The sequence below is a fragment of the Leiobunum rupestre genome, chromosome 7, assembly GCF_980474605.1.
Source record: "Leiobunum rupestre chromosome 7, qqLeiRupe1.1.hap1, whole genome shotgun sequence".
Lineage (NCBI taxonomy): Eukaryota > Metazoa > Arthropoda > Arachnida > Opiliones > Sclerosomatidae > Leiobunum > Leiobunum rupestre.
Genome location: NC_143390.1, coordinates 55,799,292 through 55,871,380, shown reverse-complemented (window position 1 = coordinate 55,871,380; position 72,089 = coordinate 55,799,292). Strand labels below are relative to the sequence as shown.

Here is a 72,089-nt window from a genome sequence, read left to right as displayed (position 1 = left end):
TTTGCATGACGGCGTCCGTCGGGGGTCCGTTGATACATGGTTTTAGGAAAAAGTATTATATATGGACGTTTTCCCTCGCGTTTTCCTCGCGTTATTTTTTTTTCCTAAAACCATGTAACTATGTATCGACGGACCACCGACAGACGCAGTCAAGCAAACTAACCCTGGGATTTTTTAGCGACCAACTATACTAAAGCGGAATTAAAGAAATTAACAAACGTATTATTTAGTAAAAACGTTTTATTTTTTTATTTTTTCAAAATGAACATAACTATAAATTAAATTAATATATTTTTTTAGCAGTACTATATGCGTTGGTAAATTGTAGGTATAAAGAAAACTTTTATTAAGGCTAATTGCAAATTTAACGAAAAAAAACCAAAGTACCTTTTGTTAAAAATAGCCTAATATTTCATGTTAATGACAAAATATTTAGAAACAAAAGAGAATCACATGCCTGCATTCGTTGCATTTGTACAAATCTTTTTTGTCGATGACCTCAGTAAAATATTTTTTCCATTGACCAGGTTTTTTTTCTGATGTATTTTGATCTTCAAAGTTTTCGTTTTCATTGTCTTCTTCAGTCATATCAAATACAGCAGCCATTCTGCCGACTGAGTCGAGAAATTGTAAAAACCGAAACCGAAAACTAAAGCTAAATAAACAAACATTTCTAAATCTGAATACAGTGGGACTCAATAGTCAATTCGAGAAAAATAAATTAAAAGACGAAACTAACTTAAGTAATTTATTAGGCTATACGAACTTTTTTCTACGAAGAATAACATAAACGTTAAAAATCGCCGTCTGTTGTATTACATTAACTAAATTTAAGAAAAACCACGGTTTTAAATTATTGCTATGAATTTAGATTTATTTTAAATCAAAGTTTTACCAAGTGCTTTACTGTCTTCTCAATCTATATCGACCGAGATATTGAAGCAGAATATCAGATGGGTGTTGAGGAAAAACCAGAGTTTAGATAGTAGTTTTGAATTTGGACGTTTACCGGAAATTAGTAAAATTACCAACTAGTAAACGAAGTTCGAGTAAAGTTACGGCAGTCTGCTGATATTTTATCACATTTAAAGGAAAACGAGTAAAATTATACGTTTCTAGAGTTAGGGTATATTGTAATATTTAAATAAAGTAGGTCGGAACCATCTCCGTTTAACGTGGAATCGGAACTGGAACCGAACCAAAAAGAGGGGATCTGGAGCCACGGTTCCAGATCCGGAACTGAATATTTTGGATCTGGAGCCAGAGCCGACCGCCTCTGGAGCCGTAGGGGTCGGAGCCGGAGTCGGATCTGGAACCATGCGGAGCACTATAATGCAAAAGTGATTCTAGGTATGCTGACCGCCCTTATATGGTAGGTGTAAAACTATTACCTTTTCCTAAATCCTTCTCAAAACTTGAAATTTGTAGACAATGGGTAAAATGGTTGAAAGAGCTGAAAACAGATTCTAGTTTGAGTAGTGTAAATAGAAACACATATTTTGTACACTAAACATTTTGCTGGAGGAAATGGACCGACTGACCAATTCCCTAACCCTACCCATGGAAAGGTAAATAAAATATGCTATAAATTTACCAACCGGCTACAATTCTCAACTTTTCAGGAGAAACTTGTTACTATGGATGTGGAAAACTCGCTGAATCAGAGGTCACTATCAGAGTTCAAACCTAGTATTTTTAAACCAGGAATGAGCATTTTGAAATCTCACGATAACGATTTCAATAATGTAAGACAATTTTTAGGTACAGTTAAGTGAAAATATTTGTTTTTAAATAATTTTATCATCCATTGATATAGACATTGCATTAATTTTCTAAAGAGGACTCTTCAGAAGTAAACTTTGGTTTTGAACATCATCATGGTTTTACTCTGTTCCTAGGCTCTGGGAACGAAATTAGAAAAGTCAGTGTTGAAGACATTAATACATTGGGAAGTGACAGTAATGAAAGCACCATTGATCAGTCTATTAGCATTAATGACGAATTGGGGCTAGAAATGGCACCAGATTTTTTTAACATCCTAAATTCTACTACGATCTCCCATGAAATAACTTATATAGAGAATGATTTGAAACAGCCACAAGTAAAAAATTCAGCTGGATCGCTATTTTGCGATTCCGAATTAGCGAGTTGTTTATTTTGCGATCCTCGCAATCGCGGTGCAGAGACGTTTTAGGCTTTTAGCGATTCCTGTTAATCGGCGACGCTGTTATTTTTTCGAATTTTTATACCCAAGTTACGGACCAAAGGGATAGCTCGATTTTGAGCGCGGATATCGTAGAACCGTGGACATTGCATTAAAATGTGCGCTATTGTTTCTTCTGGATCTTTGCAAGACGGGCAGAAGGATCCTCTCCAAACGCCTCTGAATTTCTTTTCGCCGTTTGTAGTGAGCCATTTTGATAGATGCGTTCGAAGAAGGGACGATCTTTGGAGCCGTAAAGCTCCAAACTAGGATGTTTAGCTACTTCATTTTCCCATTTCTTTCATGCAACCTCCAAAATACCCTTCTCAACGATGACTTTGCAGACGATCTGTGAGTGCCCACTGCATACTGGCCATCGAGAAAGGAGATATTTTTATACCACGAAAAATTAAATCTTGTCAGGCGGACATAATTAAATACTCACTTGGCAATTCGGTCGGGATCCATGTACATTAACTTTCCTTGGTAGTTCAGTTTCCTTTTGGCTTCCCGCTCTTTGAAGGAAGTTCAAGCGAGTTCTACCTTAATGGCCGCCTTCGACTTTAATAAATTCCCTCCAACAGCCGCCTTTCCAACTACATTCTGCGTTTGTTCCCATTTCTGTATTGTGGTTTCCCTATGTCAGTCCCGGTACGGCGATCCCTTTCCAGAGTGGTCGAGTGGTGGAGGCTACGTTATACGAATGGAAGCCTTTGTGTCGTACACGACCCGACAGTCGTCCCGCTTTCGCCAACAGCGACTGTTCGTGAGATGCTAAGTAATCGTGAGAGGCGCCAATCGTAACGCCCAGGTAAACCGCTTCGTCTTTGTACGGGGTGATTGAGCGTTGGATGTAAAGGTCATGGTATGAATATGGCATGTGAGTATTTGTAGCCAAACTTCCGGTGGCTAAATTCAAGGCCGTACTCTGTGGCCTAGTCACCGCACGTAGTCAAGAGATTTTCCGCGGAGTCTGCAATTGCGGCGATATCATCGGCGAAAAAAAGCGCTTTATGATAATCCGAAATGTAGAGTATGATGGGTGAGTTAGCGCGTACCCTTCTCGAGGTCGCAAAGACGTCGCTCCAGAGGAACGAGGTAGAGCGCGAACAGAAGTGGCGACATCGGGCAACCTTGTTTTAGACCGATCTTGCTTTCCACGAAGTTAGTCCTCGCGTCTTCTAAGTTGTATCGATACGACGTTTTCCTATAGAAGGCCTGAAGGTGACGAACGAACGGAATGGGTATCCCGAGTTCCACGAGAGTTTAGAAAAGCTTCGGTCTACTAACGGTGTCATACGCTTTCCGGAGATCCAAAAAGGAAATGAGGAGTTGACTATTCTCGTTACGAGCTATTTCTTTTAATTCTGCTTCCCACGTCTACGACGCGTTTCAGCGACGGCTCTGTTTATTACTTTATTCATGTCTATTTTCGCACTTTTTTGATGATCATTTTTTCATTCAGATCCTTTAAGGGAATAGAACCTCCAACGCGTTCTATATGGAAGACCCCATCAATTTCCTTGATTCCCATCACAATCAACGATTATCAGCGGCCGAAACTGTGAAAAGCCATGGGAGGCTGCGGACAATATTGGAACCCTCGGAGGGCAACAGAAATACCAGATATAATATTCAGAAGAGGGAAAGTAAGTTCGACACGCCACTCCCGGGATCAGGATCGTCGGGATCATCGGGATCCGGGATTTAAGGGGTGAAATGGGGGAGTGGCGTGTCGACCTTACTTTCCCTTTAAGTCGGGCGACCATGTCCATTTTTGGCTTTGAAATTTCATTCTGGGTGGTGTTTTAGTTCTCAGTCATGGCGACAAATTTGTCATCCCATTTTGCCATATTTTTAACCATTTCTTTGGCCACAATTTTTCGACACTTTGCTCTATCTCCAATTTGAACATTTCAAATTTGGTACCCAAGGTGCGCTTCATCGCTGTTATGATTCTTTTCCATATCAGTGACGGGTGCTTCTCCGCCCGATAATGCCGTAGATTCCTCCAATATATTTTGTTCTTTTCCCATCGCTTCTTTAAAACTAAACAAAAGAGGTTACAAATAAAAGATACGACTGTAAACGGGTTATTCCCTTAATGACAGTCTAATAACGCGACCGAAATTAGTCGGGTTTAATTGTATAATTTTTAAAAAAAAAATTTTGCGTACTTTTAATCTTCGTTGTCTTTTACTCTTAATTAGTAAATAATAATTAATTTAGAAATAATTCTTTATTTCAATTATTATTTTTATTTTCAAATAGATGAAAAGAGTAAGTCACCTTTTTTAAATTCTGCACGCCTCGCTTCACGCCAAACGTTACAAGGGGTTTTCGTACGCGGGGAACATAGAACTGTAATATAATTTGGCATATTCAGCGTAACAAAATTGAAAAACAAATGTATATGATAAACAAATTGTAGAGAAAGAATAAAGCACGTGTAAACGGAGCGGGTTGCGAGCGCGAGGGGAGTTTTGAAAACGGAGGCGCGTGAAGAAGTCAGTTGAAGATTGAATTTAAAAGAGTGTAGATGTGTAAAAAGATTTGGAAGAATATATTAACAAAGAGTTACGTTTAAAGCCTAGAGTCGTTTAATTTTACCACACTTATTCTACATTGGTGGCAGAAGTGGGATATTCACCATTTACCGTCGAAAATGCCACGAAATCGGCAAGAAATTCCACCCGTTATTTTCCGTTCGAACCTAGACGCTACACCGGATAAGTACGACGGAGAAGGTGACTTTGGACTATGGATGAGATATTTCGAGGTTTGCGCAATTGCGAATGAATGGGACGACGAGAAGAAGCGCAGACTTCTTCCTACGTTTCTAGTCGGCCGAGCTTTCAATACTTACGATAATTTACCACAGCAACAAAAAGACAGGTATGATAACCTGGTACAATCATTAACTGACGCTTTTATTCAACCCGAACGTCAAAGAATCCACGTATTGGGGTTTCGCACAAGACTCCAGCAACCAAATGAACATTTGGATGATTTCTGCCAAGACCTTCGGAGACTTGTCGAACGAGCAATGCCAGGATTAGATGTCGATGCGTACGAAATTCTGGTATTCGAGCAGTTTCTATACGGATTACACGCCAGCCTTCAAGACGGGGTACATCAAGCTAACCCTAATAGCCTCTCTGAAGCCTTGTCAGTGGCGAAACGTTTACAGGCTCTTCAAGAAATGAGACGAAACGATCCTCGTTACTGTCGACCAGAAACCCTTCAAGGTGTAGCTAAAACTCCGCTACCTACGCACTCAACAAACTTGACAGACAAAGAAGAATTAAATTCTTTGAGAACCACCGTGTCTCGACTAGCCACGGAGGTAGCCGCTTTACGTCTTCAAAGACACCAAACAGATACGACCACGATTCAAGATACGTACCATTCGTCGGAATCGCCTCAGCGCCAATCGGCAAGTTACTACGCTAATCCATACTACCCTTCGCCTCAAAACAACCCACTTCGTTTCGCGGCTCCTGGTTATTATTATTCGCGGTATGGCTCGCCACGTAACAGGAGTTCCCGGTCATATCGACAACGTTACGCCGCCCCAGATTATGGTTGGGCTCAACCGGAGTATTTTGATTCCAGGCCAACGTGTTTCTTTTGTCAAGAAAAGGGTCATTTTCAGAGGGATTGCCATCATCGTTTCAAAATGGAAGAAAATTTAAGGGAAAACCGTCATGGAAATACGCATGCCACGCGTAAATATCGCCAAGAAGCTTCAGGGTTTTCCACTCCAAGAGACGACAACTCCGCACCAAACCGCCCGAACCACGCGATGCAAGTAAAGGGTCACTCTGGAGTTACCTACTATTCACCGGTTGAAATCAATAATTGGCAAGTTTCTAGCCTCATAGACAGTGGATCTTCGATTAGCATTCTTCGAGCGTCATTGGCTCGGGATTTCGGATTAACGTTTGAGCCCTACAACGAGGAAAGTCAAACTAAATTATTCTCAATAACTGGAGAAGCTATTAAAGTTTTAGGAACCACGGAAATCGAATACGGTTTTGGATCAATTAAACAAAAATGGGTCGTTTACATTGCCGAGGGTCTGGTGAACAATTGCGTAATTGGTTGCGATCTCCTGGATTTTATGGAAGTACAACTTGACTTTGGGAAGAAAGTATTGCGTATAAAAGACATAACGCTTCCGTTGCTCAAGTCCCTTCACTCTTCCGATTCAGTGTTGTGTAGAATAGCCCTAGCCGAAGAAGTTGAAATTCCGGCTAATCACGAAATGATTGTAAAAGGGGCAATAACTCAAGACTCTCGCCATTTTGAATTAAACCGTCTCAAAAATTGGTACGGTTTGATTGAACCAGTCGAAAGTTTCCGTCAATCGAGTACTCTGGATCTGGGTAGGAGTCTAGTAAATTTGACAAGTGACTCGTTATTTATTAGACTGATTAATACTGGCCCTACTCCAAGCGTAATCTATAAAGACTCTATAATTGGTACGTTGCACGAGGTCAATGAAGTTGAAGATGTCTCGAAGAAACACACCGCAAAAAATGGAACCAACCACAGACTCGCTAGTGGGTTTGACCTTGAATGCACTTCGATAGAGCCCCAGGAGAAGACCAAACTGGCAGAGTTACTCCAGCGCTACGACCACATATTTTCGAAGAATGAATATGATTTGGGACTTGTAAAGAACGTTCGACATACGATCAATACGGGCGAAGCCCAGCCAATCAGGAAAAGACCATATCGTGTGCCTTATTCGCAGAAAGATATTATTGACACTCAAATAGACTCTATGTTGAAACACAACATAATAGCTCCCAGCCTTAGTCCCTGGGCAGCGCCCATACTACTTGTGAAAAAAAAAGATAACTCCTGGCGTTTTTGCGTTGACTACAGATCTCTAAATGACGTTACCAAAAAAGATGCCTATCCTTTACCGCTAATTAGTGAAACGCTTGACTCTCTATCGGGAGCGACGCTCTTTACCACGTTAGATCTGGCTTCTGGGTATTGGCAAATAGACATGGATGATCGCGATAAAGAAAAAACAGCTTTCATTACCAATAAAGGATTATTTGAATTCAATAAAATGCCATTTGGGCTCTCAAACAGCCCTAGCACCTTTCATAGGCTGATGGAATGTGTTCTGCGCGGACTTCAATGGGAAATTTGCTTAATATATTTGGACGATGTTATAGTGTTTTCATCTACATTTGCCGAACATTTGAACCGACTGGAAAAGGTCTTCGTCCGATTCGAGGTCAGCGGTATTAAACTGAAGCCGAGCAAATGTTTTTTCTGCAGGGACGAAGTAGAATACTTGGGACATTTGGTGTCTGGCGCGGGCATTCAGACTAACCCGAAGAATACGTCGAAAGTGGTGAATTGGCCAACACCCACTTCTGCTAAGGACGTGCAGTCATTTCTCGGACTCGCATCGTACTATCGTAAATTTGTCAGGGGATTTGCTCGTATCGCAGCGCCACTCCACGCTCTTCTCAAACCAAAAACTGTCTTCAGTTGGACGACGACATGCCAGGAGGCTTTTGAAACACTAAAGCGTCGATTAACCAATCCACCGATCTTGGCATACCCTAACTTCAAAGAAGAATTTCGCGTTGAAACCGATGCGTCGGGCCATGGCATCAGTGGAATACTATCGCAAATTCAGCAGGACAAAGAAAGGGTTATAGCGTTTGAAAGTCGCTCTCTCAACAAGAGTGAGAAGAATTATTCAACCGTTGAAAGAGAAATGCTGGCTGTTATTTACGCCATTGAAAAATTTCGCCCCTATCTTTTCGGACGCCATTTCATCATAATCAGCGACCATAACCCATTGGTTTGGCTTCGGAATATGAAAGAACCGCGCGGGAAATTCGCAAGATGGATATTGAAATTGGAGGAATACGACTACGAAATACGATACCGGAGTGGGAAAAAACACGCTAACGTGGATGCCTCGTCGCGAATGCCTGACGGTACGAGTAACGTCACGGGGGACGACTTGCATCAAACGGTTAACGCCACGTTTTACTGCGAATCAAAAATAACCAAAGAACAACTCGAAAAACTACAATCGGAAGATCGCAATATTAATAAAATGACTCTAATATTGCAAACCGGCGAGAAGCCAAATGCGGAAGATTTGAAAGGGGACGACAATCGTCGTTTCCTATATCTTTGGAGAAACTCTAATGATTTGTACTTAGAAAAAAGGTTGCTCTGGAGGAAGAAACGAAAAAGCACTTATCCTCAAATCGTCGTACCAGAGAGTTTAATTCCAGAACTTATTCACGAGTTTCACGACGCTCCGTATTCTGGACATCGCGGGAGGGAAAAAACTTTAACAGCAATTCAACGTCGCTATTGGTGGCCCTTGATGGCTGACGATGTTAGCGCGTGGTGTAACGAATGTATCCCGTGCGCTCAAACAAAACCTCCGCATCATTATCAAGTAGCGCCGATGATTAATATCGAAGTAGGACGCGCCTTTGATAAAGTTGGAGTTGACATCGTTGGACCGCTTCGCGAAACCAAGAGAGGCAATATGTACGTTCTCACTGTCACCGATTATTTTACGAAATGGCCCGAGGCCTACGCGTTACCAGATCAAAAAACAGAAACCATAATAGTGGCTCTTCTACAATACGTTGCTTCTTGGGGTTTACCATTGGTAATTATCACCGATCAGGGCCGAAACTTTGATTCTGGAACCTTTCAGGACTTTTGTAAAAAACTTAGGATCAAACGAAATCGTACATCACCGTATCATCCTCAGTCGGATGGGCTCTCTGAGAGACAAAACCGAACCTTGGAAGAGAAATTAACAATGTACATTGCTAAAGAACAAGACGATTGGGATGACTGGCTACCCTACATGCTTATGTCAATGAGAGGGAGCATCCATAGCTCGACAGGAGTCACTCCGTACAAATTAGCTACTGGGAGAGAAGCGAGGTTGCCTTCAGATACGTTCTTAGAAATGGATAACGCGCCTCTCCAAACCGTAGAAACGTACTTACGCGCTACAGAGAATGAAATGGCTAACGTCAACCGCGCCGCCCTCAACCAAATCCGCAAAAAACAAATATACCAAAAGAAACAGTATGACAACCGCGTTAAATACACTCCCTTCCAAGTCAACGAAAGAGTTTGGCTTCACAATCCGTATTGTCCGCCAGGGCAAAGTGAAAAATTTCTCAGGCCGTGGACCGGACCGTTTACTATAAAGGAAAACGTCGGACCCGTGAACTACAAAATCAGGCGAGATAGTGATGGAAAAGATTTCATCGTCCACCACAACAGACTAAAGAGATGCTATTCTAGCGCGACAACATCAAGAAACGTCTCCATTGTCGATCCGGAACCCTCGAAAAACAAAAACGGTAACACTCCTCAACCTAAATTACGTCATCACATTGAAGCGACTACAGATGAAAACGAAGACGGCGTTGCAACGGCCTTTTAAGTTTCGGACTGTTTGTAAACACGAGGACGTGTTTTTTGTAGGGGGGGGGGAGGTGTGTAATATAATTTGGCATATTCAGCGTAACAAAATTGTAAAACAAATGTATATGATAAACAAATTGTAGAGAAAGAATAAAGCACGTGTAAACGGAGCGGGTTGCGAGCGCGAGGGGAGTTTTGAAAACGGAGGCGCGTGAAGAAGTCAGTTGAAGATTGAATTTAAAAGAGTGTAGATGTGTAAAAAGATTTGGAAGAATATATTAACAAAGAGTTACGTTTAAAGCCTAGAGTCGTTTAATTTTACCACACTTATTCTACAGAACTAACTAACGCTAGCGTCAGTTAGTTCCATGCGGGGAATCTTGTTTCTTCTCTCTCTGGAATTTGTGACGCCCAAAGCTCGAGGCACGTCTATTTCTTCCCGCCCCAAAGGTTTTCCCCCAAAAACCGGTGCCCGACGCGTCCGCGTGAGCCAACCTTATATTGCGGCGTGCATTTTAACAAACCTTGGCTTCAGCCAGCTTGGATTTCAAGGTGCTAAAAAGTGGAGGGAGCCCGGTCTGCATCTTGTTGGTGGGGTGCGTATTTCCGTCATTGTTTTGATTTCCGCTGGCGGGCGTCGTAACCCCTTTACCGAGCGACTAGGATATAATTTAAATAATTAAATAACTTCATTTTAATAAAGAATATTTTCATATTCTATTATGTGGGAGTTCTATTGAGATGCAAGCCTAATATTTTGATGTCTTTAAGTTGCTTAGGTATATTTTAGACCTCTAAGTCTACGTATCTACAGGATGTTAACTCAAAACAATACAAGAACAATACTAAGAACGTGTTTAAGGCAGATTTGGAAATTTTCAGGTTACATAGTGTGTGCAGGGGAACAAATTTCAATGAAATTTCAATGACCTCGAACCCGGTCTTCAAGGTCATTCAAAATTTTTCTCGAGAAAAATTAGGATTAGAAGAATGGATCCAATTACAAATGTGTTCCACGTCTTATTTTAAGTCTAAACAGTCTTTACACGATCTGATTTGGCCAATAAGAAGCCGAGAATTGTTAGACCGAAAACCATAAGGTCGTGTGTGGAATTCTAATCAAGATGCGACATTTAACGAATTATAAATTGAAAACAACCAGACTTAAGGGATCAAAATGGTCGTGACATACTTAACCGAGTGGGGAGTTCGAAATGTGCAAATTAGGATGACCTTAAAACATTAGTTCAAGGTCATTAAATATTTATCTCGAGAATATTTGGGAACTAAACTCTCCGTTTTGAAAGAGTTCACCGTGTTTCTTATTGCAAAATTATGTAAAGCTAAAATTAAATTCATTTTTTCACTTGTCCCCCAGTTTAACCAACATTTAGATATCCAATATCCCCAATTCCAATAATCCCTTATTTTAAATATTAAAGTCGTTTGACTCAATGAATGACACTCTGCGATTAGAGCTCTCCCCAAATTCATCAACCACTAACATCGGATGTTCTTTTAAATGATTCGATAAATCTCGATTAATGGATTGAGTGGCCAGGTTGGAAAGTCTATCCTCTCGCATTGTGGTCCGTAGACGCGTTTCAATTCTATTCAAGGAACTGAAACTCCTTTCAGAAATAGTATTGGCCACGGGAATACACAGAACAACTTTATAGTACTTAACTTAGTCGGGAAAGCCACCTTCCATCGTCATTAGATAGTAATAACAGTCTGTTACACTTTTCAAATTTTTCGATTTTATTAAATTTCTGGCTATTTTAATTTGACCCTTCAATGAATCTAGGTCGAAATTAAAGCGATTGTATATTTGGCAGTGGGCTAGGACGACATTTTCTACGAGAAAGTTTTCTAAGTCGGGGTCAGACGCAGTTATTCCTTTAATTAGGCTATTATTTTCTAAAAATCGGTTTTTCAATTCTAATATAAATTTATCGATTATTTTGTAGTAAGTTGATCTCAAATGTTCATTTAAGGTCTTTGTTTCAGTGTCTCGGTTTCCTTTTGTACACGTTACCACACTATGCTTTAGTCAGCTAAAGGTGCAATGTTGGGATCGGGAACCGTGATAAAAACGGATTCTGCTAACTTATAAGCTTCGTCCCAAATTAAGTCGAATTTTTCGGGGTTGCTTACTTCCTCTAAGGTAGTTATGTTAGCTTTGCAAATAGCGATAGCTTCAGTTAGAACGACTCTCGAACTTTGTAAATATTCAGACAAGGAGTTGGTTATACCTAATATTTCATCTAAAGCCGTAATCAAAATCAAGTTAGTTAAGTTTTGTAATTGCAATATGTACCCTTGACACTCGGCATCTTCTTCGGGTTTACCATTTTCTAAGTTCTCCAATGTTAATAGCACAGAATCAAATTCACTTCTGAAGTAATGAAGACCTTTTTTTTTGCTCCACCACCTAGTGTCGCAGCTTTGCGGCATTTTAATAACTATTTCGTAGCACAGCTCTTTTTAAGAATTATCAAAACATTCACTCCTAATAACTGAATTGCTTTGGAAATTATAGATCGCTTGAACTAGTCCGAGTAATTCCCTAACCGCGACTATATTGGAGCAGCATTCAATGGACGTACGGACAATTTCCACCTACTGCCTTCTCTATGGGAACCCTCACCCCTTTTACGTGCCCGCTCATTACACTGGCCCCATCAAAAGTCTGAGCAACGCAATTTTAAATTTTCAGTCCATTCTCCGCCAAAATGGTAATTATAGCCAAGCTGATGCTTTCAGAGTCGATCTTATGCAAATCTGTGTATGCTAAAAATCACTCTACTACGCCAATTTCGTTTCTAGTATACCTAATGCAAACACTCAGCTGTTCTACTCCCGCATTATCTCTAGTGTCTTCGGCAATTACGGAAAAGAAACCACCTGATTCATTAACCTCCTTTACCATCATTCACCTAACAAAATTTCACTAAGGTTAATCACTCAGTTAGAAAAAAGGGTTTCCATGGGTTTTATTAGGGTTTGCTTTGGGTTTAAAAAAGGTTTAGGAAAACATTTTAAACCCTTAAGGTTTGTTTTGGCAACTTGCATGGTTTGAAAAGGGTTTAAATGTTTAAAGGAAACCCCTATAGGTCAATGGAAAACCCTTCGGATTCCAATTTAAGAACCTATAGAAAAAATAATAATTTATCACTTTCTAAAACCCTTTTCAAACCTTGCACGTTTTAAACTATCTCACGCCATCTACACCAAAATTTTATATCAAGCCGTATAATAATTTCATAAAACGTAAAGGAAGACGGACTTTCCCCAAAATGGTTTCTTTAAACATCGTTGCAGTCATACATCTTTAGGTGGATCTGTGGTAAAACGCCCGCCTGTCGTGGTAGAGGGCTTGGGTTCGAAACCCCGCCGATGCAATCGCCAAAATTTGTTATAAAGTCGTAAAATAATTTAATTGATTTTAATGTAATCTATAAATACAGAAGTCGTACTGAATAAGTTGACTCTCAATATCTTATTCACGTAAATGTATTATAAAAAAAATGACGATAGTAAGTTCATAAAAAACCTATCGGAAGACGGACTTTGCCCAAAATGGTTTCTCTTAATATCGTTGCATTATAACAGCTGGCGGTGGTTCTGTGGTAAAACGCCCGCCTGTCGTGCTAGAGGGCTTGGGTTCGAAACCCGGCCAATATAATGGGAATTTGATGATTAATCCGAGAACATTTGGTGGGCTCCTGTCATCTGCGGGTTATATGACATATAAGAAGATATCCTATGAATATCTAATGTCTATGGGAGAGGAAAATATTCACTACCACTCGGTCCCTTAGGCTTGGCTTTATTTAGGGCCCCGCGACCTTGGGAAACTTTAAAGGGCCCTTCTAGATGAATTGATCCGGGCCTACTCAGTCTATTGGATAATCCTCCACTGGACCTTGACAAAAAGGGTCTAGCGACGACACTTGTTTTTTGTCCCAGGATATGGATAATGGGGTTAAGGGGACATGCATCAGATTTATAGCCCGGTGTACCGGTAAGATTGAAACCACACCACCGGAGGTCCATCATCAAATGCCCTACGCCAGCGTCCACACGCCCGGACAGGTGACAAAACCCGCATGGGTAGTAGAACCCTACTACTGATGGTCGCACCTTCGACGCAAGCCGCTCAACCCAGCAGAAGGTGCAGCAATGGGCCGACCAACGCGCCATTTCGCACACAGCAGTGGGAATAAGAGCGTATGCTCTGGCAACGCCAGCCGACACCCTACCTAGAAAGGTAGAGAGCCAAGCCCTTTGGAAAGAGCGCCTAAAGGGGAACGGCGGGCACACGACAGACCGCATAACCCGGCACAGCTGGCACCAGAAATCGTAGTGGAACCCCAAAAGGCCGGAAGATGGGCGCCGTGCCCTCATACGGAGGCCCGCAGCCCCACAGCAGGCAACCCAAACCGCCGAGACGGCCAGTTTGCCCGGCCCCTCTCCGTTAGCCTGGGCTGAAGCCCAGTTACGAGCCCACACCGGGGGGGGGTTAAGGGGAGTAAACTCAACATGGGCGAGCCCAAAAAATTCCCCAGAAAAGAGTGTATTGCGGACGCTAGATCATAGGCGCGTAGCTAGGCTCGGCCACGCCACCTAGATTCGTTTTGTTTGCGAAGTCGAAGAAAAATTTTGAATAGTTTTATACGTTGTATAGGAAGAATACTTTTACTTTTCCCTGTTTAATAAAATCACATCCATCTGTAGTCTGCTAAATTGTTAATTTTATTTTCACATTTGGTTACTCGGAATTCGGATGTCTAGGAGCATCTGCGTTAATGAATTTCCAATTTAATTGAAACTTTTTGGGCAGTTTTCCATGTTTTAATAGTAAAAAAACGCAATTCCTTTTAATTTAAAGCTACTGTAATTTACCGCGTAATTTATTGATTTCCTAAATTCGGGTAATTTAAGAATTAGCCCAGACAGACGGACACACATACAGACAGACAAGGTGATTGTCAAACCTCTCCAAGGGAATAAAGTTCCCTCGAAGAAGAAAAAAAACAAGTAGAGGCTGTATCACCCTATATTCCTTAAACTTCAACATTATAAGTGGAAAAAAATATTACTTTTTATTTACAGTAAAATATTTAAATTTCTTACACTACATCTCCAAAAAAATTACACTTAACTACCACGTAATGCTTTTGATCTATAACATAGTCGTCGTACAACTCATAGTATTCTTCTGCGCCCGCTTTCAGTAAAACCCAATTTACTTGCTCTTCAGGTTTTAATTCGTAAGTGGGCATCCTTTTGTTAAAGGACAACACATTTCTTACCGAACTCCCCAAAAATACGTCCCCATTCGAAGGAATAATATACCGAATTTTAACAAATTGCGTTACACCGCTATTATCGTAGTCAGAAACGAAGTAGCATCCATACTTGTACGTCATATTCTCAAAAACCACGCGGTTAACAAGGCATATTCTATAAGGAAAACCGTTTAATAGCGTTTGGAAGCTTAGTGACGGGTCTATCTTTTCAATTAGTCGATTGGAAGATGTATCCCGTATTCCTTGAAAATTTTCTTCAATTGTATTATAGCATTGATAGAATTGATGACGTTCGCTTAGAGTTTTTGTAATATTAATAAAATTACGTGACGCGAGAGATATTGTTTCAAAATAATTACGCTTACTTTCATATCTCATACACGAGACATGACTCAGAGGACCGTACAAAAATACACTTCTCGCGTAGTGAACTAAATAATGAAATTTCGGCGTTAACTTTTTAGCCCCAAATGCATTTCTACAATTAATCAAAAATGCTTCAATTTTAGAAACAAGTTGGGGAAAAACTGTTTTCGGAAGAGTGGGAGCGTATATATAATCACATTTTTCTCGCAACTGTAGGTAAATGTTCCACGTTTCGTTGTCGTTGTGGGAGACGCAATCGTAAAACATTAAGTGTAGAAGTCTAAAAAGACAATATATTTCACTGGCCGATCCTTTAAAGTTACTATCTCCTATAGCGACTTGTCGGGTCTGCGTTTGCGGCTTGTTTATCTCAGTTTTTCCAAAATTAAAGTTTTGTATATTTTCATTGAAAATTTCAAGTGTAATTTTCTTCGAAGAAACTTAGTTTTTTACAACTTCTTTAATTACTGAAGGAATTACCCCTTCTTTTAAATAGTGCAAAGGGTCTGGAGGTAAATCTTTGGTTAAATCGAAACCATGAATTTTCATTAACAGGCTTTCATTTCTAACTCCGTAAGCTGAGCAATCTTTTTCATCTAAATCTATGTTTTTCAAGTGATATTTATGTCTCTGCAAAGTACGTAGAACAACGTCTTTTTCATTAGTTTTGACTGGGATTTCTGAGTAGTTGATCATTCAAAATCGGCATACGCGACCTCTGCTGAAGCTCGCGTTAAAGCCAGCTAGTTTATGTAAACCGAGATTATCCCACTAGAAAATAGAAGCGATAACTTTTACTTTCATATTTAGGCAATCTAAAAATACTCCGTCATTTTGCATTAAATTTAAATCGAAAATTAAAGGTTCCAAGACTTCCTGTAATCCGTATTTATCAATGTCTACAGATTTTGCTAAAAACACAAGATGGATATCACTGTATTTTGATTTTTGTTTCGCTTTTCTGTTTAGAATTGAGAAATAACAGCCCAAAATTTTATTCTGTCCCCTTTTTGATCCCAACGGATTACAAAGTTCGAACTCGTCCAAGTAAATCTGAAATTGTAACGTCCACGGAGAAAATCCTTCTTGACTATTTAGAATCATCTTAGATGTTTCGGAATCTAAAAAATGAGATACGATGTTGGAATTTGAATTGAAAGCTTCATGTTTCAGGTGCTCATCTGGCCTTTAACGGCTCCACGCTAAGGGGCGATTTTCTTACCGTGATGACATCACTATGTGAATAACTCTCAGTAAAATATTTCTAAAAAGAGACATACTTATGTAAAGTATTATAAACTTATGGTTGCAGACGTTCGCGTAAACCCCTAGAAAAGGGTTTACTGAAACTGTAAATTTTTCGCTCTTGTCATGTCTAATTACAATTTGCAATCGCGGATCGTATAATTCTGGTACCAAAATAATGTAATATTTCTACCAGTTTGAAATCCCCTCAAAAGCCTTAAGAAAAAGTATGACCTGATAAAAAATGTACTGCTAGCAAAGAGTATAAAAACTACTTAACCTAGAGATATAATGATGGCCGAAAGTTAACCGGGGGGAAGGCACTCTGTGAATTTTCCTTTAAATTTCGGTACCGCAGCGCCACTACGGCAGTTTCAAAACGTCTTTATCCTGTACTATTATTAATCATATTAAAAACTGCCGTAGTGGCGCTGCGGTACCGAAATTTCAAGAACAAAATTCACTGAGTGCTTTCTCCCGATTGCTGCCATTTCATTTACCGCTTTCGGCCGTCATTATATCTCTAGGTTACGTAGTTTTTATACTCTTTGCTGCGACGGGGCTACCGACGCGAGCAGTATGCGCCGTAAAAACTTAATTAGGCTAGCTTTACGAAAAGTGAATATCACATATTCTCTTTTCGTAAAGCTAATTAAGCTTCAGCGGAATCTCGATCGAGAAACGGTTTGAAATAATTTTTAGATTGCCTCAAGAAATCGTCTGCTGCTGACGCCACTCAGTTGAGATCCCATTGATTTCAAATGGATGTGATCTCAGTGACGTCATGATTTTCGTTAGCCACAAAATAGCCAAACACCACACCCTTAGCAACCACCACGTTTTGAGGCAACCTTTTATAGCCTAACATTTATTAACCTTGGTCAAACTTTACAAGGTCATACTTTTTTTAAGGTTTTTTGGGGAATTGTAAATCGTAGATATATTACATTATTTGTTTTTACTAGAATTATAGCGGCCGCGATATAGAAATTTTATTTTGTAATTAGACATGATAAGAGCGAAAAACAAATAACGCTCTATACGAAAAATTACTATGATAACGAACGTCACGCGTGAAAACTTTTCGCAAGTTCGCGAAATTTTCGGACCTATCTGCAGAGTTTTGAGAGTATGTAGTGTTTCGCCTATTAACATTTCCCTTCCCTCTCTCCTTCTTTCAAGGTATCGAGGAACTCGCGATGGACCGAACCTAGGTTTTGGTATGTTAAGAGTGGAAAGCCCCAAAGAAGAATATTTGCTTCAAACTAGAGAAAGGGGTCTAGCTTGCCCTACGGGAAAAACTTAGTAGCGCGGAGCCGGAGATTGAAATTCTCAAAACAGTTATAGAACGGTACAGATGTATTTCGAGTGACGAGGAAGGATATTTATATATGATCTACAAACTTAATTATATTCATTTATTTCGCAAGGTACATTGGAACGTGTTTGTAATTTTTGGAGTAGCTCACGAACAAAATGAATTCAAATTCGGTGAAGTCGGTTACGTGTTTACTATGTTTTGGAGAAAGGAAAAGAAAGATTGTTTTAACGGAACCAACGCTTGATGGATTCAACACTCAATTAGAAAAGGACGAGTCTTTACATGGATTTAAAGGACCGGACTTAATATACTTGGAAAATAACCAATTTGTAATAGTTCCATTATTGTTATTATAATTCGTACGTTATTTAATGTTAACACCCCCATAATGTTTTTCAGGTACCAGATGAAATGTTTAATACTGATGTAGAGGTAGACGAGTCTACAGTGATTGAAGATAAAACGATTATAACAGTCAAATTTGCGGTAAGAATATTTAATTCACAGCGCAACTTAATAATAATTAAACACGGCCCAGATAAATTATATTTTCCGTATTTACGTGGCCTTGGTAAATATTGATTGTGGGAGGGGAGGGGGTACAAATGGATAGTTTTTTAACGTTTAACTCCATGGTTTTAAGCTCTCGCGAGGTGTGGGGTTGTATATGAAAAAAAAAAACCTAAATTTGTGAACAGCTTAGTAACTCCAAAATGGCCTTCATTTTCAAGGCGTTTCAAATTTAAGTATATCGCTATAGATTATTTAATGCGGTTATTTCAAAGGAGCCGCCATCAGTAGCGGATCAAGAAAAAAACTCAAGGGGGAGGGGGTGGCGCTATTATTTTATGGGTGCAATAGCAAATCATCAAGTCACATACAAAGCTTAAGAAAACCCCGCGTCAAGGGGAGCGTCCCCCTCTAAATCCGCCACTGCGGCGTTTGTACCATTTGCCAGTTACACGGCAGCATTCTAGTTACCCATGAGATTTATATGGAAGCATACCCTATATTATCAAGGCTGCCATGCAATATTGAATGAAATATGTATTGCAAATTGGAAACCCCTTTTCTCCGCTACTATCAGAGAGTGTAAAGTTGTGGAGCGACTTAACAATCTCTGCTACTATCTAACACGATTGCCATACACTTTTTAATTAAAAAATAACTTGGACCGAAAAATGGTAAACTTGTTAAGATAGCGTGTTCTTGATCACTTTCCCTTCGTGTTATTCAAAATTTTCCTACTTGGTGTCGATAGGTATATGATTTATTCATTTTATATTTCATGTATTCACAAATTAATTAATATTTAATGTATTTACAAGTTTATTATTGTTTAATATATGTAATTTGTGTAAATCAGGAATTACCAGTTAAAAAGCTGAGGAAGGATAGTAACTCTGAAGTAGAAAGAGCTGTAATCAAATCAAATTCTTTAGAAAATAATTCCTGCATTACTGATCAAAATCAAACATGTCAAGAAGGAACTATAGTTATTTCTGATAAAAATACAGAATCTGGCTCTTTGTAAGTTGTAATGAACACATATTCATTATTTATCTAGTTAATAGAGTAATGACACTTAAAAATGAACTCAGGTTTTCTGCTTTAAATATCAATTTAAAAAGAAAATAGACTTATCAAAATCTACAGATGGCCAATACTCTATTCGTATATGTTTAGAAAAATTATTCAACTAATTCCAATTTTTTTGAGCAGGATTATTGACAATCAAAAAAGTAGAATCCCAGTAACATGTAAAACTACTTTCTGCTTTGAATATACGCTTCCAAGCCTCCCAGAGACTGAAACCAATTCTGATAAATATAAAGCTTTATCTGAAGAGAAAAGAGAGTTTACAGATAAAGAAATCCTCACTATTTTGTCAAATGATTTGATACACGAATACTCCTTGTAAGTAAATATTTGAAATTTAGGTGATATGGGCTCACTGACAAGGGCTTTTTAAAGGCTTTTAAAACATCTTAATTTAATTAATAACATCTTGTTAAAAGCATTATGATAAAATATATGTTCTTGTAAATACAATTGACACTATCCGCACTTGTGTGTTAAGCCTGGAGAAGGATATGTATGTTTTATTTCATCAATAATCATTTGTATATTCGCACTAAAAAGAATAATTTGAAATTTTGAACACTCCATTTATAGGAAACATGGAGAAATAGGTTAAGGGGGCATTTCAAAAACTTCAGTTACAAAATTAAAACTGATCCAACTGTGATAGGAAAAAAGCATAAATTTGGAAAAGCTTCGAGGAAAACTTCAACCACATCTGAGAATGAAACACTATCTACTGTGATGCGCTTCGAAATTCCCGTAGGTTGCATAACTGAGATATAAAATTTAAAAAAAATGTATTAACAATAATTTTAAGGAAAGGTTTTTAGACTTGTATTACTTAATCTTTTTGCAATATCTTGAGTACCAAGGCTTTTTCTTGGTACCTATCGGCCAATTTCTCTTATAGATGGTAGTGTGAGTAGTACCATGAATAGCATAATACCTCTGAAGTATGACACTCGACCATGAAGGCTAATTCGTCTGTGGTAGGGCTATTGCGTTATTGGAAATTACGGAACCGGAAGTTTAAAAATTCGTTGTCAGAACTATTTTTCCATGTTTTATCTTTCTACAAATTATCTTTGAAACTACCAAGAAACGGAAAAGTTGATAAACAAAATATTTGCTTTTATTTATATATTATTTTATTAGGAAAGCGAAGACTTTGAGGATGAAATCTCAATAGAGCATCACAAGGCACAAATGAAAGAAGAGCTGAAAAAAATGACCCAGACTGGCGGATCATTAGATCAAAAATGGAAAGAACGTTTCTGGACCGGTCAAAAATAGTTAGAGAACAAAACATCACATCAGTTTTGGAGGAATATCCAGCCTTACACGATCCGCAAGACCGCAACAGGTACGTTATTTACTGACATGATTTCATTGTGGTGCATGATGGCTGTGGGCTAGAGTTTTGGCACAAGTAAGCATTCTCAGGCCCCAGCAGAAAATATGTTACTCCAAAGTTGTGTTCTTTGTTAAATAGTCAGACAATATCAAATAACGTCTTTTTTGTTATGAAAATTTAGTTAGGGGAACGAGCCTGGGGAGCTTTTGCCTAGAATATACCTCCTTCACGCCCACCTAAGCTGTGGGGAGTTGGTTTTAGCCATCCACTCTATATTAAATGAATTGTACGTACAGGGTCCTTTTTTTGCTCGGAAAACTTTTTTTTCCCAAAAGTATTTATACTATTGATTTCAAATTTGGAAGGTCAATTTACTGTACCGTGGGACATTAGTGTGAGATATTTCAGCGTATTTGGTAAGGTTTTTCACCATTTTTGAAAAATTGTTTCACCACTAGGTGCGAGACCAAAAATTTAATTTTTCAACCTCTGTCTTTTTTCGCTAAGTCATAATTTTTAAGAGTTTTCGATGGCGAACTACAAATTTACAACAGACATTTTTAGTCTCGCACCTAGTGGTGAATTTTTTTTTAAATTGGTTAAAAACATTACCAGATTCGCTGAAATTTCTCACACTTATGTTCCCCGGTTAAGTAAATTGACCTTCCAAATTAGAAATCAGTAGTATAGTTTTTGAAAAACAAATCACTTTTCCCAGCAAAAAAGACACTGTATATGAATATAGCATTAATTAAAAGTTTTAATCTTTGTAGATTCTCATGGAGTTTAAATCCATTACTAAAGTGGATTTAAATGAAAAATTTAATGGAATGTTAGCATCAAAGGCTGATGCTGTATGGAAAATGGTATCGGCGAAAAAACCTCCATCATTAAGAAGTGAAATTCTGCAGAAAATGAGAACACAGAATGTACAAGAAGTAAATAGTAAGCTCTAAGGCAGTTTATACCTAGCTATTATAATAAAAATTAATTAAAAAAACTTAGAGCTACGCCTATTTGGAAGCATCTTATTGATTCCAACACTTTTTAATGAAACAACAGGAAAATATATTTACCGAAAAAATGGACAAATTCCCAAAGAGGTGAACCCACAATATTATACAACAAGAATACCATCTTTGAAAGCGATGAATTTGAACTATACTTGGACCAAACTTTTGTATGTACTATGGAAAATCCCATAACTACGGGGTTTTGTTGTAAACCCTAGGAAGTGTTTAAAGGGTTTGAAAAGGGTTTAAATATAAACCCTATTGTGGCAATTTTCTGTGTCTACGGGGTTTTGTTGTAAACCCTAGGAAGTGTTTTAGGGTTTGAAAATGGTTTAAATATAAACCCTTTTGTTGCAATTTTCAGTATCTACAGGGTTTTGTAGCAAACCCTGTTGTGTCAATTTTCTGTATTTACGGGGCTTTGTTGCAAACCCAAGGAAGTCTTTAAAAAGTGTGAAAAAGGTTTAAAAATAAACCCAGTTGTGTCGATTTTCTGAATGTACGGGGCTTTGTTGCAAACCCTAGGAAGTTTTTAAGGGGTTTAAATATAAACCCTATAGTGGAAATTTCTAGTATCTACAGGGCTTTGTTGCAAACCCTAGGAAGTGTTTAAAGGGTTTGAAAAGAGTTAAAATATAAACCGTCTTGTGTCGATTTTCTGTATTTACGGGGCTTTGTTGCAAACCCTATGAAGTTTTTAAAGGGTTTCTAATGGTTCAATTTATAATCATGAATCAAAAATAGGCACCTTTAAGTAGGCCCTAAAATGTTCTACGTTTGCACGTGCCTACTTGTGCCTACCGCTGGCGGCGCTACTGCCCCCACCCACCCTCCCTCCCTATCTGTGTCACTTAAAACTGCGGGAATTGATTCAGAAAAACCATGCGAACGGAGAAACTAAAAATATTGTGTACAAAAACGCTTGATCATAATTGCATCTTAAACTAATTAAAAGAAAAAATATATATCTTTATATTACAAGATATGATATTTTGCTTTATTAAACGTTTGTAATTTAAAAAATGCCTATTTACTGTTCAAAAATAATTTTATTTGCATATTTAAAGTATAGTGCATGTTATTTCCGTTTTCTAAACCCCAACTTACTCAACTTGCTGAAAGCCTGGCCGATGGCCAGTGGCGTAGCTAGCATGGGTGACACCCGGGGTGGATATCATGGTGTGCTACTTACTAGTCTCTAGTTTGTGCAAGTTTTTATTTTTTTCCCGGTTGTGTGTTACCCAAATGGGTGGAACCCGGGGTGGACCGCCCCCCCCCCCCGTAGCTATGCCACTGGGTGGCCTGGTTTCTCAGCTTATCTATATTATAAAAAACACTTGGTTGGTTGGTCGTTCGAGCTTTTGGTTAGTCAGTAAGGAAGGCGAAGGCGAGCCGGCGAAGAGAAAGCGACCCGCGGAACAGAGGGAAACCAAGACAGCCTTTTGCTTCGGTACGGAGGTGGATCGACTAAAGACAGAGCGGCCCGACAGTTGAAATACACGTATTGTTGCTCTATACTTATGCTTTCGAATCTTAGGTTTCGATTAGCTAAACATGTACAAGCTTAATCTCAAAATGCATAATAACAAATGCATTTTGAAAATTTAAAATGTAAAATGGTTTTCCCAGCTCAAAATAAAATGACTTTTGAAAATGCAATGTTTTAACAAAAGTATTGTTTACTTTCACCACTAACAGTAATTTATTAGTTACGACAATAACTTATTAATAATCATTAATTACTAATAACTAAATAGTTGTTGATTACTACTAATCAATTGTTATTATTATTATTAATAAATTAGTATGAATTATTATTTATTACTAAATAGTAATTAATTATTACTAATTAAAATTAATGATTAATCACGTAGAGATTTCAAACCCTCCTCGCAGCTAGCGTGGGAAATGAAGTGGTGGCACTGTAGGAATGTTCGTTTGCTTCTGCGTAACTGAGTATCGCCATCTATGATTACTTCGGAGTAAATAGCAGACGAACTTTCTCTTCAGAGATTGAGGTAGATAAAATTTCTTTGGTAAAACGCTTGCTCGTCGTTTGCCTGTACGATTATGGCAGCGCGGCGCCAGGTATACGTTTTGGAAATTAGTGTATATGAAAACACTCGTAAGGTGAAATTTTTCGAATTGTGGGTAGTGGTAAAATACAATGGTGCTATAAACACTTTGAAATATATTACCTTTCATAAATAAGCCTTTATTTTAACGAAGACGTAGAAAACCAGTACTTTCGATTAATTTCGAAAAGATAAAAGTTATGTTCTTTTGAAAAGGTCAGGTGTATTTAAAAAACAACGATGCAATGAATTAGAAGAATGAAATATGTTCAGGCATTAACTATTGAAGCAAATTGTCGGCTTTATTTTGTTTTATTTATCTAAAGTCTTATTTTCCGTTCTTGGTTTATTAGAAATCTGCCTTTTAATATTTATAAATACGATGTTCTAATGGATTTAGAAAGCTGAACATAATTTCGTAATTAATTATGAATTTTTCTGAGGGGCTTTGACAATATCACACGCGGGCGAAATATTTAACTACACCACTTCAATTTCGAATTCGAATAGATTTAAGCGTACCTTATTCTAAGACTGAAGCCCATTCTATCAAATCTGAGCTAAAATGGCGAAAGGCCTTAAAGCTATAGCTGTAGGACTGGCATGTTCAGCTGTTTTTTTCTTATATATTAAAATCTGTATAGTCCGCTCAGTTAAGGAAGACTGAAAAAGTCTTGTTAGGAGACATCCCGAGTTGTAAACCAACGATTCTGTTCAAACTCGGGGGATTGGTAAGCCCTCGTGTAACTTATATTTCAATAAAAGGGACTTTATTCAATGGGCAACCGTTTTGCCATGGCAACGAAAAATGTTTTTATCCACAAAAACTGTAAATTTGCTCAGAGAAAATAACATGGGCTTCTGACCGATAGAAGAAATAGATAAAATTTACGAAAAAAATCCAAATTGGTCAACTTTGATATGTAGATAAATTGGTGTATTTGAAAGGAATATTTTGGTGAATTTGGTCAACAATGATCAAATTTGTTTAATTTTAAAAAATATAAAAAATTACTAAATTTTACGAAAAATCTTAAAATAGTTTGAAATGAAATATTTTCAAAATTGATAAAATTTAAGGAATATGTACCAATTTGATCAAAAGCAGTTTCGGTAAAAATGGAACGGAATAAATTAAAATTTTTTAGTTGTGTAAAATTGTATTAATATATAGATTAAAAATGATTGATTAGCCTAGTAAAAGTGTTTGAAGGGGAGATATTTGGTTTAATAAGTTTGTTACAATGTTAAAGATTTTTTTATTCAGCTTATTTTTGACTCTTTTTTAGGCCTATTAAGAGTATTATATTATTGTAGCTTGTTTATTATTTTTAACGGTATTAATAGTACCCGTTTATCCTATAGGGGAGTGGGATTCTTTTAGAGAATTCTTTGGATTAGATAGTTTAGGTTGTGTCCTTTTGTTTTTAACGATTATAATTACGGTATTGAGTCTATTAAACTCTTACTCTTTATTTAAAATGGGCGGGGGAAAGATGTTTCTTTCTTTGGGTATTGTTCTTATAAACGTTTTATTTTTGATATTTAGCGTGAATGATTTTATGTTATTCTATATATTTTTTGAAGTATCTTTGGTCCTTCTTTTAGTAATTGTTGTGGGGTATGGTTCACAACCTGAGAGGGTTGGTGCTGGTCTTTATATACTATTTTATACTATCTTTGGTTCTTTACCACTATTAGCTGGCATTTTATTAATTAGATTTAATGTGGATAGATTAGGTTAGAGTTATTTGTATTATATTAATTGTGATTGTGATTTGATTTTATTTACTTCCCTTTAACTTTTTTGGCTTTTTTAGTTAAATTGCCTGCATATATGGTTCATTTGTGGCTACCTAGGGCACACGTGGAAGCTTCCGTTTCTGGCTCTATAGTGTTGGCCGGTGTTATACCCTCCTACGCATTGTAACCCGGCCACCTGAATTAAGGGCTTCAAAAGTCGCATGATGACTTAGGCCTAAGGTGGTGCCTTGAGTATTAGCCTAGCTGATTATTATTATACTGAAATTGGGGGGTTATGATCTTATTCGATTTTTACCTTTTTTTGTAAGGGCTCTTAAAGCTTGATTAGACTTAGTAGTAAGTTTTTCTATTTTAGGTGGTGTTTTGGCGAGAGTTATTTGTTTATCACAGGGAGATTTAAAAACTTTTGTATGTAGTTCCTTTGGGGCTAAAATTTTTTTTAGGCGCAGTTTATTCTTTATATTTTTTTTCTTTGGTTCATCATGGTCCTTTTTTGTGTAGTTATAGTTTTTTTGGCTGTCTTGACTTACGGGAGAGATTTGTTGTCTTAGTACATATTATATTTGTATTTTTTGTTTGCATTAATAAATCAAAAAAACTAATAATAATAATAATACATATTATGCCTCTTTTATACTTAATTTTGATGTTTTTAGCCTTAAATAGTTTAAGAAAAATTTTCAAATTGTGGTGTTGAAGATAATATGAAGTTTTTAGGTAGTGAATATTTTTAAAATTAGGTTTACGTTACTGATAGTGTGTTATTTGGGTGTCTTGTTTTTGGGTTAAATTTGTTAATAAGTGGTAAAAGATTTGTTTTAGAGTATTCTTTATACGAGGGTAGTGTGGGGTTAAGTTTTACGTTTTTATTTGATTGTCTAGGTTGATTTTTTTTCTGTTGCGTTGGCTATTAGAAGATTTTTTCTTTTTTATACAAAAAGATACATACGGGCTGATTCAAATTTTAGGCGGTGTTTTTTACACTATAAAAATAGAGACTATGTTATTAATTAACATTTTTAAAGTTAGCGGCTTTATCTATTTATTCTCTTTAATAGGAGTATTTTCAATTTTCTTATTAACAATAAGATACCTCTATTTGGTTTCTATTAAATTAATAAGGTTTGTCCTTTTTTCAGGCCGAAACTGAATGCAAGTTTATACTACTATTAATGATTGTAAGGCTAGGCAGACTTTTTAATGGCAAATTAAATTTTATTTTTTTATATACTAACCTTAAGTTCAATTAAGTGCCCGTTGGTTCCACTCATGTAGTAACCCTAATATTAAGATGGTTATAAAAATAATAACAGATATTACTATTGTTATTGATAAAAAGTCTCTAATAGGGATGGGGATTTTATTGACGATCTCGATATCAAATACGATAAGAATTAATGCAATTAAAAGAAATTGTAAAGAGAATGGGATTCGGTTTTTATAGAGGGGGTTAAATCCACATTCAAAGGGGGAAACGTTTTCTAGCGCAATGTGAGGGGTAAAGGCTAAATTAGAGGTAAGAAATATAAATAAGATTCTAATTATTAGAGCGATTGAAATTAGTAAAACAATGATTATCTAATTTATTTAAACCTTTTAGTTGGAAACTAATTGTACTTTGATTATACTAATTAGAAACTGCCTCATCAGTAGATTATTGAGTATAGTAACAGTCAAACTACATCTACAAAATGCCAGTATCAAGCTGAAGCTTCAAACCCAAAGCGATGAAGACTTAAGAAATGGAGGTTGTTATGCCGTAGCAAAGAGATTAGTAGGAGGGTTGACCCTACTAGTACATGTAATCCATTACCCATGAAAACCTGTCGAGACGAAAAATGTGGTGCCATAAATTGAATCTGCGATGCTAAAAGGGGCCTCAATATACTCCCAGGCTTGTAGTATTGTGAAGTCTAATCCTAGCGCGAGGGTGATTCTAAGGGCTGATTTAGCTTGTGAAAAATTATTATGTAGTAGTCTGTGATGTGCTCATGTAATTGAGATGCCTAAAGACAGGAGGATTGTTGAATTAAGTAATGGGATTTGAAGGGGGTTAAAAGGTTGGATTGTTTGTGGTGGCCAGATTATTCCTACTTCGATTTTGGGGGATAATCTTCTATGTAAAAAAGCTCAGAAGAAAGAGATAAAGAAAAATACCTCTGAGATAATAAATAGGATTATACCACATTGGAGCCCTATTGTAACTTTGTTGGAGTGTATCCCTTGGAAAGTAGCTTCTCGAGTGATATCCCGTCATCATTGGTAAGCTGATAAAGATAGTATTATTAATCTAATTAACAGTAAGAAGTTAACTTTAAGGTATATCCATCTAATAATACCTGAGGTTATAAATAGGATGCTAAATGATGTTATAAAGGGTCATAGTGAATTTCTGTTGAGTATTAAGAGATTAAAACAATGAAAACGTAAGCTTGGATTATGGCAACTGCTCATTCTAGCGTTAAGAGTAAGAATTGTGTTGAAATAATTGCCACTCTTTTGGTTAGATAATTAATTGTTCCCTGGTTACCTAGGAGTGTCAGAAGAAGATGCCCTGCAATTATATTAGCTGATAGCCGAATAGCGAGTGTAATAGGTCGAATTGCGTTACTAATTGTTTCAATTATGAAGATTATTAAAGCAACCGGGGTGTTGTTCGGGAGTAAATGTGCAAATATCTTATTTGTATTATTTAGTCATCCGAATAGCATAAATGTGATTCAGATTGGAAATGCTAATCTTAGTGTGATTACTATGTGACTTGTGGCGGTGAATATAAATGAGAATAATCCTATTAATTTATTGATTAGGATTATTCATATCGGGGCAATAATAATTAGAGGTATTCCTCGCGTTGAAGTTCTACCAAATAGAGCTGTAAGTTCTTTAGTTAGGGAAGTTACTAAGTTACTTATTAAAGTATTGCTTCGAGTTGGGGAGAGCCAAAATTAAAATGGTATAATGAGGATAGTGCTAAAAGCTCTTAGTCAGTTAATTGAGAAATTCTGGGAAGTAGAAGGGTGGAAACTGGTGAACAAATTAGTTATTATTGTCAACTTAAGTTTTTGTTTTGCTTTTTTGGTAATCTAATTGCGTGAGCACCATTAAATTTTTTGTAAAAATTAAGGGCAATTAAAGTTAACCCTTTTAGAATTATAGGATAAAGGAAAAGGCTCGTTCATATTATAGGGGCTATTTGTGGCAATAAAAGGAGTGATTGCGATTGTATTTTGACAAAATACCGTTATTTGTTAACTATCCTTTTCATTATTTATTAAGCTTATAATTTCAGCCACTTAATGGGGTTATTTATATACCTTCTCAACCTTCCATTTTAATCCAATTGATATAATTTTGTGTGGGAACACTTTCTAGCACGATGGGTATAAAACTGTGTTCAGCCCCACAAATTTCTGAGCATTGGCCGTCGAAATACCATTTCGTACAGATAGTAGAGGGAGTTGGTTTATTCGCCCGGGGATAGTATCTGCTTTAATACCTATTGATGGCATAGCTTAGGAATGGATTACATCGGTGGCTAAGATTAAAAGCCGAACATTAATGTTAGTTGGGATTACTACTTCGAGTAGTCGGAAATTATCCCTCTAGAGATATCATTTGTTTGAATTATGTACGAGTCAAAAATAATGTCCTTGAAGTCTGTATATACATATGATTGGTGCCCCTTGTTTTTAATGGTTATGTTGGGGTGGTTTGTTTCATCCATTATATATAGTAATTGTAGTGATGGGAAGGCGATAAAAATAAGCATGAAAGCGGGGATGATTGGTCAGAAAGTTTCGATTTCCTGCCCTTCTAATAGAAGTCGATTTGAATAGGTATTGATTAACGAGTTAATTATCATATAGGAGACTAGGATAGTGATTAAGATTAAAATGATTAGGGTGTGATCATGGAAGGAGATTATTTGTTCTATAATAGGTGAAGCTCCGTCTGGAAAGAAAATTTTATTTCAAGCTGCCATTAATTGAATATTAAATTTAATTTGGTGTTAGTATGACTTATTGGTGGATGTTGATGTGTCCATTCTACAGAAGTCGGTATATGTGATGAGAATACTATAACTCGTTGGGCTACTATGCTTTCTCAGTCGATGAAAATTAAATAAATTATTGCAGTCACGGATAGAGTGGAACCAAGTGAGGATATGACATTTCATAAGGTGTAGGCATCTGGATAATCTGAGAAGCGTCGATGTATTCCTCCCCAACCTAGAAAGTGTTGGGGGAAAAGGTTAAATTAACCCCTAAAAATATAAGGATAAAATGTGTTTTTAATCATTTAGGGTTCATGATTAGTACTGTAAATAGATTTATTCAGTGGACAATTCCTCCTATGATGGCGAAGACTGCCCCATTGATAGAACATGATGAAAATGTGCAACCACATAGTAGGTGTCGTGGAGGATGATATCTAGGCACGAATTTGCTAAGATTACTCCTGTAAGTCCCCCTATGGTGAAAAAAAAGACAAAACCCAGACTCCAATAAAGAGAGTGGTCTAAATGTAATTTTGATCCATGTATGGTTGCTAATCAGCTAAAAATTTAAATTCCTGTTGGGACGGCAATAATTATTGTGGCGGCGGTAAAATAAGCTCGGGTATCTACATCTATTCCTAAAGTAAATATGTGATGGGCCCAAACTACAAAGCCTAAAATACCAATAGCTAACATCGCGTATATTATTCCCAGTGTCAATAATTGTTCTTTTTTTCCTGTTTGGTGTCTAATGATGTGGGAGACTATCCCGAATCCTGGGAGGATTAAAATATATGTGCTGGTATAAAATTGGGTCCCCACCCCCTACCTGCGGGCTCAAAAAAAGAAGTGTTAAAATCACGGTCTGTTAGAAGTATTGTAATAGCCCTTGCGAGGACTGGTAAGGATAGAAGAAGGAGAATTGCTGTAATTTTAATTGACCGGACGAATAAAGGCACTCGTTCAAAACTTATCCCTGGGGTTCGTATATTAATTACAGTTGTGATGAAATTTACAGCCCCAAGAATTGAGGAAATACCTGCTAAATGTAAAGACAAAATAGTTAGATCAACAGAGGGCCCTCTATGGTTCAAATTTCTTGATATAGGGGTATACCGTCCACCCAGTACCTGCGCCTCTTTCCACTAAAGTTAATCTCAAAAGCAGTAGGAAGAAGGGGGGTAGTAGCCAAAATCTTATTTTGTTTAAACGGGCGAAAGCTATGTTTGGGACCCCTAACATTAAAGGAACTAATCAGTTCCCAAAACTACCTATTATAATAGGTATCGCTATAAAGAAATTATGACAAAAGCGTGGGATGTAACAATTACGTTATAAATTTTTCATTTTCTATTATTGAGCCCGGTTGCCCTAATTCAATTCGAATAAGGATGCTTAGGGCAGAACCGCCCATTGCGGCTCAAACCCCAAAAATTATATATAGTATCCCAATATCTTTATGGTTAGTTGAACATATTCATCGCGGTAAAATGTCTGAAGATAAGAGATAAATTGTAAATTTGTTGATGGCTTATTCCTTTTACTAGGGTTTTATAGTCTAAAAAACATTTTATTGCAAATTTTAAGATTTACGTTATTAAAGCTTAACTTTAATTAATGTAAACTTTGAAGGTTTATATTTTTTTAACTTAAAGCTTTAATAGCTTAGTGTTATTAGCGGGCCTAATAAAAGGAACAAAATTGATAGCCAGTTTTGTTCTTTTTGTAGTTTAGGAGGTCTTTGGTTGAACATGACGAGGGTGCTGTAGGTTATTCGTAGATAAAAATGTAAGTTAATTATGGACCCTAGTAATATTTAGAAAATTAGGAGGTATCTAGTACTTGTGACTAGTGCTGAAAGAACTAGAATTTTTGGGAAAAATCCAATTATAGAGGCTATCCCTCCCAAACTTAATATTAATAGATATAGATGCATTCTAGATCCTTTATTTATAAATAAAGTTTTGTTAAGTGAGCTAATATTGCGCTTATTTAAAAGATTTGATGGAATGGCTAAGGTAATTGTGTAGACTAGAAAATTGTTAAGTTTAATTGAAAAGTTAAGTTTTAGGGCTACTAGGAGCCATGCCAAATGGGAGATAGACGAAAACCCTAGAATTTCTTTTGATTAAACCCTCTTAAGACTCAAAAAATTAATGATAAAACAATATAAAATAAAAGATTTATTTTTGTTATTGTTAAGGTAATTCGTTGTAAGGATTTGTCATGTAAGGATAATAAATGTGTTTAGCCAACTTACACTCTCAGTTTTTTTCAAATTTTTGCCGATCGCAGCGACGCCTGTACGTGGGGAGTAATCGCAGAGATCCTAGGATTGTTACCGTTGTTTACAATTTTTGCGTCTCTCGCCTTGAAACGGGCGCTTCCTTCCGGCCGAAGGGCGGCGCTGATGCTTGCATTTTTTGTCAGGTTTTCGGCCGAGTTTCGCATCTCTACAACTGCCAGGATCTCTGGTGTAGGAACCCAAAAATGTAGTGGGGCTGCTCCAATTTTCGCTATTAACGCTAAGAGTGTGAGAGATGAAAATGAAAAATTTATTTATATTTGTACAGATCTGATAATAAGTATAGAAGAAGCTACCATTTGGACAAATAAATATTTTATAGCGGCTTCTGAGCGACTAATATTTAATGGAATAAGGCCTATCAAGTTTATTTCGAGCCCAAATCAGACTAAAAATCAGGAGGTTGCTCTAGTGAGATTGTTGGTCCTAATAAAACTATTATTAGAAAAATGAGGTTAGCAGGTGTTATGATTATAAAAGGAGTGATTCTCATCGTTAGGTTATGGGCCTAAAAGCTTAGTTAGCTTACTTTTAAGTTTTGGTGTTGTTGCACAGTGCCCTTTGCAGACGCGGGAGATAAGTGACTTATTAAACTTAATTTTTTCTTTTTCTTTTTACCCCCACATCAACGAAAAAGGAAAATTAGGTTTTTTATATATAAATTATTGTAAGTGGTAAGAGCCTCTAAACGTGGGACGTCTTGTTTCTATTCTCTCAAGGACAAATTTTGGCGGTGCTTCCTTCATGTGTTTGTCCTTGACGGAATCAAAGACGGATTCGCTATCGCGCATGACCCACCGACGGCACTGCCATTTTTCGTCCCTCGCCTCATATCCTTCTAACATATAGGATCCTTGGTTAGGTATTCGTTTGGGGAATTATTGTTTTGTTAAGGTTACTCGATAGATTAATTTAAGCTCAAATCGTTAAGTTTTTATGTTTTTTGATACACTTTGGGGTAGAAATATTATTTATGTTTATTTAATTTTTTTATACATAGATTAAAGTGAATTAGCCAGCTAAAAGCGTGCCAGCCGCTGCGGTTTTACGTGAGGTTTATATAAAGTTTGTTTATGCTAATTTTGACTTTGATTCTTTAAAAAAAATTGGGTTAATTAGTGAAATATTCTTTTATAAATATTATGGATTGTTGGATAAAAAGTTAGGGTAAAGACTAGGATTAGATACCCTTCTATGCTAATCTAATTTATATTGTTTTAAGGAAATTAATAAAAAAATATTTATTCTGGTCAATTTCGTCACACTTGACCAAAAATAAAAAAAATATATCAAAATTGAAAAATTTTGAAAAAATAAATAGTCGGCAAAATATCTAAAAGTTGTTTGATATAATTTTTTTCAAAAATAATTGAAATTGAGTTATTCGATAAATTATGGGAGAAAATTAATTTTATTGTTATAATTGATGAAAATCAAGGTTATATCAGAACGATTGGTTATATTTCAAAGTTTTCAAGTGTATTTGAGTAAAATCGAGTAAATTTAAGTTACTTTAAGTAAATTTAAATAAAGTTGAGTTGATTTTAAAAACGCAATAAAAATTCACTTTACTACAATTTTAATGAATATTGACTACATATGAGTAATCATATATAAACATTTGGAACTAAATAGAAATCGGAGTAAATTAGAGAATTGCCAACAGAAATTAATTTAAAAACAATTTAATATTTTGGAAAAAATAATACATTTAAACAAGAACAGATTAACGTTTTTACTAAGAACAAACTACGATAGCATTGAACTCTGCTTAGCCGCTGAACTACCTAACTCCCCCTACTCGCGTCTAGTATTTTAAATTTAAGGTCCTGACCGCCATCTGCAGAGTAGCGGCCAAATTATCTCTTGGCGACTTCGATGGATTTATCTCCAGATGTAGCGTTTCTTTTCATAAAGCTGGTTTTTAGATTCAATTTACAATAGGGAAGTTAGAAATGGTTACGCGTGATTAATAACCTGATTAGGTCATTTCTATTTTCCAAAAGTAACTGTTATTACCAAAGCTTAACGTTAAAGCTGAGATAAACTGTATTGAGATAATGCCTATTTCAAAATTATTTCTGAATACTAAGTTAGTAATTTAAAAATAAAATAATTACACATGGAGATTAGAATTTAAAAACCTTTATTAGGTTATTTTTAAATTACTAACTATAGTTTTTAACCATGGACAATAACAAATTCTGAATACTAAGTTGGAATTTTTATTTTATACGATTTACAATGGTGATAACGACGATAAAGAAATCGTCAGATTTTGAACTTTCTTCGTTTATTTCAATTGCTTGGAGCCACATTTTAGATAATAAATTTCCTAACTCTGTACTATCATCTTCCATTACTATCTCAAAAAGCTCCGGCAATTTCACACATATACATTGTACGCCACGCCGTACGTATTGTCGTATTATTTAAAGTTGAGGTACATTCTTTGGAATAGCACGATTGAGATTTCTTAATGCATGCTTCCCAAAAAGTAATATCACATGATCTAAAAATTTTAGTGTGGTTACCATACTAAAATTTTTAACAACATTGCCATAAAGATGAGTGTAAATGTCCCCACATATCCATTCTGAAGATCGTGAAAGTCCCCACTTTTAAGCAAATATTTTTTAAACACGAATTTTCCATTTTCTAATTATATCCCAATATTTTGAATCATTAGATAAAAATTCCCCGAATGTTGGAATTGAGGTCCCCACATATAAAAATTAAAATCGTGTGTAAATATATTTTTACACCAATATCAACTAAACATAGCCAAAATAATACAATATCTTTTAAAATAAATAAATATCATAATACGTATAGATATACCAATAGATATATCACTTATTATTTTAGAAACCAGCCGCTAAAATCTGATTTTGCAGATAATTATATAAGTTGGCCAAATACTAATTATATTATTTATTATTCTAACAAAAACTATAGGTATTATAATTATTAAAAATCGAGAAAGTTAAGGTCTATTCTTCACAATGGCCCAATTATTTAATATTTTAGAGACACCCGAATCTGAACTAACATTGTGAATTAGCTCAAATTTAAGTGGGCAAGACTAATTTCTTTACATTAATCATCCGTATGTTACCAACTAAATATTTTTTTGAAACTAATCTTTTATGAAATTTTCGTTAAATAACATATGAGCTTAATATCTATTCTCTTATCTCTGAGCGTCTTACTCTATTCACAAATTATTGGTTGTGTGCAAACAAACCTACTAAACTCGATTATATGAAACATAATTTCTCGAATGTCATCAAATCTCAAATTGGCGTTTTTTGTACTATAATGTAAGAAGCTACCACTATTATATCAAGATCAAGAGCAATAGTTCGTTAACTTCGACATTCGCACTCTCGATTAGCCGGGAAGAATTTTTTTTAAATATTCATGACTGATCAAGATATCAAACGAGACAAAATTAAAAAAGCAATGATATTTTTAAATTGGCCTCCTGCCACCTGTATTTCGAAAATCTTTTTTAGAGTTAAATCAACTATACGAAATTTCATTGGTTTGAAACCTGCCACTACCAAGCCGAGAAAATAGGATGGTTTCACACAAGCAAATTTCAGTAACGGCTATTTTCAACGTGAAAATATTTATTTCTCTTATCCCTGCAGTAATGTTTCCCATAACAGCCTGAGTTCATACTAAAGTGAGTCAACAAGTACAATTAATTTGCGATATCTTTGCGTGTCATCCATTTGATACCCAAATATACTGTAAGGGCCTCTAGCAAAGACATTCCACACTTTTAAAGAAGTGATCGCGGGCTCGCTCCAACTTCGACAACGATTATAAAAGAGCTTCTTAGACCGAATGACTTGCAATATTAGTTTGAGCTTCGCTATTCAGAAACTGAAATTATTTTAAACGATTTGGCAATATTATTGTTGGTTTAAAAATAAAAACCTGGCACCAATTGAAAATCGGGGTAATTTCGTCTCAGAGTTGGCTGACCAAATCTTTTGATTAAAAACACTCGAAATTAAAAAAAGGGTTAGCTTATTATACATCATAACAAGTCGTACCACACTATTTTAGTCCCGCCAGACTTTATACGAAACTTAACAATTTGCCTGGACCATATTTCTTATTATCGATTTTTTTCAATTTATTTGAGCAGGTTTAATAATGTCAGTTAAAGATATAAAGCAAAGGTAATTGACTTCCCGAGTCCCGAGTCGAATTAGGCCTGTGTGGGTCCTTTTGGATGGACTGCTTCTTATTCACTTTTCAGTCTACGGGCTCCCACTTCTATATTGTCACCGAAATTACCTTGAACAATCTCATTTGACCAAAGGTAACTTACGGCTCCATTTGATATATAAACGCATTTTAAAAATTAACACAATAATGAGCTTTAGAAATAACCGGCCTATGAAAATAATCTCTTCTAATTCATTTCATCGCAAGTTTAAAAAAATTGGCGTAACAAAAGAACATTATTTTTCGTCGTTATTGCCCTTTTTACTCTTTTCGAGTCGTATCGAAAGAGATGATTTTCTACGTATTCAATTAAAAGAGTTATTTGTGAAATGTAACATATTTTGGAAAGTTTATATCGCCATTGTATTTTCTTGATTAACGATATCGTTGTCGTTTTTAAAAAGCAGACAATTGGTTTCATAAATTTCAAAATTAATATTATGGAAATAGTTTTGCCATTCTTGTGGCGCATCATTATAAATAGAAGTCTATTTGAAAGCAGTTTTAAACGTAACAAAGAGGTGTGCGGATTTGATCTTAACTCCATTGATCCTTTTCGTAATCTTTTTTGGCTTTTGCATAAAGATCGTTCTAAGGTAACAAATGTATTTTTTAAAAATCAGTTCCGGCACGGAGTAACAAAATTTAAGTTTCTCAGTTTCATTCCAAGTATTAAGATTTTACTTTTTTTTGCAGAAATGATATTTAAATGCTTGGTATTCCTTTTGGCTGGCCAATATCTGTTTCTTAACGCCAATGGCAAGAAGAAACTCGGAGACTGTAAGAAAAAATAGTTTGTGATTTCATTTTGGATCAAAGCTACGTAAAAACTAAAATTTCAGTTTTCACGCTGCTACCAAATGTTTCGCAGATTTAAAAATTAACTTTTACAAATATGAATATCTAGTAAAAATTCGCAGCTGACCAAAATTGCGATCTAACTCTAATCTATTAAATTCACCAGCAAAAAGTTGATCCTACCAAGAACATAAAAATCTCTAAAAAATCTGATTTAGGTTTTGTCCCAACTAAATATTTTTTTTTTTTTAAATCAATTTATTTTTGAAATGAGTACACTATGTATATTAATTTATATATTTTACCTAAAATTGGAATTTTTTTGGAGAAACCTAGTCAAAGAAAGCGCGCCAGGACTATAAAAAACATAAAATACTTTTAAAATTAGTATTAATGCAAAAAAGTTTGTTTGATTTAATTTTTTAAAATGTAATAATTTATATCTATTCGGACTCAGTGTGCGACCGTCAAACGATACATCAATGCGAGCTCGTAGATTGCCAAAAAACAAATTTTACCGCTGATTGCCTCATGCCCTCTGACTGTCAAGACCGTCATCGTCACTTAGATGAATGCCGATTTCGGTGCTTGTGCCGAGTATCATCAGAGTATTTTAGATACTGCATAAAAAAAACCGCAAAAGCATGTCGTCCTAACTGTCACATACAAAACTTAAAAGTATGTCTTCCTGAGTGTATGGAAGTCTACAAAAAAGTTCGTGCACTTCAATATTGTGTTTATGGGATAGACAAATAATAATCGTCGCCAATAAAAACTACTATTGAAACTTAATGTTTGAAATGTCACTTATTTTTTAGTTTGATAACTCATGGTGGAAGAGGGGGTTTCGAACAATGTGGTGTTTAAAGCGTCTGTTTTTAAAATGAAATATTGAGTTCGGGTGTCAAAAAAATTGCAGACTCGCGTGTTACGGTTTTATTCAAACTACTTTTGGAACAATTGAAAGTAGCAGATACTTCAAGGAGATATATTTATAAATAAAAATGAAATCTTCATGCGTTATTGATTTCATGAAATATGACTTAAAATAATATCTTCATGCGTTATTGATTTCTTATATAAAGATAAGGATATGGATCGGGATTACGATCATGATAGATAGATAAATCTATAAATATGCCTTTTGATTTTCTTATAGATATATCTATAGATAAATATGCCTAAATATATAAAAATAGATAGATCTATAGATATAAATAAAGATATAACTTTCGGTTTATCTATCTTTATATCTATAGATATACCAGTAAATATACAGTTAGTATATTGTTTTTTATTTTATTGCATTATTTTGTTTTCGTATAATTGATTTTTGTGTCAATTTGTTTTAACCCACGATTTTAAGTTTGGTATGTGGGGACATCCATGTTCTTTACATCCAACATCCGGGGACATTTAAAAACATTCGATTTCTAGCGATACACAAAGTATAGGTATTTTCTTAGAATATTTAAAACTTTGTGTTTTTAAAATATTTAATATCAAGTGGGAGTTTTTCACTACCTTAATAATGGATAAGTGGGGACATTTTCACACATCTTTAGGTGTATGTGGTTGAAATTATGAATAATAATAATTTTAATTTGTGGGGACTTCAATAATTATATTATTGGTTTGGTTTAGCGTTCTTTTATTGTTTTTCGCGTAAAATTATATTTTCTCGTGAATTTAATTTGTGGGGACTTCAATGATATTTTCGTCGAACAGTCGGGGACATTTATGAAGTCACACTTTAGATTTCCAATAAAATAATGGAATGTATCTAGAAAACATAAAATATTTACTATTCGTTTTAAATTTCTTCTACCTAGTCATTATCGTTACCCAATTTTTATTTCATCATTTTCTTTTTTAGTGATTTACTCATGTTTAAACAGTTTTATTACGATAATCATTTTCATGGTATTTTAATTCAGATTTAATCACCCTATTCGTGATTAAAATCCTTTGTTTTGTGAGTTTTATTATTAACATTTCGATATAATTATTTTCATCCCTTTTTATCTATTTATCATAAGTTCATGCTATTTATCACAAATTAAACAATTTGCCGTTTCAAATTTCCTCTAGACTCTAGATGTTATTAGCTTAGAGAAGCTAACTGAAATTGATAATACTATAAGACATCTTATCTCTGGGAAATCGTCCAAAAAGTATACTCGCTTCCCAGATCACTGGTTGAAACTCACATTAATTATTCTAACTATGCGCTGGTTTTGGCGTTTTAAATCATCATGGACATCCAATTTATAGTCTATTGCGCGTTATTTAACTTCGTACATTACAAAAAAAGATAAATCAGATATCGCATTGAGAAGTTTTCAGTAACGAGGCGGCAGATCGTTTAACCCTTCAGCATTTGTATGGAAAGTCATTAACTTTCGTATTCATTAATACCGTTGCCAAGGAACAATGAAAGCGTTTACTTCAGCGATTCAGAGATTTGAAATCCCTAAAAGAGAGTGGCCCCGAGAGCGCAGATATATTAATGAAACATCTGGATGATAATATATATCCTTATGGCCCTGGTTAACGGGAAAAGACTTCTTTATATGACTGGGCGAGATTCTACTATCGCGTACCAACGAAGCCTACCACAAAAGAACAATCTGAAATACGTACAAAATTGTGAAGGCTATTGGCCCCTATGGACAGCTTGTTTTTATTCATCAGCTCTTATCTTCTGGAAAAAGTGTTCTTTTCCAACGAAACCAATTTCTTGGAACATTTCCGACAGCTTTCTACAACTTTCTCATTCAAACGTTTTTACCAAAACCCGAAATTATTTCCGATTTTTCTGAAATTTAGGATTTAAAGCGATCCCACTCTAGAAATAATACCCTGAAAATTTTTCCACTCTATCTTTTGCAATTTCAGAAAAAAATGCGCAGTCAGACAATTCAAAACACCCTGTATTAATTTAAGTATTGCTTGTTAATAACATTTTTGAGTTTAAATACTATATTTCAATAAGAAAAACTGACATTTGATACATAGTTTACGTTTTTTACTTAATATCCTGAGTAGTTCTTTTGAAGGAATTTTTCATAAAATTCAGATATGGTTAATTCGATGAGCACCCGATGCTATATAAGATAGTAAGCTGAAATTCCACTGGAAACTGTTTTCCGCTCTTTGAACGCTAGGTGTTAGACGAAACGTTTCAATCAGTAAGTTGTAGAACATACTCGAAAACCTTTAATGGAGTTGGAATGGTCAAAATCGTATATTTTGTCACTGAAATAATAGGTCATGAAAAAAAAAGTTGGTACAACCGAAATGTTTTTACGCCTCATGTTATTGTAATGATTGACTGTGAAAAATGAACATGTTTTGAGCCAAATCATTGTTTTACCTTTACATTGAGTGTAAGAACAAGTGCAATTTTATAAAGAATTACAGTGGGACCCCCCACACGTTTTCTAGGGACAAAAAGTTGGTGTTTTTTACTAAACAAAAAAAGTAGTTTTTAGGGTCTACAAAATGTCCAATTTATGCCAACTGAATTTCCGAAAGCTTTTTTTGCACTTATGATTCGTTTAAAATTATAATAATGACACGCTTTTGGGACGATGACATTAAATTTACCTATGAGACAGAACAGGATAAGAAGTTACCGTTCATAGATATTTTAATAATTCGGGAAGGTGACAAACTTAATAGTAGAATGTACCAAAAACCAACTCATGCACAATCTTTTGTAAATTTTAAATCGTCACATCCCAGGAGTGTAAAGGTAGGAATAGTTGAATCGTTAAAACATCGGATTGGCCCATAGAAGATAAAGCGTTATATAAAAAACAATTATTGAATTGTAATTATCCTAATAAACTGGTAGAAGACATTTTTGCGGCAAATCTTGTAAAACATTATAAAAAATACACGGTAACGAGAAATAATAAAATATTATTGTTACCTTATGTAAAATCAATAACCGAAAAAACCAACCGCCAATTAAATCCATTAGGAATAAAACTTGTTGGCTCTAACCAAGGTTCATTGGGTTCGCTTCTTATTAAAAATAAACCAGATAATTTTTTTATGAAATGACTGAAATTGTATATGAGATCGGTTGCAAATGCGGGAAAAAATATATAGGTGAATCGAAGCGGTATTTAAATGTAAGGATTAAAGAGCGTAAGAATTGTGTAAAAGAGGGCAATAGGGAGAACGGGATAGCCGAACACATGTGGAGTTCTGGCGGCGACGGACACGCCATCAAGTGGGAAGAAGCGAGAGTGTTGGAAAAAGAAAAAAATTGGTTCAGACGAACCTTCGAAGAAAGCATTTTTATTGCTGACAGAGGGGGTATGAACCTAAACGGGGTAAAGGTGAAAGTGAGTAATTGGGGCAGTTTTAAAAGGTTTTTAGGCCATAAAAAGGGAAGAGCTCGTTCAACAAAAATAACTGTACGCTGATTTTGCTATCTGTTTGTTGCATTTGGATTTTTCACCCTTTCTATCTAAGGGTTGAAAAGGACCGAGTGGGCTCGAAAAGCTTCCCCAATATTCTTTTTTTATAAAAGTTTATTTTAAACCATGAAGTATCTGTCTCTATAGTATATTACTTACTATTTACTAATTTCAACTAGTAGTTTTCTAGTCATTTTGCGATCGAATAATCCTCTGACCATTGCCACCTTCATTTGACTCTGTTTGACAATTACTTGATCAACCTTTACATCGTATTCATATTGCGATTTGATCTTTATCTCGTTAAATGTCAAGACTGAAAATTTCTCTGGCTCAGGCAAATTTATACCCGTACTTTTCTTAATTTTCAAAACACCACCTTAGGGCCTGGTGCAGAGACGTTTTGCGATTCCTGTTAATTTTAACAGGATCGCAATTTAGCGAGCTGTTTATTTTGCGATCCTCGCAATCGAACAGTTTAATGGTTTGGTTATATTAAAGATATTTTTATAATATGGTACACCAATAAAATAACGAATGAGAATAAGATTCATTACTATTATAAGCAAACATTTTCCGAAAAGAATTCTCTGTTAGAAAATGAGCCGTATCATTTAGTTTTTAGGAAAATATTTAATTCGAAACTTAGCTGATAGCAATTAAAATAAAACTAGTTATAACATAATCAATCAATAAAAAAACAGCAATTTCACGAGTGTACAAAAAATGGTAATTTTCTAAAGCAATTTCTAGCGAAATATCTTATATTATTATTATCTGGCATTTACATCAGACTAGTCCAGGTATCAATTGTAACAAATGATAAAAGCGTGTAGAATTAACTGACAAACACTTTTAAGGTAATACGTCTAATTGGCTCAGTAAGCTCTTGATGCATGCCAAATAAACTTGAATATTCCAATACATCTTTTATCGCAACTCCTAGTCTACCCGAGGAAAGGTTTTTTCTCGGTAGATGAATTGGAATAAACGCTGGTTGATAGCTAAAGATCTTTGATACACTGAACAAATTCACCATGTCATTACTGACTCATTAGTTAAAACCCACTGCATACACTACCAGCAAATAAGGATCTATAAATAAACCAAGGCTTAGAATACACCCAAAGTAGTAATGTATAAGATCCCCTATTATAATTTATTCTGACCTGTTAAATTGCTAAGAGTGTCTGGCTTATTTTTCTGTTTCGTAAATCCTGATTGTGGTTAGGCCTTGGCTCTGACAATAATTCGACAAAAAAATTTCGGAAAGCGATAATGAGCTAGAAACTCAAATTTTAATCATTTAAAAGATTCTGACCTACCGTGTTGTATTATTTTTCTTATTAAAGTAGGTTAAAGGCGTTTATTTCTCAATTAATTTCCCGAGCTCTTTGCGTACCACTATCCGCCATTGTTTTAGCGATATTTCGGCGGCTAGCGACTGCCGTAGACCTCTCGCACAATAAACAGAAGATTTTCCTGTTATTTTTGCGATCGCGATGTCTCTGCACACCGATTTGGCGTGAAGCTCGCGATTTTCCGAAACCACACCCCCTTTCTGTTAATTTAACGAGGAATCGCTATTTTGCGATTCTTAAAAACGTCTCTGCACTGGGCCCTAGGCCCTAAGACTCCTTTTTTAAAATTAATTCTTGACGCGTACCCTGTTAATGTTGAGAGGCTGGGTAAAGGAATCCCAAGTTGTTTTCTCACAAGTAGATACGCCATTTTATTAAAATAGCTCAACGTGAATGCTTTGGTTATATCTTCAGTTGTCCAAAATACCATTTTCTTGCCCTTTAATCGCTAAATCTGACTTTTTGTGAAAACTGTGATAAATATAACATTGCACTTACGATTAAGCTGGTCCCTTTTGGCTTTCTTTGTCTTCAAACGCTGAAGTTATTTTTTGAGTTGATTGTTGGATATCTGAAGAGCATTTTTTCCATTTTGAGTTTACTTCTTTTACTTTTTTTATTTAATTTGGTCTTGACGTAGAGAATCTGGATTGCAATTATTTCATTAAGTTGCTTTGTTTTTCCAAGTTGTTACTGTTACACGACTGTCACCTTGTTATATTTTGGTTATCTTTGTTTGTATCAAATACATGCCCATTCACTGAAATATTAATATTTTCTAACTCTACGTTAGAGCCGGTTAAATCCGCGTTTAAAACACTTTTGGCTTACTTCAGTTTTTCTCTTTTGTGAGCTCGTGATTGTCTTTCCCTTTTTGAAACATTAGCAATACAGACTAAAGCCTCTTTTGCCAGATTATTTTTTGGTTGATAACCTAATAATTCTGCTTTTAAATTACGCTCATAATCTTCTTGGGTAAAATGATTAGACCAAATGACACTTGTAGATCGATTGAATGAATCTTCTCTTCTACGTTTGTGTCACGGGATCGATACCCTCGCGTTTAACGAATGGTTTTAACTGAGCTATATGGTGTGTACCTTTAAGAACCGCACCAGTGATGCAGTCACGGAGAAGATATATTACCCTAGTTAACTTTTCATTATAGGTCGCTGACGAAAGAATGAGTCTTTTTCAGAACGTAATCCCCAACTTTAAATTCCTTATCGTCGTGCTTTTTATGATAGTTGGCTGCCTGTTTACTTAGAGCTTTTTCGAGAGTTAATTTAGCACGAGTAAGGAGAGCTTGGGCTTGATCGTTACTTATTTTAGTTTCAAGATCAAAGTGTGAACCTGACACAGGTTCTCCAGTTTCTCTGATTTCTCTACCAAAAAAAAATGCGAAAGCGAATAACCCGTTGAATCGTGGAGCGCATAGCCATTGCAAACTGTTGTAGGTGAACATACCAAAGATCGTGATGTTCCATAACGTATGCCGAAATCATGGCTGTTAAGTTAATATTTACGCTTTCTGACCGATTGGATTGTGGGTGAATTCACCAGTTGGATCCTTAGTTTTTAGGAGCCAAGTTAGTGCATTGTGGTCTAATAATACGCGGTTAATTAATTATTGTTCCCAAATTGTGGGCTAAATTAAATTTTAATGTAATAATTTGACTTCGTAACAAAAATCCATTCTGCTCTGAAGGAGCTCCAAATGCGAAGTGCCTCGAGTTCTTTTTTTCTCCGTCCTCAAGAATACAAATTTCAAATATCAACGGAACTTTTCCGTCTCTCCCCAACTGCCTTCCCTAAACTTCTTTAACCATGACATGCCTGAAGCGAATAAGCTTTTGGTAATAAAAGGAGATATGATTTTCTCCGAGACCATTATCCAGGCAAGATAACCAACGCGTGGTGTATCAATCGGCCCGCCAAAAGTACGCCACTGTGACTGAATACAATAAAACAATGCCAAGACGGCCCGAGCAGTCGCAAAGCCTCTCCCAATTTTCCCGAAACCCTTTCTTCAATTTCGCAAGCACCTGTCAATAGTTTTGCGACCAATTTATCATTTGGGCAAGTTGGGGGTTCTTCTTATTTTGGTATACCTATATTTCATACAATTTTAAAGAAGCAATATCTTATCCTTTAAAAAAAGATTTAATTATTAAAAGTTTGAATTTTACCTTTTATTTTAATTTTAATTAAAGAAATTTTAGTTAATTTATTTTACACTTTTTAACACTCCCCCCGAAATACGGCAATAGTATATCATTTTTGATTTCAAGCGCGTAGAGCAATTGTACTGGCCTGATTATCATCTACGCACCTTTTCGTCACGGCCGTAAAAGATTTTAGTGACTACATCGAGTTTTTATCCTCATGAAGAAGCATGACGTCACCAATTTCAATTAATCTATTTTCCTTTACGGTCGCGGCGTGATGGGCTGATCTTAGCTCCATCAAGTTCTCGTGTCTAAATCTTTTCCAAAGGTTTTGAATGAATTTTCGTCGGTATTTTAACCGTTTAGTTAATTCGACACGAGTGGCTGATAATTTGTCATTTGGAAATTTCTAAAAAGGGAGGCAAGTAATTCTTTTCCCAATTAAGAATTCGGCAGGTGTGAGCGGGATGAGTTCGTTGATATCGTTATAGACGTAGGTTAGGGGTCTGGAGTTGATCATTGCTAGCTCAGTGTCGGTTAGTGTCGTCTCCGTTTCCTCGTATGTTAATAAGGCTCTACTCAATACCTTTTTATTTCATTGCTGCCTCACATAGATATCAATGAAATATTAGAGATGGTCACGCCGCCGCCGCCGCTCCCAGCTGTAGGACCGATTTTGGGGCAGGAAGGGAAAAGGGGGACCACAAGGGAGGATCCCCTACCGGATTTTACCAGAAGAACCAATTTTTAAAAAAACCGTCGTTACCGAGATTCGAACTCACGGCCCTCCGCTTCCAAAACTGACGGCTTTACGATTTACCCCATCATCTAGCTCGTAAAACATGCTTTAAAACTTCTATTGTAAAATTGTTATAGATTGGAAGGCCTAATTGATAGGTGGCGCGAAAAGATATCTTGACCGCGAAAATTTAAATACCATGTAATATTTTTAGTCTTGCGAAAGGGAGCGTCCGTAATTTCGTGAGGCGATTTTGGCGATTTTCCGACCCCCCTCCCCCTTTAGTGAGATGTCGTGAGATTTGGCTCGCCTCTCCCTTCCCTGTAGAGTCTTCAACTGGGACAGTAGATGTCGGAATTGTATTAGACACTACGTTAATTGGGAGAGCTATTCAAATGACCGACTGAAAAATCATTTGAATTCCTTTTACTAATTCTAACTATTTTAAGTAAAACTCTACTGTTGATAACCAAACAGGACTTTAATAACGATATTTGTTAAATCAAATGGAGCTCCACTTTTCGGGGGCTTACAAATTCAAATCTAATTTCAAACTGAAAATCGTTAGAATTTTATTAACGTCGAAAGAGCGCGCGATCTTAAATAGCGAATTTAAAATCACGCGTCTAACGCCGTTTTTCTTCGATATATTATTATAACGCCTTTATTCTTGGTGCAAATAATATTTCATATTTTAACAAATCTTTTACTTTTTAATAATATAATTTTGACAGCGTTATATTTCCGAATCAATGGTACTAAATAAAGACTAAACAACAAAGTAGTAAAATATATTTTAGTTGATAATCATGTTTTACTTAATTTCACCCAGTGTTATCACAATTGTACTCTGTTTCTTGCGGGGAAAAAATTACGTGATATTTGCCCCAAATCCCCCCCTCTCCTCCACGTGAGATTGGGTGAGATTCAGCTCGACCCCCTCCCTCCCCTAAACGCCTCCCGTAATTTATGGACGCTCCCAAATACCATCCTGACCGCGAAAATTTAAATCTAAATTTAAAAACCTTCTAGTGCCAAATTGATATATATTGGAAGACCTAATTGATAGGTGGCGCGAAATACCATCTTGACCGCGAAAATTTAAATACTATGTAATATTTGCCCAACTTACCGTTTTCGGGAGTTTGTCTTTGTGTGGTAGATATTTTGTTAAAAATTAAGTCCAGTAACTTTAAAAAGCGGTAACGTTAAAAAAATATTATTGGATAGGTAAGGATAAAGTTGAATTATCCCTTCGGTGCGATGCTTACAACGTATGACCTAAAGTAACAAATAAGTGTGCATTTATCGGAGGCCGTTCTAATATGACCGAAAGTAACAAAGAAGAGTGACACTTATCGGAGTAATAGGCGATGCTTACAACGTATGAGCTGAAGTAACCAATAAGTAAATAAGTGTGACACTTATTGGAGGCCGTTCTAATATGACCGAAAGTAACAAATAAGTGTGACACTTATCGGAGACCGTTCTAATATGACCGAAAGTAATAAATAAGTGTGACACTTATCGGAGTAATAGGCGATGCTTACAACGTATGAGCTGAAGTAACCAATAAGTAAATAAGTGTGACACTTATTGGAGGCCGTTCTAATATGACCGAAAGTAATAAATAAGTGTGACACTTATCGGAGTAATAGACGATGCTTACAACGTATGACCTGAAGTAACAAATAAGTGTGACGTGCGATACTTACAACGTATGACCTGAAGTAACAAATAAGTGTGTCACTTATCGGAGGCAGTTCTAATATGACCGAAAGTACAAATAAGTGTGACACATAACGGAGTAATAAGCGATGCTTACAACGTATGAGCTGAAGTAACAAATAAGTGTGACACTTTTCGGAGTAATACGCAATGTTTACAACGTATGACCTAAAGTAGCAAATAAGTGTGACACAAATAAGTTTGACACTTATCGGAGTAATACGCGATGCTAACAACGTATGACCTGAAGTAACAAATAAGTGTGACACTTATCGGAGGCTATTCTAATATGACCAAAAGTAACAAATAAGTGTGACACATAACGGAGTAATAGGCGATGCTTACAACGTATGAGCTGAAGTAACAAATAAGTGTGACACGTTTCGGAGTAATACGCAATGTTTACAACGTATGACCTGAAGTAACAAATAAGTGTGACACAAATAAGTTTGACACTTATCGGAGTAATACGCTATGCTAACAAAGTATGACCTGAAGTAACAAACAAGTGTGACACTTATCGGAGGCCATTCTAGTATGACCAAAAGTAACAAATAGGTGTGACACTTACCGGAGTAATAGGCGATGCTTACAACGTATGACCTGAAGGAACAAATAAGTGTGACACTTATCGGAGGCCGTTCTAATAATACTGAAAGTAATAAATAAGTGTGACACTTATCGGAGTAATAGGTGATGCTTACAACGTATGAGCTGAAGTAACAAATAAATAAATAAGGGTGACACTTATAGGAGGCCGTTCTAATATGGCCTAAAGTAATAAATAAGTGTGGCACTTATAGGAGGCCGTTCTAATATGACCGAAAGTAATAAATAAGTGTGACGTGCGATGCTTACAACGAATGACCTGAAGTAACAAATAAGTGTGACGTGCGATGCTGACAACGTATGACCTGAAGTAACAAATAAGTGTGTCACTTATCGGAGGCAGTTCTAATATGACCGAAAGTAACAAATAAGTGTGACACTTATTGGAGTAATAAGCGATGCTTACAACGTATGAGCTGAAGTAACAAATAAGTGTGACACTTATCGGAGGTCATGAATTTCTCTCTGACATTTTCCAAGGCCGTTCTAATATGACCTGATGTAACAAATAAGTGTGACACTTATCGGAGGCCATTCTAATATGACCAAAAGTAACAAATAAATGTGACACTTATCGGAGTAATACGCGATGCTTACAACGTATGACCTGAAGTAACAAATAAGTGAGACACTTATAGGAGTAATACTTGATGCTTACAACGAATGACCTGAAGTAACAAATAAGTGTGACACTTATCGGAGTAATACGCGATGCTTACAACGTATTACCTGAAGTTACAAATATGTGTGACACTTATCGGAGTAATACGCGATGCTTACAACGTATGACCTGAACTAACATATAAGTGTGACACAAATAAGTTTGACACTTATCGGAGTAATACGCGATGCTAACAACGTATGCCCTGAAATAACAAATATTTTTACAGATTCCTTAATCACCTTGTTTTTTATAATTAGTGTAACCAAAATAATGATCTTTTTAGGTATATTTGCCAAATTATGATAAGCCACATTTCGAATGATAAAAGAAACTTTAAAGCTTCAATGTTAAAGCATTTTATCATTAGAAATTTGGCAAATATACCTAAACAAATCACTAGTTTATTTAATAAAGAAAAAATACGTACATAGGTTAAATTAAATAGTGTCAAATAGAAAAATATATACGTAGGTTAAATAGAATACAAAAAAATCTTTACATTTACATACACTGTAAAAAAAGCATTCAATTGCCTCTCAAATTTAACTAACAACATTTAGTTTTGAAAAATCCTTCGTATTAGCTTTCAAAATTAACTACTACTATTCAAATTTGACCAACTCTTAATATTGGAGTTCAAATTTAACAACTATAACTCAACATTGATTGCTTCTTCATATTGGCGCTCAAAATTAAATATCACCATTCAATTTTGATAATTAATAATGTTAGCATTCAAAAATGCCAGTAACACTCAAATTTGAAATAGCCTTGTATGTGCGTTCTCATTTAATTGCCAAAATGTATTGTTGATAATTAATCATGTTAGCATTGAAAAATACCACTAACACTCAAATTTGAAATAGTTCTATTTAGGTGTTCAAATTTAATTGCCAACATTCATTTTTGAAAAGGCATATATTTTGTTAAGATTAAAGTTATTTATCAATAGTTATTCGAATTTGCAGCTTTATAGCATAGAAAAGAAGTTTATTTGTTAAAAGCCATAGTTTTCCATTATAATTGCTTGTCAACCAATAGATTTCAATTATTAAAGGTGTTGGTATATTTAATATTTTTGTTCCATGACAACTCAACCAGAGGTGTCCACCCTACCATCTTACATTTCGCTAAAACAATAAGCCATTTAGGCTACCATAGAGCTTTCTAGCGGCCAACGCGAGAAGCTCGCTTAACTACTGGATTTTCGTCTGCTAATTAGCAGACACCGTGTTCACATTTACCAGAAACCGCTTCAGAGCGATTCGAAGCGCTTTCGAGGTGTAAAAATGAACATGGTTTAAGCCTCGGATTCCAAGGCTTATTAAAGTGTAATATTGTTCAGAAGTTTAGCGATTGACTTGACAACAAAAATGTTATCGTGCACAATATAGATAACTTGTATTTTAAAAGCTGATTGCGGTTTGGTTACTTTCATCAGGGGCGTAGAAACCGTAGGGGACAGGGAAGGCCCCGGGCTCCACTGTCGTGTTTAGGGTATAGGGGCGACAAAATATGATTTGAAAAACAAATTAGCTTATATTGGGGGCGCCAAATTTTCACTCGCCCAGTGGTTTTATAATACACAACAATTCAACAAACCAATTCCTCCTCTCGCAGAATCGACCATTCCGACAATAGTAGCCTCGAGCGCGAACGAAGATATTGAGCCCGTTGCTCATATAACACTTCGACGGGGTCGACTCGCCTTTGAGAAAAAACGCTCGCGGCTAAAGAACAGTAGCCTCCACTATATGTATAAAGCGCATAAATATTTTTTCATCCCAAAGTTTAACCATCGTACTGTCAGACTTGTAAAAATCCCTGAAGAAGGAGGAACAGTTTCTCCGAAACGTTCGATTTTTTAAATAAATATATTGTGAATTTTAAAAACGGTTAAAGTCTCTTTTCACTAAGTATTTTTAAATATTTGAATATCGGAATTGTATTTTGCCGCGTTAAAAGTAGAGTTTAGATGTATAGTCGTTTTAAGAAATACTCGTGATATAGGTTCAAGTGCCAAGCATATTTAAGTACTACAATGATATTAAAATAAAGTTTAAAAATATTTCCCATCTACGTTACTTTAACAACGAATATTCTATGACGTCAAAACACTCAAATCCATGTTTCAAATTCAAATTAACAGCGCAAAACACTTAAATCTATGTTTTAATTTGATTTTTAAATAAAACCGCGACGCGCCCCCCGAGAAATCCGCGCCCCAGACCGCGTCCCCCCAGTGGAAATCAGCGCACGCGCGCCGCCCGGGCTACGGCGAGGTGGGAAGGGCTTCGTATATCAACATATTGTGTTCAGGCCAACTTGTTCACTATGCTATATTGTTTTTCTAGTCACTATATAATGTCTGAGTTTTACGCGCACTGTGATTTTCGCAACTTACATTATACAGAGATGCTAATATATTAATGGTATATAAACTATGTATAATATTTTATTTAACAAGGCGTCGGTTAACGCATTGCAGTTACATTAACATATCTGCAAAATATCGCGCTAATCATTCACCCAATCAGCTAAAGCACATATCGTGATGCTTACATGTAAATCGTTCCAGCTTCGTAGGTATGTCTCTTAAATAAATAACTAAATAAATAAATAAATCTAACCGTCATATAAACATTTGTAACTACACATATTGCACTTTTATTACTTGAAACTTCAGATTAGTTAGATTGTATCACTAATTAATCCACTGAATATTTTAGTAATAATAATAATAATTCCAAACCGAGTTAGTTTTGTTGGAAGTTACGAGCAGACCTGTTTCAATAAAGTATTAAAACGGAATTTATTTTTTCGGTTTGACAGAGAAAAGATTCGTTCATACCCAAAAAAAGGTAACGTCGTCCATCGTAAGTTAATGCGAACTTGTCGTATTGTCGAAAACGTATACCGTTAAATTGTTAAAGCTCTTAAAGGCTGGTTTCCACTAGGGCAAAAAGGACATAACGGCGACAGTCGACGCAAATACTTCCCCTTTCTATAATAACTCGTGGAGGTTTAAGATAATAATAGGTAATGCCTAAAGTAGCTAAACGCTAATAGTAAGTTATGACTAACGTAGTTTAATGATAATAGTAAGTACTGACTAAACGCAAAATTTTACCATGGTTAATTTAAACTAGTAAATAGTAAGTAATATACTATAGAGACAGATACATGGTTTAAAATAAACTTTTATTAAAAAGAATATTGGGGAAGCTTTTTCGAGCCCACTCGTTCCTTTTCAACCCAGATAGAAATGGCTAAAAAATCCAAATACAAACAGATAGAATGCGTAAAAAGTCATAACCTGAGGTGCGCGTAATCGGATAATACAGAAATATAAATTACTTGATCAAAACGTTTTACGAATAATTTTGAGAGCTTTATCTATTGAATAAAAGTTAACCATCCCCGACCTCAAAGGTGGTATCGCCTTAGATAGAAGACCCTATATGTTCGCGAATTCCGACAACGACTATAATTTCAAACTATGATTTTTACATTTTTTATTTCTTTCTTTCTTTTATTTTGTTTAATTAGATATATTTAAAATTGAAGCTGAAACAAATTTTAAAATGACTTTGGTTTCCCATAAGACATTATGAACACATATCAGTCGACTATAGCTATCTCAACAAGCTTATAACAAACGTTACCATTTTCAACAGTTAAAATTGTTAAAATAACATTCAATCTGAAGTTTCTATACAGATGTTTCAACTACCACAGTTAACGAACTTCAGGGCGGCGCGCGTGCGCTGATTTCCCCTGGGGGGACGCGGTCTGGGGCGCGGATTTCTCGGGGGGCGCTTCGCGGTTAATTTAAAAATCAAATGAAAACATAGATTTAAGTGTTTTGCGCGGTTAATTTGAATTTGAAACATGGATTTGAGTGTTTTGACGTCATAGAATATTCGTTGTTAAAGTAACGTAGAATGGAAATATTTTTAAACTTTATTTTAATATCATTGTAGTACTTAAATATGCTTAGCACTTGAACCTTTATCACGAGTATTTCTTAAAACGACTATACATCTAAACTCTACTTTTAACGCGGCAAAATACAATTCCGATATTCAAATATTTAAAAATACTTAGTGAAAAGTACTTTAACCGTTTTTAAAATTCACAATATATTTATTTAAAAAATCGAACGTTTCGGAGAAACTGTTCCTCCTTCTTCAGGGATTTTTACAAGTCTGACAGTACGATGGTAAAACTTTGGGACGAAAAAATATTTATGCGCTTTATACATATAGTGGAGGCTACTGTTCTTTAGCCGCGAGCGTTTTTTCTCAAAGGCGAGTCGACCCCGTCGAAGTGTTATATGAGCAACGGGCTCAATATCTCCGTTCGCGCTCGAGGCTACTATTGTCGGAATGGTGGATTCTGCGAGAGGAGGAATTGGTTTGTTGTGTGTGTGAGAGGGTGAGACCCATAAACACGTTTAAAAAGTGGAGAAAACGTGTATAAGTTGAAGAGACCATCGTCACGGTTTAAACATTGCGCAGATTTATTTTTTTAAATTTCGATGGATTCGCGTACATTAAAATGAGTTTTATGTAATTTTGGGTTGAGCTAGTATGTCTATTGAGTCCCACCTAGCATTATGGTCCAAAAACACGAAGGTGTTCGTTGAGGGGAGAATTATTGTACGGGTTGTTTATATTTTTCTGCCCTTTAAGCCTTTGGTGAAATGGGCTACGGCATTGCCCAATGTAATAATCACCACAATCACAGGAGATTTTATAAATGATTGCCTTGTCGAGGAGGGCAGTTGGTTCTTTGTTATTACATAATAAAGCTGACAATTTGGGCGGTGGGTGATAAATAGGATCGAGACCTACTGATTTAAGATTTTTGGCTATTTTTGGAGAGAAACCAGGATAAAAGGGGATACATGCTGGGATGAAAGAAGGAGGAACAGTTCCTCCGAAACGTTGGATTTTTTAAATAGATATATTAAGATTTTTAAAACCGTTTAAAGTCTCTTTTCATTTGGTTTTTCACAATGTGTTTCTCTTCACTTCTAAAAATACTTAATTAAGTTAGTTTGTATGAAATACTTACTAATACCCGAACGATGGACTTTAGATTGGATAAGATTTGTAAATATCATTTCGAAACTAATAATTTTCACGCTTTATTTAAATCCAGCAATTACATTTTTAAAAATGAAAGAAGTTAAACAATACACATATAGTCAGAAAGATATTATAAAAACACTAAAATTAAAATTAAATTAAAAACTCTTTATTCAACTTTAATACGTTACGCTATTTAAGAAACGTAATTTTAGAAAACAGACATAACGTAAAACCAATGTGATGAAAAAGTAGCAAAAATAATATTAAAACGACTTATATTTTCTTACACACGATTTTTCGGTACCACACAGCGATTTTGTGAGATTTCACAACGGCGCAATTATTAGGGTCACGGTGAAAATGACAATGTTTAGGAGCACTTATACAAAGAATGGTAGATAATTTAGGACAGTCTAAATCCTCGACGTTCTTGACGTTAACTTCATTTTAATATCATTAGCAAGTAAGTGGTGCATATACCCAAAATTGAACCTCAAGTTCAGATATGCAAATACATAGAAAATACTATAAAAACATCTTAACTCTACTTTAAATACATCAAAAAAATTCCGATATTCCAATATTTCAAAATACTCAATTAATGTACTAAGTTACGTTTAAAAAGAACCTTTCGTACACATGAATTCATCCAATTGTTAAACATAGATTCAAGATTAGATGGTGTATGTATGATGGGTAAGACTCTTGTCAGAAAGATGCATTCTGCTTTTAATATGTTAAAATTCATTTCGACTATACAAATATAGTTTTCGCACTTTAAATTTAAATATAGACTATTTTACCATTCTCGAGTATCTTGCATATTGAAATTGTTACGCATACAGGGTTACCATTTAATTTTGGAATAGATCACCAAGCTAAAAACATAAAAATTGATAAAAACTTACATGGCTACGTGCTCATCCGAGAACAGCGGAGATGGATTTCTAGTGGACTTGGTTGGATACAAAAAAAGAACAGAGTTGTGATGTCTTAGGGACCAAATCCCTGGGTTTTTATACCCAAAAGGACCCACCTTACACACTTTGCCCCCCCTTACGTAGGGCCATTTGGGATGTAAAAACAAAAATCTATGAGAATCCCGCGTAGTTAAACTGAAATAGTTAAGAGGTTCTATTCCCACTACTAGTTTATGGGCCCCCATAAAATTCTACCAGCAAAAAAACATTTTTGTTGGGAACACTCGTTTGTTATAACCATTTTAGCGCTAAGAATCCACACCTGATGTAAAAAGTTGGGGGCCACTTTTTAAATTTATTCGCCATGGTCTCTACAAATCATAGAATGTCGTCGAAAAATAAACCGTTTTTATAATACACTCGGCCCTTTTTTACCAAAACGACACTTTTAGCTAGCAAGGGGGGACACCCGCTGTGTCTATTTTACGTACGTGGCTAAGGGCAATTCACTACCTTTTGCCCCTTAGGGGGGTTATTCCGTAAGACGGATAGCTTTGCTCGTAGTAAAAGTGTTTGAAAATAATGTTACAAGGGGAAAGTGTTTGTCGGTGAAAATAGTTATGAATAGATACACAAAAGGCTCGACCCATTGAACAACTTGGATTTATTACATAACACCACCAAAGATTCCACTCGCACGCTGAGAAAAGTGTTTGACAGCGACGGATAGGGCTTTGACAAGTGGTTGAGAAATAATGAGGGACCCATTGACTTATAGGTAAGTAGGCCTATTACTCGGGTTTATAGTTACTGGCTGTTTGCATAACATCATGTCAGATGATTCCACCACCCCTACCTAATAGGGACGCTAAAGGGGGGGATGCTCCAACTATCGATAAATCATTGTCTACCCTTTACCGGGACTTGTAGAATTTCTATCTCTTTGGTTTACCAATATGGGTGTCGCTATACACATAACACCGCAAAATTTGACTAATCGCGTGAGTTATTGAGTCAACCCATTGCGTCATCCTGATTACGTCATCAAATTATTATCGCTATATATAAGGCATTCATGCCCATCATACATCGGCAGTACACTACAAACCGTTTCTCGAGCATCATGTCTAAACGAAGCTGTGTAGATAACTAAAATGTCTAAATTTGACCCGACTCAGCGGAAAATTAACCCTCGGTATTCACTTTCAGCCGAGCTTTTCGTTACTACGGGTTTTACGTCTGAGCTCGATATATCTGTAGCTCTATGGAATAAAATCCCACACCAGGTCTTTGAGATGTCTTTGCGCGCCTTGGACGATTTATACGGGCACTGGGAACAAATAAATGATCCACAAAGGCTCCCCTTTCGATCACCGTTCCCGCTATCTGATGCGCTAGTGACCGCCGCCATGTCTGACCAAAAAAAAATTAACCTTGCAAAGTACGATATTCGAAGCGTCGGTCGTAATCAAAGCGCCTGAAACTCGAGAATTGGACAGACTCAAATATTTCATTAATTCGCACATTCAACTCCTTAAAGTGAACCAAAAACTCTTTGAATTAATGGGTTACGTTATAACCGATAATTATCGTAAAAGTTACGAAATAATGTATAAAGAACCATGCGCACCCAACAATTTATTTCTATCGGATGAACATGAAAGGTATGATACCATTTTACGCTATGCGTCCAATTACGTAACAGCATTTAAAATCATTGAAGATTTTAAAGAAACAGTTGCCAACCAAAATATGTTTTGTGTATTTAACTTTTACAATTTGTTCACTATGGTATCTACAAACCATAAATATATTAAAACTATATTGTTTTATCTTTAAGCGTTTTTTTCATCCGCTTAATGTACTGTAACTTTGAATGTATAAATAAAACCTTATAATTTGTATACACTCGACTCTTTTTTTTTTGCCAAAACACTTTTAGCGAGGACCGCCCCGCTATTTTACGCTACCCTTTTACACCCCTTGGGGCCCATATATAAGCTGGAAAGTGTTTGAAAATACTGGGGGAAAGTGTTTGTCGGCGAAAACCCATTGAACTATTTATTACCACCTCGAAAGACAGGTGCCTTAGGGCTACATTCACTATGACGGATAGGTTTTGACGGATATATTTAACGGTTTATAGCTGTTTGCATAACATCGTGTCAGTTCACACCGCCTGCCGAATAGCGACATCATCTAACCTATTGACCTAAAATGGGGGGTTACCACCTAGGGTTTTATGAGGGGTTATAACATCGTAAATCATCTAACCTATTGACCTCGTAAATCAGCTAACCTTTTGACCCCGCCGAATAATGTCGCAAATGGGGGGAAAGCGGGGGAATGCTTACCCCCACGGGGGCCTGTTTCACCACCGTTTCCCCCGCCCGCGGGGGCCCCCTATCGGTATACAAACCCACTTATCCTTTATACGTCTATTTGTTTTGCTTGTTTAAGAATACTGAAGGTATTGGTTATCTTCAATTTTGATCGCTCTACAAGCATTCATTTTTGAACGCGTTTAAATGCGTTCAAATTTGATCGCACTACAAGCATTCATTTTTGAACGCGTTTAAATGCGTTCAAATTTGAGAGCTCGACTAGCATTCATTTTTGAACGAGCTTAAATGCTTTCAATTTTTTTTGATAAAGCTAGCCCCCACAGTGGCAAGCCAATGAATGCTCGAACATTCAAAGTCGACTGATGTGTTTTAGAGTGTATAGGTTAAATTAAATACAAAAAAACTTTACATATACATTTAGGTTAGTTAAATATACAAAATCTTTACATATATTTAGGATAATTTAAATAGAAAAATATATACATATATTTAGGTTAATTTAAATAGAAAAATATATACATATACATAGGTTAAATTAAATAGAAAAATATATACATATACATAGGGTAAATTAAATAGAAAAATATATACATATACATAGGGTAAATTAAATCGAAAAATATATACATAGGTAATATATTAAACAGTTGGTTCGGTTTCCTCAGCGGTTGGTTCCTTAGCGTTTGGCTCGTCAGCGGTTGGCTTGCCAACAACTGGCTCGTTATCGCCATACAACTTATTTTTTGGGGGGGGGGGGAAGAAACGAGGTCCTCCGCCACAAAAGTATACAAATAGTCACCCTCGTCTCATTAAGCTTGTCTTAGATTTTTATAAGGGTCATTCAACGTGAAATCGTCAAGCGTTGTTACTCGATAGTGACGGATTTCGCCCAAAATTTTTTCCCTGGTTTATTTACCCTAAATATGAAGCCTCCTGGAATTTAGCGGGCTAATTTTAAAAATTTTAAATGTTATGATTTTTTAAATTTCATGCATTTTGGCTAGAGTTTTGTTACTTAATAAACATTTTTTTCAGTAACATGATTCGTAAAACTCTTCAAAATATGGCAATTGGTATTCTTAGCTATAGAGACCTACAGATTCAGAATTTGGCTTCCAATTTACTCTATGGGCTCTAGTTTTTGAAATAAAAGCTGTTTGGGGGTAGTGCAAACCATGGTTTTTACAAAGGGGTCCATCTCAGAATTCAATAAAAATTTGTAATAAGCACCTCCTTGCACATAGAAAGGTCCCTATTAAATTTGGTGTTGGCGACCAAATTATTTATATCAAAGCAAATTTTTTTAAATTGGCCATTTTTCGCGTTTTTCGCAAAACTGCGCTGTACGAGCTGGATAGAGGGGTGGCACTTATCCTTTATTTAACGAAATATGCCTCATCCAATTTCAACGACAATTTCAAATAAGCACCTTCTTACGTATATAAAGGTATCTGTCAAATTTGGTTTTGGCGTCAAAATTATTTCTATCAAAACGAATTTTTTTGAAATTGGCCATTTTTAGCGTCTTTCGCAAAACTTCAGTGCGTGAGCTTAGGCGGGGTGGCACTTAATATATAAAGATCCCCTCTAAATTACCAGAAATTTCTTTTTATTTCTAGGTTTCAAAGAACTTAATTTTTAATTTTCTATTCTTATTTTTTATGAAATATTTTTTAGATGAAATTTTTAAAATATTACATAAGAGGGCGTACCAGTAGCATAGTAGACAACAGGGTTGCCTGTCAGAAGAACTTAAGAGGCTCAAAACGCTAGCACGTATGATGAAGGTACAAAAAGTCAAACCTGTGTAAATTTATAAACCGTGATAATAGTATGAAACCCGGAAACCGCGCCAAACGTATTGTAATAACCTTACTGTATAGTGTATAAGCAGGCAACGCGTCGAATAGTACGGACTAATTTCCCGACATATATATAGACCGTCTGTCCTTAGACTTCGCCATTCCCCTCCCCCTTCTCTCCTTTAAAGACATAATCAAATGGTTAAATAACCTACTCTCAATCGAAATGTAGATGCAAAGTACAAAAATTATATTTACATTATTTTATTGATTAAAACCAACTTTTAATTTAATAAAATCATCGTGTATAACTTGGAAAAAGTATACGAAATTTTTCTTCGCGGCTGGGGCGTGGGGATTACACAGCGTTGGCTTCTGGCGTTCAGAAGGTTGCGGGCTTTAATTTTAAAAACACCCTATAGTAAAAACGTTTGTACTATAGAGTGTTGTTAAATTAAATTTTAAAGAAACCAATTTAACACAGTTAAACTTTATATAATAGGTATATTAGAATGCCAATCTCTGCTTGATAAATAACGGTTTAATTGAGAGCCGTGCAATGAAATAATATCATCGCCTTCTTGGCGAACTTGATTTAAAGTGGTTTGGGTACAGCGTACTAATCGCTCCTACGACCCCCCCCCCAACCAAGCTGGGTGTTCTGCTATAAATTTCCATGTAATACCATTCACTCCAAAATATTGTTTTAGTTCTGCGCTATCCAAGCATTTCCAAATTAGTTTTAAGTCCTTTTTCGTTCTGTGAAATGTTATTTTCGGTATAGACCACCGATGAAATGCCCCTTCTCGCTACTACTCCACGGAACGCCAAGAGAAACTCATCTGTTCTTAACGATGATACTCATTTTAAATGAATTGCCCTAGTGACACGAGCCAAATGTAGGCTTTTTCTGGCGGGCCATTAGTTTAACGTATGAATAACGGTCCCGCGAAATTTATTCCAATAATTTCAAACGGTTTCGATTCTCTCATTCTATCCGCAGGAAGAGGAACTACTGGTGCTACAAGAGGCTTTGCTTTCATTTTTCTGCACTTTATGCAACTGCTAATTACGTTTTTTGCTAATTGCCTACCAGAACCAATTCAGAATGTTTCTCTGGTTTGCGTAATAGTCTCTCGCACTCCTCCGTGCAGTGTATCCAGGTGACTTCTCATTAAGATTAATTCGGAGAAGCGATTTGCTTTTGCTATTATTATAGGATGCTTTTTGCCGTAAGTTAGCTCTTATACTGTCAAACCACCTCCTCCTTCGTCGAGCTGAGGGTGCAATGTTGCAATCTTTGATGTAGCAAAAATATATTAATTTTAAAAAAATTAAAAAAAATAGTAAATTTTACATTTTTGGATTTCTTTGGACAAATAGGGGGGAATAAAAACCATTTTGGGTGAACTCGAGCTAATTTGAATAAATAGGTCGAAATTTTAGGTACAATACAAAATATTTGTAAAACTTATGCCATGATAAGTGCCATATATTTTCGCCAATAAATCTTAAAATTTCTACATTACATTATCTGAACGATGTAAACAGATTTTTAGATTTCGATAGAAAAACCACGCCATTTTATGAAATGGCGGATACAAATATAAATCATGGTGCAATAAGTTAGGTAATTTGTATCCGATTAACCTGAGATTTTCTACGTTACATTATCTGCCCGAATGAATTCGTACTAGTAGAAGGAAAGTGAGGTCGACACATCGATCCCAGGATCGAGGATCGAGGATCCAGGATTTAAGGGGTGAAATGGGGGTAAAATCATCGAAAAGTCAATGTATTTATGGTATTCCTCGCGACGATTTGTTTTCCCGTATATCAACATATTATGTCCAGGCCAACTTGTTCATTTATCTACGCTTATCTCGAAAGATACTTGAACGTATATCTTATCAAGTTTTATCGTACGGAATAAGTTGAAATGATGTAAAAATTGATAACCTGGGCGGCGCGTGCGCAGATTACCCCGGAGGACGCGGTTAATTTGAATTTAAGAGTGTTTTGACGTAATGGAATATTCGTTGTTAAAGTAGAATGGAAATATTTTTAAACTTCATTTTAATATCATTATCACGTAAGTGGTACTTAAATATACTTGGCACTTGAACCTACGGGGGACGCGGTTAATTTGAATTTAAAACATGGAGTGTTTTGACGTCATTGAATATTCGCTGTTAAAATGACGTAGAATGGAAATATTTTTAAATTTCATTTTAATATCATTGTAGTACTTAAATACGCTTGGCACTTGAACCTATCTCACGAGTATTTCAAACGAATATCTAAAGTTTAAGTATGAGAAACGTATCATTCTCAAATGATACTTGAATATCCTATAAAAGGGTTGTATAGGGTTGTGGGAGGTCATTCCACGGTTAACTGCGATAGCTATATTCAAGATGAATAAAGCTCAGTATACGTGTCCTACGTGCGCGAAAAGTTTTTCTATCAAATCAAATTTAAATCGGCATGTTAGAGAAGTACACGGTGATAGACATAAGTTTATCTGTGAAGTATGTGGTAAGACTGTTGCTAGATTGGAATATTTTAAGAACCATCAACGAACTCATGACTTGAACGCACCCGGCCCTTCCGAACCTATGAACCTGTCTCGCACACCGTCGCCAATGCAACGTTCGCCATCACCAACCCGTCCACCGTCACCTAGTTTGCTTCAAGACATTCAATTGGAATCTACCCGTACACAGCCATCTACATCAGCTTTACCCGACAACCTAACACCATCACCTGTTCCCGCCTCACCAATACTTGATGAAACACCACCAGCATCCCCAAGTATGGTCCAAGCCTTGAATGATACGCTAGCCTCTATCCGTTACAATGCTGAAGACTATGATATTGATGCAGGGATGTTTATTGGACGTTACCGAGCCGCTTTCCGTAAATTTCTAATGGAAAGACTGGCTAGTAAACGTGGAATTAAGTGGTTCCTACTCGTAAGATCTGTGTATATGAGACCTTTAGGAGGTGTGGAACAAAGAGCGGAAGTACGACCCTACTTCCGGAGCACTATGCAAACAACATTAACGCTCGATGTCATTGAAAACCAGCTGAACGACTGCATTGAAACAATACAGTCAGCAGCGGAAAACTTTGAAGCGACAGGTATGTACTAAAATTTATAAGTTATATTTTGAAATAAAACATTATATTTTTAACAGGATCGGGTTGGGTAATTGATCGTATTCTGTATGTAGAATTAAATGTAGCATCTTACCAGCCGCTACGGGGGTCATCGTATATGGAACTACTAAAAAACTCTGTCAACATCGTGCGATTCTTAATATTAGAAACGAAAATGATGATAAATGTTTTCTCTGGTCAATTCTAGCTAAGCTTCAGCCAGTTCCTTTGACTCAAAACGCTAACCGTGTTTCGAAATATACACCTTACGAAAATGAACTTGATACCAGTGATATATCTTTCCCTTTCAAATTAAACGCTACGGAACTTAAAAAATTTGAATTAATGAATAATTTATCAATATCTGTTTTTGGCTTCTCGGGAGATATATTCCCTCTTTACGTAAGCGCCAACAAGTGTGGTAAGGAAAGGGAGGTTGATTTGCTATACATCACCGATGAAACTAAAGATATTGACGATGGGAATAGACATTACTGTCTTATACGAGACCTAGGAAAACTGCTACAGCATCTAACAAAACACAGAAGTACAAGTTATTATTGCAGGTAATTTAGTTTCCAATATATTAGTTTGCAATCTACTAATTATTTTCTCTATTAGGATGTGTCTTCACCGATTCAGTGGAAACCACGCGGAACAGCGACGTGATGCACATATCGAAGAATGCGCCACCCACGGCGTCCAAAAAACAGTTTTCCCTACCAAGAAGAAGACGCTTTATTTTGATAAATATGTGTGGACAGAAAAGGTAAAAATAAAAATTATTTAATTTAACTCTTAATGAAATTAAATTATTAGGTGCAGTATGTATTTTACGCCTATTTTGAAGCAATCCTACCGAGAGTTCAAGGATGTGATCTAGATCCCGATACAAATACCAGCAAAGTAAACATGCATATCAGTTGTGCGTATTCTTCGGTACTTGTAGGACCTAACGGTAAGTTATTTTGCAAAATTTTGTTTAACAGATAAATTATAATAGGATACTAATAGGTGTACCTGTTCGAACTGATTGCTATCGAGGACAAGATGCAACTCGAAGATTTCTAGTGTCTATTTTGGAATTAGAAAAGGAGTTGATGGAACTCATTGAGACAAATGTACCAATGATTATTACCCCGGTGGAGGAGGAACAGTTTCAAGCTGCTACACATTGCTACATTTGTCAGAAGCAGCTTAACCAGGGAAATATGCCCGCGGTTCGCGATCATTGTCATTTCACTGGGAAATACAGGGGACCAGCGCATAACCTCTGTAATCTTCAAAAGAAAGTTCCAGAATTTATCCCTGTTTTCCTTCATAACCTTAGCAGGTGAATTTATTAAGTTAATTATCCAGGAAATAAACCTAATAATAATAAATCTTCATAGATACGATTTACATCTTATATGTCAGGAGATTGGTCATTTTAAGGAACAGACACTTGACTGTATTCCTTCCACTAGCGAAAATTATATTTCACTCAAACTAGGTAAAATATATTTAATTATGGATTTAACCTTAACAGTAATTTTATTATTATTTTTAGGGAGATTTCGGTTTTTAGACTCTTATCGATTTCTAAGCGATAGCCTCGATGCTCTAGTATCTAATCTCGTTTTGGAAGGAGCCAGTAAATTTCAGATTGTTAAGAAATATTTTGAAAGTGATAAAGTTCAACTGCTTTTGCGGAAGGGAGTCTACCCGTACGAGTATATGGACGATGAAAAGAAATTTGACGAGACGATGCTGCCACCTAGAGAAGCGTTTTTCAGTTCATTGAAAAATCAAAATATTTTAGAATCTGATTATTTACACGCCCAAAATGTTTGGACAGCGTTTAATATTCAAACATTAGGTAAAATTACTATAGTATAAATATTTCAAATCTCTTAACCTCGGTTTTCGTAGGGGAATACACCGACCTCTATGTGAAAAGCGATGCGTTGCTCTTAGCTGACGTTTTTGAAAATTTTAGAACATTATCTATAACTAATTATAAATTAGATCCCGCTCACGCTTACACCGCACCAGGTTTAGCCTGGCAAGCAGCTTTGAAGATGACCGATGTTCGCCTCGATCTCATACTTGATATAGATCAACACTTATTTATTGAAAAGGGTAACGCTTTTTGATATTTTAAATATTATTGTATTTACATTGAATTTTTAGGTATTCGAGGCGGTGTTTCAATGATCTCAACTCGTTATTCTGAAGCGAATAACAAATATATGCCCGACACATATGATTCGTCTAAAGAGAGCAGTTATATATGCTATTTAGGTAATTTACATTTAAAAAAAAATTATTTTAATTATCTTAACTTAATTTAACTTAATTGAAGATGCTAATAATTTGCACGGTGCTGTTATGTGTGAACCACTACCGCTAGGCGACTTCCAGTGGGTTCAGGAGGATGATTTGCAAACTCTGTGAAAATATTCTGAGTATTCCCAATAACGTTGAAAACGGATACATTTTAGAGGTAAATAACAAGTGTTATAATTATTGAATTATATTTTTAAAGAATAGTTTCCTTTGCAGGTGGATCTTGAATATCCTCCAGAGTTGCATGACTTACATAACGATCTCCCAGTAGCGGCGGAATCTAAAGTTATTACACATGATATGCTATCTCCATACTCCAAAGATCTCTTAGGAAAATTAAATATTAAGGAGAATCAAAGTCTACCAAAACTTTTTCCTAATTTAAATAATAAAGAGAAATACATAGTACATTACCGCAATTTAAAATATTATGTAGAATTAGGTTTGAAAATAACCAAGGTTCATCGAGCTCTAACCTTCACTCAAGGAAAATGGTTAGAAAAATATGTTAGATTCAACACTGAACAGAGGAAATTATCCAAGAGTTCATTTGAAAAGAATTTCTGGAAACTAATGGTTAACTCTGTTTTCGGGTAAATCAATTTAAATAATTTATTGCGGTTTTTCCCTTACTTCATTTAATTCTTTAGAAAAACAATGGAAAATTTACGGAAGCATATAAATTTCGAATTGATTCATAAACCAGAAAGAATGTTAAAAGTTACAAGTTCCCCGCAGTTTGAACACTTTACCATCTTTAATGAAGAGTTAGCCGGCGCTCATAAGAAGAGAGCTAATATTGTTCTTAACCGGCCTATATTTACCGGATTCACCATTCTAGATTTATCTAAGGAGCTCATGTATCGGTTCCATTATGGATTCATAAAAAATACGTACGGGGACAAAGCATCACTATTATTTACAGACACTGGTAATTTAATTTAATATGCATTTTTTATTTAAATAGTACTAATATATAAAATATTTACAGACAGTCTAACGTACAACATTAAGACGGATGATGTTTATAAAGACTTTGAAGTTCATAAAAACCGCTTTGACTTCTCTGATTATCCACCTTCGCATTTCCTTCATTCTAATCAGAATAAAAAAGCTCTCGGTTATTTTAAAGACGAGACAAATTCGCAGTTAATTCAAAGCTTTGTAGGACTTCGTCCAAAGCTTTATTCTATTAAATTGTACGGGGAGTCTAAGACCGCTGAAGAGATAGAAAAGGCGTTGCGATTGGGGAAATCTTTAGAGTCAATTTTAAACCATAAAAAGGTTTGTAAGGGCGTTGCCATGAACGTTATTAGAAACGTCATCCGCCACGAAGACTATGAACGTTGTCTTTTTAATCAAGAAACCATGTCAGCCGAGATGATGCGTATAGCTAGTTTCAAGCATGAACTATTTACTTTAAATACTAGAAAACTTTGTTTATCACCAAATGATGATAAGAGATACATTCTACCCTGCGGGGTTCGTACATTAGCGCACGGTCATAAAGATATTGAAAAATTATAATGAATGCTTGTATTTATGTATATATATAAAAAAACTGCTATTGCTATAAATTGTAAAAAAAATTATTTTATTGAATACATTTTGCACATGAACTCTTTAATCATTTTATCGTTTACATATTTATCTTTCTTAAACCTAGACACAATGTTATACATTTCTATTCCTTTACACCTGTGTATAGCAAAATAGATACAGAATGCTCCACACGTATTACTAGAATTACTCTGTAATTGATTAGAATTAAAAGTTACAGTTTTACTGTTTCGTTCAATAAAGTCATTAAATTTAAAATAATCTGGCGGGTTTCCAAAGGAATCCATAAATTCACAATTTTTATGTTTAGAAAAATATATTAGAACCCAGTGTTCTCCAGGTTCAGCACTCGTATCGGTATTTACAATAAATAGAGAAGGGAATATTTTTACGTATTTAGGTAGCTTGTCAGCCGCGAACACGCCTTGAAATATACTTTTAGTACTTAAATCTTTTTCAAGAATTTTAGTTATCTGTAGCGAATCCATTAATTACTGTAATCGAAAATCACGGTTCGATTTTTATCAATTTCAATCAAATTTTGAAACTCAGCGTAAATTAGAATGGAAATCGTCTCCGGTAACGGTTTTGCAAATTTTAATTCTAATCTCAGGTTACTGTTTTTTACAAGATGCAAGTGATTAGCGTTGTTATTAAGATCCGAGGTTAAATTGTACGCGAATAAACAATTTCCGTTAGGGTAATCTTCCCGACTTATCTGATTCCCTTCATCTACGTTCCACTGATTAGTTTGAATGAAAAGATTGCAATACGCTTGAATATATTGATTCTCCTCAAAGTTTAGAGATAACGCCTTATGAGGGACGCTGCTACCGTCAATGTACAATCCAATGCTTGATAAATCGAAATGTTGAAAGTTGTACGGGGATTTTTTCAAATCTCCTAGAAACGCTTTTTGTTCCACAAACCCGATAACAACTTTCTTGGGTGCTTGTCCGGTAAATAAATGATCTTGCACACTAGCCATAAAACCAGCGGGTACAGAAAATGAGGTGCACTCCGAACGAGTTACAGGATATTTAGCGGTTCCATATTGTAGCGCCTTGGCTTGAGCGAGCGATAGTTCCGGTATCACTTTAACTTTCCTCAGATAAAGGGAAGCTGATAAAATCTCCACTTTACATTTTACGTCGGAATGAACGCAAAAAGCTGCTCTATTTTTATCGAATTTAAATTTCAAATCAACCATATTTAATAAAAAGCGTGGTTGTTGACATAAATCAGTATGGACTACGCCTAACAAGTCAATCGCCCCTTTTTGCGCTAAACTCGCTCGTTTAGAGAAACCATCGTTATCGAAAAATGAATCGAACTTTCCAGGCGTATCCCGATAGAAAAGTGAACTCGTTAAATAACTTTTTTTCGCAGAATCTCCGAACGTTAATAAAGTTTGTATCATACTTTTATAAGCGTAATTTTGACTGGAAGGTGTTACTGATCTTTCATTAAGAAATACGTGGACGTCGCTAAAAAGCGAATGAAGAAACAAATTCTCGGGGGCGATATTGTCGGCTGGAGTTCCGGCGGCCCCACCCGCAACACCTGGAACCGCGGGTTGTGGTAGTTGACCATTATCTTTAGTTACCTTAACTCGAACGTGCAGCAAAGTTTGTGAAAGGTCTATATACGTTTCAGAGTTACTGTTGATAGAAAATGTAATTGATGCGTTATCAACTATATTTGATATTGGATTATACTCAACCCATTCTCCACCAATAATCGAAGATTGTGTCATAGGTACTTGAAACAAATCTAGCTCGGAATTTATACACTCAACTGAGTGCGGGTGTAAAAGGGACATTATGAGAATATATCGGAACGTTTAGGGAACCGTCCTTTCGCTATCCTGCCTGCTGTTGAAATGGCGTTTTTCGATTGAGTTCGTTTCCTTTTATTTCCGGAACCCGTCATTCTTTTAATATGATCCGTAGCTGAAGATGTTAGTCTCATGGCTTCATCAGCTGCTGAAGCTAAAGTTTCCCTTCCAGCGTTAATAGAATGCGATTTAAGCGCTGTTTAAATTGGGACTCCGCTAACAACATCGGTCGCTACTTTCGCTCCGGTACTTAAAAGTAGCGCCTTCCTTCAGTAAAGGTACCGCGAATCTAAACGCTGAAGATAATATATTTCCTAGTCCATGTCCTCTTTGCACGGCTAAACCTCTATATACAGGTATTCCACCGAAACCAACCTGGTTTAAATAGTAACTTTCATAATCAGTTCTTGAAGGTGAATATTCAGACCTCATGATGTTAACTGTTCGCTCTCTTAAGCTAGAATGAAGGTGTGTCCTGAATGATTAAAGGTTTATAGTGAAGTCCACATTTTACGGGGTTTAAAATGTAATACAACGTGAGCTTTTCCACTATGAAACTGTATTGGCTCACCTAAATCATCTATTATATTAATCTCTATAGTCTTAATATTATTACACACGACTGGTAGGTAATGAGGTTGTAAAAATATTTTTGTAGTTGTTTTCCCATTAGACTCGCCTTTCTCTTCGACGCTTATGATTCTTAATAGAGGTGCTAAACTATCCCCAACAACGCTATTTTCAACCAGATCAGAATAAACGAATAAGGAATGTAACCCAGCGTTCATATCAACTGGGTAGGGGGTTATCATTGAATTTAAAATGGTGAAATCATTATCTCTTCTATCCTTAAAACCTAGTAAAATCGATAGATCGGGGCCAATTACAGCTCTGATTTTCGGTTGCAATTTAACTTTAATTCGATTAGAATAATTTAAATAAGCGAATGTAACTTGTTCTTCTTCTTGGTTGTGGACGTTTATAACATGTAATAGTTCTTCCGGAGTTTTATAAAAACCCGCGGGAACTTCAATTATTTTATCATATTCGAGAGGGTCTTTAACTAAAGGGTTATCAGTCATTTGATCATATTCGAGAGGGTCTTTAATAACCAATAGATTAGGTTTTCGAACGTTATTCCATGTCCGAGGATAGCTTATTTCCGCTAACCCAACTTCGTACTGTTCCTCAAATCTTAACGGTTCAGCTAAATACGTTCGAAATTTACCAACGCTATTATCTTGGTAATATAATGACGAGGAATCTGAAGGTAGCGTTACGTAAAAACTCATTTTAAATCCACTTCTTGTATCCAAGAATTAAATGTAGGGTCGTAATCTTGCCACTTGACATACAGTTCTACGCGGCCGTCCGATTTTTTCCTCTTTTTTATTACTTTTTCGATTATGAAGTAACAGTCTTTTAAATCTCGACCAACAATCTGAACCTCTTCTCGATAGAATACTCCTAAAATGGGGTTAGAATTTAAATCCATCAGCTTATATACAGGTGGGTCACGTGGTAGTCTCTCAGCTATTTTAAACAATTCTGTAGTAAAATTCGGGTTATATTTCTTATCGAAAATTGATAAATTTCTACTTATTCTACAAATATCTCCAATTTCAAACGCGTATGTTAACGGAGGAGAAAAATTTACCGAACCGTAAAGATTTTTCCATATTTTAGCAGAGTTATCTAGAGTAACTTCCGCGGGTTTACATTTAATTGATCTGTAATAACTATTGTTATAAGCGTTTATAATATCATCTAAAACGTCGATATATTTAAGGGTGTTATTCTGCGTGAAATAGCGATATAAACGAGATTTAAAACTTCTAATGAATCTTTCAATAATGGACGCTTTCATTTCTGATCGGGTAGCGAAAAATTTAATGTTCCTTCGTTGTAATTCACTCTGCACTTCTTGACAGACAAATTCGTTTCCATGATCACTTTGAATTCTTTTCGGTTGACAGCCTTTTTCAAAAACGTTACGTAACGCTTCTAAAATTGTTACACCTTTCTTATTTTTAACCGCTACAGCCATAGCGTATTTGCTAAATATGTCGATAATACATAATACGTAGCGAGATCCTGAATTATATTTAGACAGCTTCTGAAAATCTGCCAAGTCCGCTTGCCACTGTTCGTCAATTCCATAAACAATAGTTCGATTTCGTTTGAATCGTCTTCTAGCAGGTTTATGCAGCGTATATGTATCCTGCTTTATTAGAAATTGTTTTACTTTTTCCAATGAAACCTTTAAACCTTTATGTCGAGCTGAATTATAGAGCGCTCGAACTCCAGCGAATGACCCTGGGTCTGCGGGGTTAGTATAGATCTGCTCAAGTTCTTTCTCCATATTGGGTAATATTTTGATGTAATGGCATGTAACGCCAAAAAAGGAAATTAAATAATTCTAATATTATAATAACTATGATAATTAATACAGCTGTGATAATTTTCGGTGATTTTGAAAATTATTGTGATAAATAGGCTAAAAGTCCTAAAGAGACCGTTTCTGTACAACCTTCCATTGTAGGCTTATACTATGAAATGAGAACAAAATTATCAGGTTAATATATTTTATTTAGTATGTATCCAAGGTCTTAGAGGACTAGGTGAAGATGATGATAACATTGAACTACTTGGTGGTGTATGAAATACAGCGAATGTTTTTAACAGTGTCAATCTTACAGGATTTTTAATTAAACGTTTTGAAATATTTGACTTATGAATGCCCTCGTAAAACTCAGTAACTCCTATAGGATCAATCACTGTTCCAGGTGTTTTTCTCACAGCGTCATACAAAAGATCGATTATATTAGATCACTTATCCTCGAATAGAAAGCTCTCCTGAGTTAGTCCATCTAATATATCTCGGATCTTCCGTAGTCGCTCGGTATAATGAAATTGCATCACTAACATAAGTTGCAGGTAGAGAATAAGATATTTGCGCGAACCAAGTTTTAGGTCGTTCAGAGTTTTCAATAACGGGAGAGATTTGCTCTTTACGTACGTAAGTTAACCGTCGTTGGAGAGTTTGATTGTATAATGCTAATTTCTCTGATTCGTTTAAATCTGGATTATCTAGAATAGATTTCATTTCATCATCGAGTGTCTTCTCTTTTTGAAGTTCAGGTGTTTCTTCTGTTTTGGAAGGTGTATTGTTTTTTAATCTCTCCATTACATCTTCAGGTACTAGAAGCATTTTTCGAGCCATCATCGGTTTATAGCTCGGCTTATTGCACTTCCGGCGACTGAGCTAACGATAGATAGCAGTGGCGCTAATAAAAATGGAAGAAAACCACCCTTTTGTACCAGTATCTTTCGTCGTTTTGATATAGGGTTCTTCTTCGACACGTTTCGTATAACCGCGCTATGTTTCTTTAACCGCTTACGATGACGTTCTGACAGTTCAATTGTTCCGTGCAATACATTTATACAACATTCAACGAGAGCCAATATAGCCTCCTGGCTAGCGTATTTAATAGCTGTCTTTCTTTGATTTAGATTACAGGATGTTAGGAAACGTAGAAAGTCTATGTTTTTCTTAACTCGTTTTGAGACATCCATTTAGAGATTTTCTTAGCCTTTCTTAAAGCGCAATGAACAGTTTCGGAATGAAAAGGACAGTCTAATTCAACGTCTTCTAGTTCTGATAATTTAGGACAACCGGTATCTTCGATGTTAGTTACTGGAACACCGAGGAGTGTCGATAATACTGCAGCTTTTTCTAAACCTTTGGTGAAAAACGAAGTTGCTTTTTCCGCTATCTGATTGCAAATGTCACGTCTCGTTCTGTAAGGACGTTCGCCGTCATTCCATCGAAGATGACAAATGTTATGAGATATCCATCTGCATTGTCTTTTATCTTCGTTTGAAAGCTCTTTGAAAGGGTATGGAGATTTGAAAGTAAACACTTCCGATTCTTCAGTTTCTAATACTACGTAAGCTAATTCTTTAATAATCCACTCTCGATTAACCCTAAAAAAATTCCCTTCTATAATACACTTCATTTTGGAATAAAGACAGCCGATTCTTCACCCGGTATTAAACCTGTTCGAAGTAAATACTGATCTGGGGTGTGAGGTTTCAAGTCAACTAATAAATACCCAGATTTCCGTGACGTAGCTTGTTGAAACGCATCAATAACGTATTTGCTATTGGTTGGAGATATCTGCCTCGCGAGATGATAAATTGTTGATTTATCTCGTGGTGATTTAAAAATAAATAGATAATGAGCATTTAAATTTAAAGTTCTTATTTCTTTTCCAGGATAATAAAGGTTTTGCATTAAAAT

General features: G+C 35.8%; 2 protein-coding genes and 2 long non-coding RNA genes across 4 annotated transcripts; all 4 read left to right on the top strand.

Moving 5' to 3' along the window:
• The first annotated feature begins 17,139 nt into the window (after positions 1 to 17,139).
• LOC149937510 (uncharacterized) lies at positions 17,140 to 19,430 on the top strand. The gene is made up of 3 exons (XM_090153805.1): positions 17,140 to 18,225; positions 18,296 to 18,382; positions 19,263 to 19,430. The coding sequence occupies exons 1-3, from the start codon at positions 18,052 to 18,054 to the stop codon at positions 19,428 to 19,430; spliced, it is 429 nt and encodes a 142-aa protein (XP_090009931.1). The 5' UTR covers positions 17,140 to 18,051.
• Positions 19,431 to 19,765: 335 nt separating this feature from the next.
• LOC149937509 (uncharacterized) lies at positions 19,766 to 21,767 on the top strand. Its single transcript, XR_016472372.1, has 4 exons — positions 19,766 to 19,813; positions 20,072 to 20,239; positions 20,636 to 20,843; positions 21,608 to 21,767. It is a non-coding gene; the product is annotated as an uncharacterized LOC149937509 (long non-coding RNA).
• Positions 21,768 to 36,724: 14,957 nt separating this feature from the next.
• LOC149937508 (uncharacterized) lies at positions 36,725 to 37,826 on the top strand. Its single transcript, XR_016482376.1, has 3 exons — positions 36,725 to 36,832; positions 36,933 to 37,016; positions 37,492 to 37,826. It is a non-coding gene; the product is annotated as an uncharacterized LOC149937508 (long non-coding RNA).
• Positions 37,827 to 61,467: 23,641 nt separating this feature from the next.
• LOC149937507 (uncharacterized) lies at positions 61,468 to 64,497 on the top strand. Its single transcript, XM_090153804.1, has 8 exons — positions 61,468 to 61,713; positions 61,786 to 62,014; positions 63,125 to 63,394; positions 63,453 to 63,553; positions 63,611 to 63,919; positions 64,069 to 64,182; positions 64,234 to 64,344; positions 64,406 to 64,497. Exons 1-8 carry the CDS (start codon positions 61,518 to 61,520, stop codon positions 64,495 to 64,497), a joined length of 1,422 nt encoding a protein of 473 aa, XP_090009930.1. The 5' UTR covers positions 61,468 to 61,517.
• Positions 64,498 to 72,089: the final 7,592 nt, after the last annotated feature.

What these genes read in the sequence shown, in the direction of transcription:
- LOC149937510 (XM_090153805.1), top strand. Translation starts at nt 18,052, where the DNA reads ATGAATTCAAATTCGGTGAAGTCGGTTACGTGTTTACTATGTTTTGGA. An exon ending in ACTTGGAAAATAACCAATTT is followed by an intron (nt 18,226 to 18,295) that starts GTAATAGTTCCA and finishes AATGTTTTTCAG; the next exon opens with GTACCAGATGAAATGTTTAA. An exon ending in TTATAACAGTCAAATTTGCG is followed by an intron (nt 18,383 to 19,262) that starts GTAAGAATATTT and finishes TGTGTAAATCAG; the next exon opens with GAATTACCAGTTAAAAAGCT.
- LOC149937507 (XM_090153804.1), top strand. Translation starts at nt 61,518, where the DNA reads ATGAACCTGTCTCGCACACCGTCGCCAATGCAACGTTCGCCATCACCA. An exon ending in TTATATTTCACTCAAACTAG is followed by an intron (nt 63,554 to 63,610) that starts GTAAAATATATT and finishes TATTATTTTTAG; the next exon opens with GGAGATTTCGGTTTTTAGAC. An exon ending in GTTTAATATTCAAACATTAG is followed by an intron (nt 63,920 to 64,068) that starts GTAAAATTACTA and finishes ATTATAAATTAG; the next exon opens with ATCCCGCTCACGCTTACACC.